The sequence below is a fragment of the Armigeres subalbatus genome, chromosome 3 (genome assembly GCF_024139115.2).
Source record: "Armigeres subalbatus isolate Guangzhou_Male chromosome 3, GZ_Asu_2, whole genome shotgun sequence".
NCBI lineage: Eukaryota > Metazoa > Arthropoda > Insecta > Diptera > Culicidae > Armigeres > Armigeres subalbatus.
Window position 1 is genome coordinate 75,580,329 of NC_085141.1, and position 72,089 is coordinate 75,652,417.

Genomic DNA, 72,089 nt, shown 5'->3' on the forward strand with positions numbered 1-72,089 from the left:
CCCGATTTTAGTTGAAGTCGTTTTTACGCGGATTTCGGATAATTAGAGATTGCATATTGTCTGGAAACTATGAAAGTAGGTATTCTTATGACATTCTTTTCCTCAAGAGACAATAATAAAACATTTATTCTTCTCCCGTAGAGAAATAATAACAAATATAATTAAAAACTTTCAGCAAGAAATAACTCTCGAACAACATTCGAAAGCTATAAAGGTGACGAGTGTTTTTCATTCGACTTGAGTCGTTTTTCAGTGTGCTATCGAGTTTCCATAATGCCAAAATATCTCGTTATTCTTGTACCTCCTCGAGCATACTCGAACGATGAGTCGTTTTCGAGATCGAATCGAAACCCGTAATGCCAAACATGTTCGACTCGATAGAATTACGTTCGAATCGAGATGCACAATGCCACCCCTGGTTTCGAAATTTGAGCGTTTGAAAAATTTCTACCCGTTGAATCTGGGATCCGATTGGAATTTCCCGTCATCAATTTTGCACGCGAATTCAAAACTTTTTTGCGTGAAGGGCATTCCCAGAAATTGGATTTATGATTGCCCCCACAATTTGTACATTTGAATTTATGGGAATCTTCTCTCACAGGACATGCGTCCTTGGCGTGAGAGGTTCCACCACAAATCATGCATTTAGCATCCATGTAACATTGTTTGGTTCCATGACCCCACTTTTGGCACTTACGGCACTGGGTGAGGTTTTGGAAATGTCCCCCAGGCCTGCGGAAATGTTCCCATGTAACACGGACATGGGACATAATACAGGCCTTTTCCAAGCTTTTCAAATTATTTAGTTCACTTTTGTTAAAATGAACTAAATAAAATTCTTGAGAAATGCCCCTTTGGGAAGTACCAGAGTGGGATTTCTTTTTCATCTTAATTACTTGGACTGGTGAAAATTCAAGTAATTGAGAAATTTCAATTTTAATCTCATCCAGTGATTTATCATCACTGGGAAGACCTTTCAAGACGACTTTGAACAATCGCTCAGTTTTGTCGTCGTATGTGAAGAATTTATGGCGCTTCTCAGTTAAATACTGAAGAAGACGTTTGCGATCGTCAAAGGATCCCGGCAAAACGCGACAGTCACCCTTCATAGCAATCTGAAATGAAACCTTGATCCCCTGAAGGTTACTCAAAATCTCATTACGGAAGCCAGAAAACTCGGCAACAGATACCACATAGATACCTTCATAGCAATCTGAAATGAAACCTTGATCCCCTGAAGGTTACTCAAAATCTCATTACGGAAGCCAGAAAACTCGGCAACAGATACCACAATTGGCGGAATCCTTTGCTTTTTCGCATGAATCGAATCACCTGGGCTAGAGGTATATTCGATTTGCTCAATTTCATCATCCATTCCACGTCGAGCATCCGTGCGAGACGGTTGTAAGTCCGCGTACGGTCTGCTTCTCATTCGGTTTTTTTCCTGAAGTACAGGTAGTGGTTATTTTTCCGAAAGTGTTTTGAAGCATAGTGCTTGAGTGGAAGTGGTGCTTAGCTGTAGCAGTTAAGTAGCCATTTCGTTGGTTTTGCAACTACGCAAAACTTTGCAGTTTATTCGGCGTCCATCGCAGGCGCAGGCATCATCGTCCCACGCCGACAGTCATCATCCATCGTGCGTCTCCACCAACACAGACGCTGCCGTCCTGCCACCATCCATCCACCCAGTTGCAGTGTTGGGTGCGGCGAGAACACCAACAATAGCGTGGTTCGCTTCGACCGCACCATCGCCCCGGCGATTGTCCATCCAGCCAGTGTGTGCTGCCAGAACCGTTAGCCGGCGACACAGCAGTGTGAACGCAAGTATTTAATTGAGCTCCCTCTCATTGTTCCCCTCTCTTCTCCATCTTATTGGAATAGTTTTTTTCTTTCTTTTTTACTCGTCTTCCCCTCTGTCCCAAATCATTATTTTGTTTGTGTGTGTGTTTTTTTTTCTGCCCTTGTGATAATTGTTTAGTTTTAAAAGAGATTGTGCCTCGCTGCAGCGGCGCATTTCGTGTCCGCAATGCGCGAAGGCGAAGTTGGCGGGGTACTTCGTATTCCATGTCAGATGTTTCGTTGCATTCAGGTGTTCCAAACCAAAACGAAATGGACACCAGCAACGCTAAAATTTCCTCTACGAGCCCCCGTCCCAAGGTCTACCCTCACGACTCTAGTGGGCCGTATGTTGTTTTCTTTCGACCCAAAGGCAAACGTTTGAATATCAGCCAGATTAGCAAAGATCTGGAAAAGCGATTTTCGTCTGTCACGACCATTGACATGGTTGGGTCCAGTAAACTCCGTGTCACGGTCAGTGATCGCAAACAGGCCAACGAGATTGTCACCTGTGAGCTTTTCACTCTCGAATATAGGGTGTATTTACCGTCAGCAGTGTGTGAGATCGCGGGGGTGGTGACGGAGGAAGTATGACATGCGACGATTTGAAACAAGGTTTCGGTCGTTTCAAGAACGTTTCTTTGCCTCCTGTTGCGATACTGGATTGCAAACAAATGTATTCGGTGTCGCAGGAGGAGAGAAGCGGAGTTATTCCCGTCTGACTCTTTCTGCGTCACTTTTCCGGGTCCGCACTGCCTGACTTCGTAGTGATTGGCAAACTTCGTCTACCTGTTCGGCTGTATGTACCGAAGGTGATGAATTGTGTTAATTGTAAGCAGCTGGGCCACACCGCTCAGTACTGCTGCAATAAACCTCGCTGTGCATCATGCGGAGAGAAACATGTGGAGGCGCGTGCAAGACGGCACCGAAATGTGTCTATTGTAACGAAAGCCCTCCACATGCTCTTGAAGCTTGCCCAACGTACATACATCAGCGAATCCACCAGAAGCGGTCTCTTCAGCAACGTTCTCGGCGAAGTTACGCCAGGAAATGTTGAGGAAGGCCGCTCCTCCACTTGTTTCTGACACCATCTACTCGTCTCTTCCTTTGGACGATCAAGGTAGCTCTGACTCGAGGTTGGAAATGGGGTTCCCTTTGTTTTCAATGGCTCAACGAGGAAGAGAAAAAACAGAGCCAGCGACCTTCGAAAAAGCCAAGAAAACTGCCTCAAAGTGAGCCCTAATCCAACATGGTCAAATTCAAAGCGGGAGGAAATACTCAAAACGATCAACTTTTGTGGTTTCACATCGGGATGATCGAGAGTTTCCACCGCTTCCGGGAACATCTAAAATCCCAGATACCCCATTTTTTGCGATTTCTCAGCCAGAAAGAGAGCATACAGAGCGAGCAGAAGAACTCCCGAGCGCTCCAATGTTCACACTTTCTGGCATCGTGGAGCTCATCCTCAACTTCTTTGATGCTTCCGACCCCGTGAAGAACATGGTCAAAACTGTTCTTCCTATTCTGACTCCTCTCCTGAAGCAGCTGGCTTCGAAAATGCCCCTCCTCGAGTCATTTGTATCCTTCGATGGCTAACTTAGTCAATAAGGGTAACATGATTTCGATTCTACAGTGGAACTGTCGAAGTATTCTTCCAAAATTAGATATTTTTAAATTTTTAGTTAACAAATTACAATGCGATGCTTTTGCTTTATGTGAAACATGGCTAACACCAGATGTGAACCTTCATTTTCCTGATTTCAACATAATCCGCCGCGATCGGGCAAATCGATATGGAGGGGTGCTTTTAGGGATCAAAAAACAGCACTCCTTCTATAGAGTCGATCTTGCGCCGATGTCTGGCACAGAAGCTGTCGCATGTCAGGTGACTATTCGAGGAAAAGACCTCAGTATCGCCTCGATATATCTTCCTCCAAACACCGCGATATCTCGAAGAGATCTCTCGCACATCTGCTCGGTTATGCCCGAGCCACGGTTGCTCCTGGGAGATTTTAACTCCCACGGAACAGGCTGGGGAACTGTACGACGACAACCGTTCATCAATGATATACGACCTCTGCGACGACTTCAATATGTCAATTTTGAATACAGGAGAAGTTACACGAGTGGCTCCTCCAGCAAGAGATAGCCGTCTAGATCTTTCCATTTGTTCGAGCTCATTATCGTTGGACTGTACTTGGAAGGTGGTCCAAGATCCCCATGGTAGTGATCATTTGCCGATCGAAGTTTCGATTTCCAATGGACATAAGCAATCTGCTTCCATCGATCTTTCATATGACCTCACGAAGCACATCGATTAAGGGGAAATATGCGGACGCCATCAGCGATGGCATACAGTCGATAGAAACACTTCCCCGCGGGAAGAGTACAAGTTTCTATCGCAGTTGATTCTTGAAAGCGCTCTTCAGGCACAACGTCGGCCGGTGCCAGGAGCTTCGGTTCGTAGGAAACCCTACAGTCCGTGGTGGGACATCGAGTGTACGCAACTTTATCGCGAGAAATCCGCCGCGTTCAAAGAATTTCGGAAACACGGGGCGATCGTTCTTCACAAACGATACACCGCGCTTGAAATCCAGTTCAAGAAACTGGTCAAAGTGAAGAAGCGCGGATATTGGCACACTTTTGTTGAAGGTTTATCGCGCGAGACTTCAATGAAAACTCTGTGGACCGTCGGGAGAAGAATGCGCAACGCGTCGTCCGTAAACGAAGATCGTGAAAGCTCGTCGCGGTGGATACTTGACTTCGCAAAGAAAGTTTGTCCGGATTCGGTACCGGTGAGGCAAGAGCTACGTGATGCTTTTGCAGACAGGGATGATATGGATCGTCCCTTTTCGATGATTGAATTCTCACTTGCTCTCCTTTCATGTAACAATTCCGCTCCAGGGATGGATAGAATCAGGTTCAATTTGCTCAAAAACCTCCCAGACGTCGCGAAGAGGCGCTTATTGAACTTGTTCAATCAGTTACTGGAGTGCAACATTGTTCCAGGAAGTGAGGGTGATAGCCATCCAGAAGCCCGGAAAACCCGCGTCGGATTGTAACTCGTATCGCCCCATCGCGATGCTGTCATGTCTTCGGAAGCTGTTGGAGAAGATGATTCTCTTCCGGCTAGACAAATGGGTTGAATCGAATAGTTTGTTGTCAGATACACAATTTGGTTTCCGCAGGGGCAAGGGAACGAACGACTGTCTTGCGTTGCTTTCTTCAGAAATTCAGCTTACTTTCGCTAAAACGAGCAAATGGGCTCAGTGTTTTTGGACATTAAGGGGGCTTTTGATTCAGTTTGCGTCGATGTCTTATCTGACAAACTCCACGAGTGTGGACTTTCACCAATTTTGAACAACTATTTGTACAATTTGTTGTCAGAGAAGCGTATGAGTTTTTCTCATGGTGACTCGGCAACTTCACGAATTAGCTACATGGGTCTCCCCCAGGGCTCATGTTTGAGCCCCCTTCTTTACAATTTTTACGTCAGAGACATTGATGAATGTCTCATGCCAAATTGCTCGTTGAGACAGCTTGCAGATGATTGTGTTGTATCCGTTTCGGGGCCAACATCGGTTGATCTGCAAGGACCGTTGCAAGATACTCTGGACAATTTGTCCACTTGGGCTACGAAGCTGGGTATCGAATTCTCTCCGGAGAAAACTGAGATGGTTGTCTTTTCAAAAAAACATAAGCCGGCAAAGTTCCGCTCCAACTGATGGGTAAGACAATCACTCATAGCATATCTTCTAAATACCTCGGGGTCTGGTTCGACTCGAAATGTACCTTCGGGAAGCACATTGTGTATCTGACACAAAAATGCCAGAAACGGATAAACTTCATGCGATCAATAACCGGAACATGGTGGGGAGCGCATCCCGAAGATCTTTGACGTTGTATAGAACAACCATTTTGTCGGTCCTCGAATACGGTAGTTTCTGCTTCCAGTCCGCGGCTAAAACACACATGCTGAAGCTTCAAAGGATTCAGTACCGCTGTCTCCGTATCGCGTTAGGATGTATGAATTCGACACATACAATGAGCTTGGAAGTACTTGCGGGAGTACTGCCACTAACAGATCGTTTCGCGGAATTATCGCTCCGGTTCCTCATCCGCTGTGAGGTTCTCAATCCATTGGTCATTGATAACTTCGAGAAGCTGCTCGAACAAAACCCTCAATCTCGATTCATGAGTATTTACCACTGGTACATAACGCTGGAGGTAAGCCCTTCTTCGGTAGATACCAATCGTGCTAACTTCTTAGACTCTTACAGTTCCTCTGTTACTTTTGATCTGTCCATGAAACAGGAGGTTCATGGAATACCAGACTTTCTGTGTGCGGAGGTCATACCTCCATTATTTGCAAGCAAATACGGGCACGCCAGTGAGGAGAGAAGCTTTTTTACAGACGGGTCAAAAATTGATGACTCCACTGGTTTCGGTGTTTTCAACGTTTTTCATAGCGCCTACTTTAAGCTCAAAGAGCCTTGTTTCGTGTATACTGCTGAGCTAGCAGCTATACACTATTCACTCGAGCAAATCGCATCCCTACCTCCAGACCACTTTTTCATCTTCACCGACAGTCTAAGTTCCTTGGAGGCTGTTCGGTCAATGAAACCGGTTAAGCACTCAGCGTATCTTCTAAATGGGATACGGAAAGCTTTGAGTGCCTTATCACAACGGTCTTACACAATCACCATGGCTTGGGTCCCTTCTCATTGCTCGATCCCGGGAAATGAGAAAGCGGACTCTTTGGCTAAGGTGGGCGCTATGGAAGGTGATATTTACGATCGGAAAATCACCTTCGATGAATTTCGTCATTAGTTCGTCAGGAAACCTTGAACAGCTGGCAACAGAAATGGACAAATGGGGAGTTGGGTAGATGGCTGTATTCAATTCGCCCGCAGGTGTCGAAGCGTCCATGGTTCAAAAATTGAATATGGGACGAGACTTCATTCGAACCATGTGTCGTCTAATGTCCAATCACTACACTCTAAATGCACATCTTTTCAGAGTGGGGCTCTCGGAAGGAAATCTCTGTGTTTGCGGCGAGGATTATCAGGACATCGATCATGTCGTGTGGGCGTGCGAGGAGCATCGTGGCCCCAGATCTGCGCTAACTGAACATCTCCGGGTCCGAGGAAAACAACCAAAGCCTATTAGGGAAGTGTTGTCGGGCCTTGATCTCGAGTACATGTCCCTGGTCCACCAATTTTTGAAAGTTGCTGATGTAAAACCGTAATCATTGTCTGCCCATTCCCTTGTCTGTCGTACCCCATATCGAATGTCTTCCTCTTGTTGTACATTTCCATGTCTGTCGTTAATCCCTTCCGTATGTCTTCCTCTCGTCGTTGTCTCCCAAAAAAAGTTTGTTTGTCTCGTTACAGATGTAAAAATGCGAGGAATGTCAACTTTGTGAACATCAGTATAGTAATTACTTAAGCACCCTAAAATCCTTTCCTTTCCTACTGTATTATTGTATTCCCTAACCTCGACTAAACCGCGAGTCTTTCGGTTCCCCAAAACTAACACTATGTATAAGAATCAAGAAATGTATTGTTAAACTTGATTTCGGCTCCGTAACGCTTCACGGCAAATGAGCCTTCCAAATAAACGAAAGGTAAAAAAAAAAAAAAAAAAAAATTTCATCATTAATCAAATCGAACTGATTGCTCAGTTCGATTGGAGAAGAATTATTTCCGATATAAGAGTTAGAAGGAATATCTGAATTCTCCAGCTTCCTTCTATTTTTTCCGCGCTTTGGCAGGACGGTCTTGAAACCTTGTTACTGTGAAGGAAGTGGAGAATTCAGAGACTCCCCCTTCCTCTTGTTTTTATTAATGCTCATTGCTGAGCGTGGAGACGTGACCTTCTAAGAGGTTTTTTCCCATCAGAATCCGAGTACCAACCTCCACCGCGGTTAGCTCTCTTTTTTGCAAATTGAATATCTTTCGGATGCTTGATTTGTCCAATTCGGCTTTTCCGCAAAGGTGACCTATAAGTGGTCTTGTTGTGTAGGGGTTATCACGCCTATCTATAGAGTAGGAGGTTGAGGGTTCGAGTCCCTCCAAGACACGTGGATTCTTTTTCGCAAATTTCATATCAATTTGTCCATTTCGAAACATGTGCTGTGCATATGCACAGCCAAGATATTTAACAAAAAAATGGTTTTCGTACGGCCGATTTGCCGAATAATATGCAATTAATTAATGAAAATGAAAATTAATGAAAAAAGTGCTAAGGTAACAAACTTTTTATAGGCAAGTTGAAATCTGTAATCCGTATGCCGTATGCCGATTGTAATTCCAATCACTGATGTTGATCTTGAGCTTGATTGACTGCTCGTAGTTGCTACTCCATTATGACCAGATCAGCTGTACTTGCACAGGGAACCAACAGATGTTTGCTTGGGACTAGCACACATCTTCAATGTACAAGTACTGGTGATCTCATTTGTTAGGTCTGTAATTCCAATCACTGATGTTTTCTAAAAACAAAACTTTGGTTGAGGAGAAAAAAACATCCTTGAAACTTGAATTTGGGAAGACACGTTCCTCAGCATTAATCTCAGCTATCTTAGCATCCAATAGTAATATATTCTGGATCTATGGACTGATAAATTTCGTTCCATCAATGAACAAAAGGCTGTATCATACGTTTCCGTGTTTAGCATTAATACCAAGGGAACGAATCGACGGTGTTGACCTTCGCTTACAGTTCCGTGAATTGTGAACACTTGAGCAAATTGTTGTGGAGCAGTTGAGAATGCTCCGTCAATTATCCAAATCTTGACTTGTGCTTACAACACTGAATGATGTGTTGAAGGAAATAGCAGATCGTCGCATCGTTATCATGGATAGTCGATCGCAAGAAAGGTTCTGCGTCCAATGTTGTCATATAGTATCTGTCGATATGCACATATATATCGTCATATTCTGATGGTTATAAGGGTACATCACGTCGTCACCGGCGTTACATTATACGACGTGGCTCGTTTTTGCTTATCTTAAAAACGAATTTTGCTTGAACCTTAATCATGTCTTCAATACTTTTAGAAAGAACAATGTAAAAAAAAAGAAGGGTGAATTCCTAGTTACTCCCTTATATTTGACGATTGGTTTAAATAAATACCATTGCAACGTTATTTCTCGCTACAGCTCTAATTATTCCGTCGGGTTTTGATTAATTTCAGGATGCTTGTGGACTGGTATAAGTGACAAGCATACATAAAACATATTTTAATATCTGATTCTCTCAACAATGCGGAGCGATTGAAACTGACTTTTATGACAGTGATGAGTAGATTTTATTTATAACCAATGTTAAATGGCGCTTTACACCTCGGGAAAGTTTTTTGTCGTCGTTTTTTCTGTCGGATTTTGGTCCCTGTGCCCTGGGGAAAATATCTGCGGGCCAAATTCCCGAAATATGAAGCCACATGAAAGGACTTTATTTATACGTATATGAAGAAATCAAGTCATTATTTGAATATTATGAAAAATAAAGTACATAACGTTCAGTTCAATCAAAGGTAATTGCCTATTTCCGGGGATTAAACCACCTGACTTGGACGTTAATTTACAATGTTATGAAAACTCATATGTGAATATGTACGTTATGTGGGAATCAATATCTTCCACATAACGTACATATTCACATATGAGTTTTCATAACATTGTAAATTTACATAACGTTGTTATTTTTCTAATTATTTCACACATAAACGAAACGAATATTTAGATACATGTGAGAGACGTGTACAACAAAATATGAGATAAGTAGGAAATCAAATATACTATTTCTTTTTTTAGTCATAAAAATCTTTTCATCAAGTAAGGTGAAGAGTTTATTAGGGCATATAGTCTATTCGGGCGAATGGTCTTTTCGGGCGAGTGGTCCATTCGGGCGAATGGTCTTTTCGGGCGAGTGGTCCATTTGGGCGAATGGTCTTTTCGGGCGTTTGGTCTTTTCGGGCGTTTGGTCTATTCGGCCGAATGGAATTCGGGCGTTTGTCATTCGGGCGAATGGAATTCGGGCGAGTGTCATTCGGGCGTTCGTGATAGAACCTGCTAAGTAATCGATCAACTCAGTGTAACTTCTGAACCCCTTAGCCGATTTCTACCAAATTTGGAACACACATTCTTTATCTTAAGGAGACGACGATATGGGTTAGGCATGCGCTTTGGAAATAAGAGATGGTATGTGGGGAGGGGTATTGTTTAATAATCGATCAACTCAATGTAAGTCTTGAGCCCCATGACCGATTTGAACCAAATTTCTATCAAATATTGTCTGTCCTAAGAAACCGATTTTAGTGGATATTGGTAGGTCCTTTTAAACTGGGGTGGTTGTAAGAGAGGGGTATTGTTTAGTTAGCGATCAATTCAGCTTAACTTCTGAACCCATTTACCGATGTCCACCAAATTTGGAACCCATATTCTCTGTCTAAGGAAGACTATATCAGGCTAGGAAGAACTGTCATAGCTGAACGAGAGACGGCATATTTATTAAACGAACAGTTTAGTATACCTTTCTATCGCATGGGTGAATTTAAACCAAATATTAAAACACGTATTGCTTACCCAAAGGAAATTATTTTAGAGAGCCTGGGAGGAGTATTTGAAATGCGGGAGAATGTTGGGGTTGGGTATTGTATAGAAAACGACTTAATGTAAAATCCCTCTTATTTAGTTCATCCGAGGTTCTTTGAAATTGTACAATGCTCCGAAAACAATTCTTCAAAAATAGCAAATCCTCGACAATAACATTTCCCTGAAAATGACATAACCCTGAATGAAGCAGGCCATTAACATAACACTATTTGGCCTAAGGTCATTTAACATGAAGTGAATTTGGGATAATACTGAACATCATCAGAAAAATAATTTCATATAAAGCATGCATTTGCTGGGTATGAAGCAATGATAATTGTTACCCTTCAACGAAATCATAGTTTGCCCAGTGAAAAGCAATGAATAATGTGTTTCCTTCTGGATGGTGGATGTGATTGCTCCTTTAAAAGTAGGCATTTTCTCGGAATAAGGCAATGGTGGGTGTGATCCCTTCTTTGAAAATATGCGTTTGCCCGGAATAAGACGTTGGTGGATGTTTTCCCTTCTTTAGAAATAGCCGTTTGCCCGGAATAAGGCTATTCAAACCCACAATCCCTTCTTCAAAATCAGTCAATATTCCCAAAAGCCTTCTTTTAATCATGAAGTATCAACAAGTAAACACAATTACCCTGTTAACCAATTGTTTTTAATATTTTCCAATTGTGAAAAAAAAAACCGCAAACCAAACTGGCAACTCCGAGCAAGGCCGGGTACATAAAGCTAGTAAATCCATAAAATAGTTCGAGAGATTCCATAAAGAATATTTTTATGATCCATAAAACTTTGAAAAATGATCCATAAAAACTATATTTGATCCATAAAATTTCAAATTTGCGCAATTTATATCCTGATGATGATCCATAATCATGATCAGCCATATGATCCATAATTTTGGTCATATGATCCATAATTTTGATAATGTGATCCATAATGCTTGGAAAGAAGGCCAATAAAACTGTATTAATTGATCCACACATTTTATAAAATCTATGGATCATTTATCAAAATCTATGGATCATATCACCAAAACTATGGATCATTTGAACAAAGTTATGGATCAAATGGCCAGAATTATGGATCATATGACTAAAATTATGGATCATATTACTGAAATTATGGATCATCATCACGATAAAAAAATGCGCAAATTTGAAGTTTTATGGATTGAAATATAGTTTTTTATGGACCAAAGATTTATGGATCATTTGTCATATTTTCATGGGATAATAGCAAGAATTGGATTGTTTTTCTTGACCATGTCAATGGAACATATTTCCCAATTAATTGCTAAATTTTAGCTTAGTTATGGATCGAAAAATTAATCTTTATGGAATCTCTTTAACTATTTTATGGATTTATGGTAGCATTTTAAGGAACATTCAGATGTTATTTATGGATCGTTTTTCAGTTTTTTATGGATCCGTCTTTATCGTTTATATGCAAAAGTATGTTTTGCCTGCTAAAACCTCTGAATATTTATGGATTTAAACTTACAATTATAATTAGACACTATTGAATTTGTTATGAGCTTAAGACTAAAGTGGCTAAAAACTAAAGTGGCTACAGGTAACATGCGAATTGCATTAATCGTACCGTATGCTGAAGATACCGCATTAATTTTAGTTTAGGCCTCCTGATTGCATAGTAAAAGGCATAGATTGCATAGGTAGCTCGATAGCTACACTTCTATGTAAGTACAACTATTAATTTCTGGTGAAAACAGTGAACTTATTTGTATTTTGGAAGATAGACCGAGGTACAGCACCAACCCAATAATACCTGTTTAGGTGATAAGTTCTTTATCCGGTGGATTGCACCAAAAATTGTAAGTCGGAGATAGGGCAACCAGAAGTCTATAATGCTAATAAAACTATAATCAGCTTTTAGCTAACCAGTACAAATTGGGTTTGCTCAGAAGAACTTGGCGTCTCCCACCCACCACAACATTCTAAAAGAATTTTTGCACGTGGGTTGTAAGGATGGATGGACATCACAGCCAAACGGGATTCAAGTGCAAGCTATGCAGTCAGTTCGATGCGTCAAGAGCTCATATGATTGCTTGCGATCAGTGCCGTCTGTGGCAGCATTTTGATTCTGCCGGCATGAACGAGTCCATTCAGAGTCGTCCGTTCATCTGCGGAGAGTGTCTGAAACACAATACCGCTGGTTCTACTATTTCTTCACGATTGCGATCTCAAACGAAACGAGTTCCGTCAGGTAAGACGCCGGAATGTAAACTAGACGTGAATACAGTCAGGAAGGAACCATCGATCAGAAGTGGGAGTAGTCGATCGTCAGCCGTTAGAGCTCAAATGGCGCTGATCGAGGAAGAAGCGAAGCTAAAGCGGATGAAGCTGGAAGAAGAGGAAGCCCTCAGAAAGCTTGAGCAGGAAGAAGCTGAACGGAAATTGAAAGAAACGCCAATTTGAGGAGGAACGGAAGCTGAAGGACGAAGAATCATTCCTTCGACAGTACAATCTGGAAGCAGATAAGATGCGTCTATTAAAACAACAAACGATTCGTCGAGAGCCGATGGAGAAGAAAAAGGAATTGATGTTGCAGATTTCCCAACGTGGTAGCGTGATAGAGTCGGGTAGCAGCTCTCGAGAAAAGATCGCGGACTGGTTGGCGGCACATTCTGGCCAAGGGAAGACCAGTGGGGAAACACTGGGTTAACGGAACGATCATCCGGCTGAATTGATTCCCCCGGTCCCGAAGAATATCAAGCCAATAATTATCGAAATTCCTATCAACAGGGCATGCGTCTCAAAAGCATTCATACCTCAAGTTCATACAGCTGCAAAACATTTTCAACCCATACATCCCACCCACTCAATGGTTGCAAATGAAATTCCGGAGCCAAATCCACGCTCAACGAATTATGTCCAGTGTCAGGCCGCGCGGTCGGCTACCATCCGTGAGCCCTGCCTACAATTTACGTCGTCATCAAAGAAACTGCAAGCATTCCCCGCGTCGGTAAACTCGTGTCCTCCAGCTTCGGGATTAATTCACTATGGAAGAAAACGTAACTACTAATCCAGGACAGACAATTGAATCAGACGAGGACAAAAGAGCGAGCCAACTACTGGTGGATACAACGAGGCGTACAAAAGCTGGTTTTGAATCTGGTCTCCTATGGAAAGTTGACGATCCGAAGTTCCCGAATACGTTTTCACTGGCCATTCGTCGGATGAAAGCGTTGGAGAAGAAGTTGCAAGTAAATGCTGCGTTGAAGCAGCGAGTTAGCGAGCAATTATGCGACTACGAACGGAAGATCTATATACGCAAAGTCAGCCAGTCAGAAGCCAACTCCATCGATAATCGAAATACTTGGTTCCTCCCTCTAGAAATCGTCATCAATCCGAAGAAGCCGGGAAAAGCTCGGTTGATTTGGGACGCTGCCGTAAAAGTTGGTACGATGTCCTTCAATTCGTATTTGCTAGAAGGTCCCGATGTTCTAACCCCTCTACCAAAAGTACTCAGCGGTTTCCGATTGTTTCCCGTGGCAGTTTCAGGGGACATCAGGGAGATGTTTTTGCAAATAAAACTGCAAGCTAGCGACAAGAACACCTAAATGATTGTATATCGCCACAAGCCTGAGGACCCGGTCCAAATCTACGCTATTGAAGTCACCATGCTTGGTTCCACGTGCTCTCCGTCTACGGCGCAATTCGTCAAGAATGCAAACGCCCAGCAGTACGCGCCACACTACCCTCGAGCATCGATGGCAATCATCGAGTACCACTATGTTGACGACTACCTGGGCAGCTTCATGACAGTAGACGAAGCTACACAGGTGGTAAACGAAGTCAAACTTGTCCACTCATGTGCCGGATTCGAAATACGCAACTTTCTGTCGAATTAAGGCGAAGGACTGAGGAGAACTGGAGACATCGAACCAGATTCATCCAAAGATTTTGCCCTTTTGCGTGTAGAAACTACTGAATCAGTGCTCGGGATGAAGTGGATCACAGCCGTAGATGTATTCACATACAGTTTCGCTTTGCGCGACGATATACTGCATATTCTTGATGAAGATCACATCCCGACGAAGCGCGAAGTCCTGAAAGTGGTCATGAGCCTGTTTGATCCCTGTCTTTCTTCTTAGTCCACGGTAAGGCATTGATGCAGGACATTTGGGCATCGGGAATCGGCTGGGATGAACCAATCGGCGGGCAGCTCCACACCCGTTGGCGTCTATGGTATGGACCAACTACTTGGACACTCTGCGGATTCCTCGCAGCTATTTTCGTGCTCCGTTCCCCACCAACCTCAACGGAGTAGAACTCCATGTGCTCGTCGATGCTAGTGATTCCGCGTAGGCTTGCGTTGCATATTACCGCTTCGAAACGCAGAATGGAATTCATGTAGCCCTGATCTGTTCGAAAAACAAGGTGGCATCTCTCAAGGTACTATCGATCCCTCGCCTGGAGTTGAAAGCAGCGGTCTCGGGAGTTCGGATGTGCTGGCATGGATTCAGTCTGAACATCGCCGATACAATAAATTCGTTGCCGTTCTCATTGGCGAGATTCTAACAGCAACCGATGCCCGCGAATGGAGATGGGTTCCCTCCGGTCTAAACACGGCAGATCTCGCCACTAAGTGGAAGAATGGGCCAGATTTCTCGCCGAATACTCCTTGGTTCAACGGACCGTCGTTCCTTCACCAGCCAGAGGACTTCTGGCCTCAGCAAGTGCAACCAATAACCACCAGCGAAGAACTGAAAACTATTCACATTTATTCCTCCGCTGCATCGTTAATTGACGCCTCACGGTTCAGCCAATGGTTCCGACTGCAACGAACGATGGCGTTTGTACTACGGTTCATCAATAACCTACGATGTAAACGAAGCGGGTTTGCACCACGTGCTGGCGTTCTCTGCCAAGACGAGCTGAAACGTGCTGAGGAAGAGCTCTGGAAGGTCGCACAAGGAAATTTCCATCCTTTTGGAAACTCAAGGTTCCCCTGATGCGCGTCACCGACGCGTTGCAAAATCCAGTCCGATCTACAAAAACTGGGAAGCTTACCAGACTGTTCAAAACAACGGTGGATGGTGTGCAAAACTGTGTGAAGATCTCGGGCGAACACTCCAGTTCGTTCGAATCGCGCCGGGGACTAAGACAAGGTGATGGACTTTCATGCCTGTTGTTCAACATTGCGCTAGAAGGTGTCATGTGGAGAGCCGGGTGTAACAGCCGGGGTACGATTTTCAACAGATCCAGTCAATTTATTTGATTCGCGGATGACATGGACATTGTCGGCCGAACATTTGCAAAGGTGGCAGAACTGTACCCTCGCCTGAAACGTGAAGCAACAAAAGTTGGACTGGTGGTGAATGCGTCAAAGACAAAGTACATGCTTGTGGGCGGAACCGAGCGCGACAGGACCCGCCTGGGAAGCAGTGTTACGATAGACGGGGATACCTTCGAGGTGGTCGAGGAATTCGTCTACCTCGGATCCTTGCTAACGGCTGACAACAACGTTAGTCGTGAAATACGAAGGCGCATCATCTGTGGAAGTCGGGCCTACCACGGGCTCCAGAAGAAATTGCGGTCGTAAAAGATTCGCCACCGCACCAAAGTGTCATGTACAAGACGCTAATAAGACCGGTAGTCCTCTACGGACATGAATCATGGACAATGCTCGAGGAGGACTTGCAAGCACTCGGCGTATTCGAGAGACAGGTGCTAAGGACCATCTTTGGTGGTGTGCAAGAAGATGGTGTGTGGCGGTGAAGAATGAATCACGAGCTCGCCCAGCTCTACGGCGTACCCAGTATCCAGAAGGTAGCTCAAGCTGGAAGGGTACGATGGGCAAGACATGTTGCAAGAATGCCGGATAGCAACCCAACCCAGCAAAGATGGTGTTCGCTTCTGGGCAGACCAGGTGCAAAACGACTTGACGAGCGTGGGACGCGTTCGAAGATGGAGAGATGCAGTCTCGAACTATGTATTGTTGATTCAGTGTTATCTGTGTAGATGTAAACTAAATAAATGAACCTTAGAGCCAAATAAGTGTATACTTCGAAATATCTCACTAGGGAACCAAATAAAAACAAAACGCAATTAAATTGCCAGTCCGCAGCAAACACCAATAAGTACCGAAGCAGGTTTCTCCTACAACCTACAACAGCTCTTTTCTTAAGCAACTTCCTCGTAGTTTGTTTGGCTTCCGCTAGTTCGGCTAAAACTGGAATCAAAACATAAAACACTATCCGGCAGTCTTCCGGAAGAAAAACGTTGTGCATCGAGCGTGCAGCACTCAACGTGCAAACAGTTGTGTGATCCCGGCACTTGACATCTGCACCAGTTGTAATAGGCGTTAGGGTGGAATTTCGAAATTAATTTATTTCGAACGATAAATGACGATATGACGTTCTTATTTGTCATCCACGTATGTACACCCAACCGGTGATTTTCTAACAATAATATGCGAAAATGATAGATTTTCATATAAATATTGTGTAAGACCTTACAATTTTGCAAACTTTTTCTGCAATATTTATTTATGAGCTCGTTGGGTGTACCATCGTTTTCTTCCGTCACTATAGTATACTATAGCATGATTGGGTGAATATTTCTTGAATAAATTTTGAAATGTCAAACATGTTTGCCTTTCACGTATACTAAGTATACGGAAAGGCTATAGAACTGCTCCAAAACATTTTTTTTACTTCAAGGAAAACCTTTATTTTACTTTAATCATGATTTGGATCTGTTGTTACTGTTGAAAAGGTTTCATTTCATGTTCACCCTATTATTAGCATTTTATCCGTTTTACATCTGTTTGTTGAATCATTGTAAGTATGTACATATATTACAGGGTAACTGTTTCAGTTCTTCATTCAAGCGCATTCATATCCATCTAATCAAAGAAAAAAAATGGAAAATAGCATCACAACAATGAGAATCGAAGGAGTCGTAGAAACGAAAGAAGTTTCTTAAGTGGATATTAGCACGAAGAATTACAAATGGTGCGGCTCCCCTATCCGATCTCGTGATAGGCATTGTGACCATTTCCAGAACATAATATGATTTTACAGTCTCGATATGTAATATCGACTCAGCTCAACAGAAGTGCATAAGTACTTAGATAAACTGAGTGGATGTGTAGTGCTACAATGTTGTTAGTTGAAGGATGTTTTTACAATCTGCGCATAAGAGGTATGTTTACCGTGGAAGGAAATCATTGCTTGTTGATGCACAAGCGGAGTTTACATAACAAGTCGAATTAAACCATCTGAGTGGTATTTTATGGGGGAAATTACGATTGTGGGAATGCGTGTTTAGTATGGATGAACACGAACAGTCGTAACACTTGAGAAGTTTCTATCGTTTCGACCCGCAGAAACCCAAAACGAACATGTATCCACTTTTCCGCGAGATCTTTCAAATTGTTCTTTGCTAGTTTTAGCAGGATCCAGTGAAAAAAAAAAAACAAATTAGTACGTTGAATCTACGTAAAAAAAATCGTCCTGAAAGGGTTTTCATTCAAGCCCTATCAAATAATGAGCAACTTTGAGCTGAACTACAATTCATCAATCACTTTGAATTAAGTTGGAAGAGCGGAAAGCGTATTAAATTTTGGGACAGATCTAATGAATTAAAAAAATGTGAAGTTGTTCAAACATCAGAATTTGATTAATTAGTTTAGGTCCTCCTTAACCTAGCGGAAAGATGCGCGGCCGCAAAGCAAAACCATGCTGAGGGTGGCTGGGTTCGATTCCTGGTGCCGGTCTAGGCAATTTTTGGATTGGAAATTGTCTCTATTTCCATGGGCATAAAAGTATCAACGTGTTAGTCTCATGATATACTAATGTAGAAATTGTAACTTGGCTTAGAAACCTCGTAGTTAATAGCTGTGGTAGTGCTTAATGAACATTAAGGTTCCCCCAAACACACGCGACGCGACAACCGCGACGCGATTCTATCGTTTGGCGACTGCGATTCTATCGCCGTTGGTATGGAAGCGTAAATGGAACATTGCCTGCAGCGACCCAACGATAGAATCCGCGGCGACTACTTGTCGCCGTCGCGGCGATAAAATCGCTTAGGTCTGGGAGAGCCTTTATGTCCCGGTGGGGGATGTAATGCCAATGAAGAAGAAGTGTTATGGTTCTTCATCTCAAATCAGGATTTTCGGCTTTCAGTCACATCTTACCGCATGGCTAAGGAGGGCCCCAGAACCATAACAATTGCTTTTTATTTAGGTATGTAAATATATTATCTACTTTCAGTCCGGACCAATGTAAATCAGTATGAGTACCATCTGTGTTTATCATCTATTGCACATGCACATAATTAAATATTGAAATCCTACATTTCAAGCGACCTATCCAATATAATTCATCTGCATCTGTTCTCCATTTCGTGAAACCCTCTCCGCATCATCCTACATGGAATCCACAAACTCTCGATAAAAGTGCAAAATGAGTTTCAAAGTTGCACGAAGTTTTATTACTGCCGTTGCATATTTTACATATTTGCCATATCGCTCGAAAGCTTTTTTTATTTCGATTGCAAGTTCCACTCCCACGCTTGCCGATGTCGTTATTAAATGATGGTAGGAAGAAAGAAAAAAAGATTGATGAAAATATTGCATTCGGATGTAAATTCTGTGTAAATAATTGTAGATATCTCCAAGAAAATGGTCTTTTCCTGTGAACTTGATATCAAATGTGCAACGGCTGCTGGAAGGACATTCCAATAACCAGCGAAAAAAAGATCAATTTTATTTGCATATGAGCACGTTGGATTCTCCGAATAGAACTTGCTTGCTTCTTCCAATAAATCAATGAAACCACTTGTAGTAGGGACGCGTGCACAGCAAAGCAAACAGCAACAGTATTATTGGAAAATTTGAGTTTTTCTTTCTTCTGTTTTGGGGTGATGGCAATAACTTCTCGAATACCCGTCGCCGGAATGAAAATCTATGAAACCAATATTTTATGATAATTTATTCATTCACGAAACTGCAAACGAAACCGGACCAGGTAATAATGTACTTATTGGTAAAATGATCTTATGACGAATTAGACATCCCCCAATTCATTTATTGTCGTGTTCATAGGAAGCTTCGGAAGCACTGGCGTAGCTAGGTATATTGAGGCCAACACAAATATTCTTCGAAAAATATGTCTGTCCACAGTACGGAGGATTGAACGTTGCTGATGTAAGACTGTAGTCGCCTGCCCATTTTAAAATCCCTTTCGTATGTTTTCCTCTCATTGTTGTCTCCCAAAAAATGTTTGTTTGTCCCGTTACAGGTGTAAAACATCGTCAAGAATGTCAACTATGTGAACATCACCACCGTAATTACTTAAGCACCCTAAATTACTTAAATTCCTCTACTACACTACTACACTGGGGTAGCTTTTTACGCGTTTTTTACGCGGGTCGCTTTTTACGTGACTTTTTTACGCGTTTTTGTGATTTACGAGGTTTTTCCACGGTTCTTGGGATTTTCATAAAAATATGTTTTTCGCGATTTTTCCAAAAAGTCTTGAAATTACGTAAAAATCGTAAAAAGTTGATTTTTGATCGATTTTCGCAAAAGTCGTTTTTATACGCGGATTCCGGATTTTACGAAAAAAAATTTCTAGTCTTTTTCAAGGGTGCAGGGTCATTAGAGCGAAAGCCGTCAGTCCCGAAGGTCATTTGGCCATAGCCTTTAGGCCGGATGAGCAGTGAGAAGGAAGAAGTGAGAAGCGAAAAGTGAGAAATGAGATTGAGAAGTGAGTAGTAACAAAAGGGAAGTTAGATACGATAAGTGAGATTTAAGTTTGAGAAGCTCACTTAAGCTCACAAGCGGTTCTCAAAGCGAGAAGAGAGAAGAAAGAAGTACGAAGTGAAAAATGAGAAGTGTGAAATAATTAGTGTAAAGTGAGAAGTAAGGAGTAAGAAGTGAATAGTGAGAATAGAGAACTGAGAAGTGAGAAACGAGAGGTGTGAAACGAGAAGCGAGAAATGAGAAGCGAGAAGGGAGAAGTAAAAAAAGAAGAATGAGAAGTAAGATGGGTGAAGTTACCTGTGAAAAGTGAGAAATAGTAAGAGAGAAATGAGAAGTGAGAAGGTTGGTTGCGAGAAGTGAGGTGTGAGATTTGGGAAGTGTGAAGTAAGGAATGATATGAGAGTAGTGAGGAGTAAATGGTGAGCAGTGGAAAGTGATTTTTGAAAAGTGAGAAGTAAATATTGAGAAGTGAGAAGGGAAATGTGAGGGGTCAGAAGTGAGAAGTAATATGTGAGATGTGAGATGTAAGAAGTGAGAAATAAGAAGGGAGAAGTCAGAAGGTATAAATGAGCAAAAATAAGTGAGAAGTAAGAAGCGAGAAGTGTGAGGTGAGAACTGGGAAGTGAGAAGTGAGAGAGAAGTTAGAGACGCTACGTGAATAGTGAGAAGTGAGAAATGAGATAAAGATGTGAGATGTGAGAAGTGAGAAACAAGAAGTTATAAGTGAGAGCCGAGAAATGAGAAGCTTTGTGAGAAGTGAGATTTGAGATATAGATTTGTGAGAAGTGAGATTTAGAAGTAAGAAGTGAGAAATTCGATATAAGAAGTGAGATATACACGCAGCATATTTTCGAGCGATTAAACTAAAAATATGTATTGTTGATTTCAATAATCAATGTATTGTTGAATCAAAATGTTTGATTGTTGGAATTACAGTGATTTCAGATTGAATCTACAATATTATTGTTAATTCAACAATATTTTGTATTGTTTTGAATGTGACTGTTTACATATTAGCGTGTGTTTTTTTATGTGTACTTCAAAAAATATATACCGAAATGTTTTCTCCGCGAGTGGAAGTATAAAAGTTGTGTATGGAGGAAAAAGTTCGATCCGTCGCTAAATTATTCCACTAACAAAAGGTATGTTAGAAGATTTTATTGATTTACTCAACGTTTTTAATATATAGCCATTGCAACCATTGCATGAAGCTGTTAATCACCACACCATAATTCTAAACACCCGCACTTCAATTGTTCTTATTTGTTCGTTTCACTAGAACTTATTTAAACATACTAGAATACATTTTGAAATGTATTCACAAACCGAACAAAAATTCACCTCGGCCCAAGAACTTCTAGCCGCACCGTGCTGCCAAAAGGCCAGGATTATAAAAATGATCCTTCACCGTTAATAGGAAAATTGTCTAATATGTTGACGTTATCATGTTATTTATAGTTCTCTCGATTTTAACAGGTGAAATAAATATTGTTTTAAAGTATTTGAAAGAAATTTGGATGAGTTTATATATCTTCTCAACCAAATAAAAATGATTATAAATAATACCATCTGGCATCTTGTTGTCGTGGAACGTGCATATTTTTGTTTACATCGCATTTTCTACCGTCCTGAGAGAGAATGAGAGTAAAATGTTGAGATATTGAGTGAAATTTTGCTTAGGCCGGGAACTGGTTTTTCGTATGCCGGATTGGGAATCGCTATGACTAAAATGAGTGCTGCACCTCGTTAATTTAAATCAAATAAAAGCTTCTTTTAAAGATATTTAGCACGAATAGCTATTTTTCAAGCAGAAGTGAACCCCAATGCAGTATTATACAGCCTACAAATTTCAGAAAAAGTTGCTTCCTGTCATAAATATCAATTAAATAATGCAGTCGTACGCATGTTAGGCCGGGAATGGGGTAAGAAACCCTCTAATCCATTTTTACATCAGGATTCATAAAATCAACGCGGTTCGGAAACATGCATAAGTTTCGAAGGACGCCGAACCAAAGCGCATCAGAACGGTTCCGTCTCTTCCGGCTCCCGGTAATCCATACCCCCGTGTCAAAATCATTAGCAGTTGAATTTTATTTGTATTCCACATGTGTTCATAAACATTAATAAACATCATGAAAATAAAACGTTCAACCCATTCTTTTGCTAGTTTTATTGAAAGGTTAAGAAAAATAGCAATACGATTTGAATGCAGTACATATTATAATTTCAATAATATAATATTTTTAAATCAATTGTACATGCATTATAGAAACAATAATACAGTGACGATTGTTTCAACAATAATATTGTTGAATTAACAATAAGGGTACTAAAATCGTGAAAAACTTTGATTGTAGAAACAACAATATTCTGGATTGAGCTTGAGCTTGAGCTTGATTGACTGCTCGTAGTTGCTACTCCATTATGACCAGATCAGCTGTTCTTGCACAGGGAACCAACAGATGTTTGCTTGGGACTAGCACACATCTTCAATGTACAAGTACTGGTGATCTCATTTGTTAGGTCATACTGGCGCCTGCCACGTCAGAATGCAAGTCAATGTAGGGAAGGGAAGGAAATGATGATGCAATCACTCGCCCACTGCAAGCCGAATATACCTCTGCACTTGCCACGAGTTCATGCGGAATTTGTTGGAATTTCTGGGTTAGGTTCGAGAGGCAGAGGTCCGTCTTGGTTAACGAGCTGCCAATGTGATAGATAGGAGAAGGTAACTGATGGAATTTTTAATTGGATGTAGGAAACGAGCTCTGTAGTTCATTTCCAATTCTAGCAGATTACTGTTAGAATACTCAAGTTGAAGGTATAGGAATAGTAATGGAAACGGTATGGAAGTCCATTTCCAGTTCTAGCGATTGCTAGAACATGAGAAATAAAGAGAAAGATACAAAGTAGGAGAATGGAACGGACCTGGGGTTGAACCCACGACCTCCTGCGTATGAGGCAGAAGCAGTAGCCATATGACTACCAAGCCCGCTGTAGAAACAACAATATTCTGGATTGATTCAAAAAGTAAATATTATTAGCCCTGAGTTAACAATAATTATTGTTGAATTCAAACCGGAATATTGTTGTTTCTACAATATTTTTCTCTGCGTGTAAGATATGAGAAGCGAGAAGTTAGTAGTACGAAGCATGAAGTGAATGGAGAAAAGTGAAACGTGAGAAGTAAGGAGCGAGAAATGAAAAGCAGTAAGATGTGGAAAGTGAAGGCAAGAAGGGTGAAGTTAAAACGGAGAAGTGGGGACTATGAAATGAGAACTGAGAAGTGAGAAGTGAGAGGCAAGAAGTTAATAGTGAGTGAGAAATGTGATGAAAATGTGAGATCTGAAAAGTGAGAAGTGAGAAACGAGAAATGATAAGTGAGAGCCAAGAAATGAGAAGCTACAAGTGAGAAGTGAGAAAGTCGATACGAGAAGTGAGATGTAAGATGTGAGAAGCGAGAAATGAGAAACGAGAAGTGATAAGTGAGAGCCGAGAAGTGAAAAGCGACAAATGAGAAGTGAGATTGAGAAGTGAGACATTCAAAACAAGATGTGAGATATAAGATATGAGGAGTGTGTGAGGAGTGAGGAGTGAGAAATAAAAAGCAACATGTGAGATGTGCAAAAAGAGAGAAGTTAGAAGGAAGAAGTGAGGTGTGTGATGTGAGAAGTGAGAAACAAAGAGTTGAGAAGTGAGAGGCGAGAAGTGAATAGTGAGAAGTGAGATGAAAGAAGTGAAAAATGAGATAAAGATGTGAGAAGTGAGAAGGGAGAAGTGTACCACGCGAATTTGACGTCACACATTCCATTGCTTAGATTGCAATCGTGACGTCATACTCGTTTGGCTATACTAATTGAGAGTTCGTTTGGCTACACTCGACTTCGCCTAAGCTCGTTTATTCGAGCAACTCGATAGCATTATTGAACATTAGTAAGGAACTGAAACATCTGCTATTGCACCGTCATGCTGTTCGAGTCGTAAGACAAGAACAAAAGGCTTTTATCAGTCACCCGGGAAAATCGAGAAGGCCGACAAAGGTGCCACAACCAAGGTCTTCTCCTTCCTTGGAAGAGCGACTTTGGCCCAAGAGACGGTTGATTTTGCCCTGACGACCAACGACTGACTGCAACTGCGCCTAACCAAAAACGGCTCAGACAGCAAACCGACGAAGGTGCTCAGAGCAAAACCAAACAGTAGGCGACCATAAAGGCCAAACGTCGTCTTGACGGAGCAGATGAGGGTGTAGTGGAGTCCGAAGGGCGTAGATCCGAGAAGGCGACTTCTCGGCCCAAAAAAGCGAAAGGCACCAACCAGACGCATCTGGTCAGTAGCTCAAAGCGGAAGTCGAGCGCGTCGCGACACACAAAGAAAGTTTAGGACAAAGTGGAGGCCATGTTGGTGAAAACTGATAAGGATAAGTACACCGACGTCGATGGGGGTGACCGAAAAGCTTTCTGCGCTGGGACAGAACACGCGAAGCGTCAGACGCACCAAGACCGGTGAAATGATCTTGGTGCTGAAACGTGGAGCGCAAGCTAGCGGGACGGCTGGCATAAGACATCTTGGGAGACAGCGCCGAGGTGAGGTCGTTGGTAACGAAAGGGACTTTCCAGTGCAAGCAACTGGACAAGGTCACGAACGCGGACGATGTCGTTTCTGCCGTTAAAGAGCAATGCGGTACCAAGGTCGTCCCTTTGGCATGTAGCTAGCCTACCCTAGGTCATGGAGCTAGGGATGTTGAAATCGACTGGTCAGTATGCCAAATAAGCAAACTTCAGCCACGTTCAGTGGACACGTACTATTGGTGCTTAGAGTCGGGACATAAGACCTACGACTGTAGGGGCCCAGACCGTAGCAACCTGCGTCGTCATTGTGGTTAGGAAGAGCATAAGGCGCAGGAATGCGGTAGGGTGCCAAAGTGTCAACCTGCGCCAGCAAAACAGTAAGTATGCACGTCATGGGTGGACCTCCGTGTCCCTTCGGAGAGGAAAACAAGAATAAGCCATGCAAGTAACACAGTTGAATATGAACCACTGTGCACTGTCCCTAACTTGGGTCGTTTTATACTCGCATCTCGGAATTTATTACATGTACCCAGTGTTGGGAAATGTACATTAAAACACTCTGATTATGCGAATATTTACATTTTATCCAGTCAAATTTCATGCACAAAACAAACCGAAACAGTTTTCCAGAAAAATGTTCGCCGCATCGTGACATTTTTTTGCCGGTGAGGCAAACTTTTTGTTTTCTGCTACGTTAGAGTCGTGCCGACGTGCGGTCAGCTTTTGCATGAGCTGTTTTGTTTCTGCTCGTGCGCAGCGCAAACATCACAGAATCGAGTTTAATTACATGTGGCGCAAAGCCCAGACGGTGTGCTACCCATAGGTACTTATTTATTCGTTCTTACCTCTGCAAGGAGTAATTAAATGAATATTTCCCACCAAAATCGGTTATGTTTTTCTGTTATTGCCTGGAAGAATGAATGGTAAAAATAAATGTCAACCATTCCCGTCCCTGCATGTACCACAAGGAGCACGCAATATATTTGAAAAAGATCGACAGACTTTTGGTTACACGTGTAGATCGAAATACCTTGCTGCAGGAATTTCTTGGGTAGCCAAGAAACTATGCTGTGTAGGCATTATATTCTGTCTACAATACGGAGGATGCACCGTATTTGAAACAAAGCGACAGACCTTTGGTTACGCGTGTAGATCAAAAAGACCAGGACCAGGAATTTCTTGGATGGCCAAGAAGTTATTCTTCGTACACATTCTATTCTTTGTACCACAAGCAGCGTGCACCATATTTGAAACAAGTCGATAAACCTTTGGCTACGCGTGAAAATAGCGAAAAACGATTTTCGATTAAATGTCGTTTTTTACGCGGTTTTCGTGATTTACGCGGTATTGATTTAAGCGAAACATATCTCCCGCGTAAAAACCGACTCCAGATATTGTAGTATTCCCTAATCTAGACCATACGGCGAGTCTTCCAGTTCCAAAACTAACACTATGTTTATATATGTAGTATGTATACTATTAAACATGATCTCGGCTCCACAACGCTTCACGACAATTGAGCCTCCAGAATAAACGAAAGATTAGAAAAGTCCTGAGGATTCTAAATTAATGATTTTGTGTGTGTGATATGGAAATGCTAATATCATCTTCCTAACTTAGACGTACATGTTCATGATAGATAGGTTTGACTTGCCCATATGCCATCGCGTGCGGAAGGATTTTCTATCGACGAGTACTGTCCCGCCTTCACCTTCCTTTTGCCAGTGGAGATATATCAGATTCCACACTGATATTCTCCCCTCCCCTTTCATACGGGAGGTTGGCAGAAGGAAGGTCGTGTGATATGTGCCATCACAAATATTGCCCTCCGCTCGCTTTCAAATCGACTTCTATAAAAACATTCTTCATGCCTGCCGTATCCTAACGGAACTATCAATTCTATACTTTCGCTTCTAATTCTATCATGAACATGTACGTCTAAGTTTGGAAGATGATATTAGCATTTCCATATCATTACTGAGGATTGTTCAACCGAAAATTCCAATTTGACTTCTCACTCTTAATTTCTCACTCCTCACTGTGAAAAATGAGTGGTGAAAAATGAAACGTCTCACTTCTCACTTCGCATCGCACTACTCACAGAAGTGGGAAATAAGTGGTGAGAAGTGAGACGTCTCACTTTTCACACCCTATTTCTTACTTTACAAATGACCTATTCGGCCAAATGTCAATACGGCTGAATGATGCTTTCAGCCAAATGACCCTTCAGGCAAAAAGACCTTTTCGGCAAAATTAACCTTTCGGCCAAATGACCCTTTTATCCTAATGGTCTGTTCAACCAAATGGTATTCTCGGCCAAACAACTTTCAGCAAAATGGCATTTGGCCGAACGGTATTCGGCCAAACGACTCTTCCCCGATAATAACATATCATTTTATTCGGATTTTACAAAGGTCGACGAAACCAACGTTTTATAAATGCAGAAGTTTCAACCAGCCTTAACAATTCTGGCCAAATTTTAATGTTTTGAACACTGTTTTATGCGGCGTACACACCAGTCAAGCAGTTTGACGAACATTGACTCCGCCCCCAAGAAAACGCTTTGGTTGCTGCTTTGTTTGAACGTGTGTGAAGTTGTTCGAACCACCATTTGACAGTTGGCGGCTGGGTTGGAAAAAAATAAAACGGTTTGATTTTGGTTTGAGTTGTCGGGGGTGAAGCCAAGGTTCGTCGAACATGTTTGAACATTTGTAATGAAGTTGCACAAACTCCCAAATATTTGTTGATGGTTGGTGTTCAAGTCGGCGCTTCGGTCGTTCGAGTGTGATATTGTTGGTCGCATAAATTGATTGTTCGTGCCGCTGTAGGTTCTTGATGGATATATGAATAAACGAGAGGTGGAGTCAATGTTGGTCAAAAATCTTGACCGTGTGTGTGTACGTTCCATAAAACTTGATGGATGATTGCATAAACGAGAGGTGGAGTCAATGTTGGTCCAACTGCTTGACCGTGTGTACGTTCCATTACGGTTGATGATCGACTGTCGACTGTAAAAGAAAAAAAATGCCAGGTTGTCCAGACGGTTCGGACGAATCACTGGCTGTCGATCATCGACTGAGGACTATTCTACATGCCGCTGCTATAAAAGTACGAGTCAGTACTATCCCATTTCATTCAACCACTTGATTATAGCTAGTCGCCAGTACTAACTCGTTCTAAGACAAGGGAGGACATCTCACAACAAAATATTAGAATAATTTTCTAACCAATTGAATGTGTTCTGGTAATTTATGTCGACTAGTAAAATATCAACTAACTTAAATGGAAGTTTTTGAGTTTAAAAATAAAAAAAACAGGTTTATTTACGCCTAAAAAAAGTAAAAACTCTTGTGCCTGCATTGTACGAAACCGTTGCCGATATGAGGTAAGCAACTAAACTCCTGGCTCAAGTTCAGCTCATTCCCTCATCTGCACTCGGCACCTTTGTTCTACCCGTTCGCGGAACGAAACTTCGCCTCTGTTGCTTATATTGTACTGACTTCGAACTCGTCGGTTTTCTTCGGAATTCCACAAAGAAGAGCTAAAGTTCCAGGAAGCACATTTTCCGTGCCGAGTTCGAGGAACAAGTTTTCGATCCCGATTTGCGCTCGCATCCATCTGCCATGCCCCATCCGGAATAATAGACCAAGCTTCCCATAACCCGTTGCGTCTCCATTCGAAAAATGCATAAGCATACGGGGAGGCCCTACTCCTTTCGACGACGGGCAAACAGGTAGCAGATTTCCCAAGGAACTTTACAAGGTTTTTGAAAGTTGCTGTCGAGTTGCTACATCACATGGTTGCATCTCATACACTTCCACTGCGGCACAATGATGGAGATGACGTCCGAAAAAGTTGAACACGATTCGTAACTGGTAATCTCCGGTGAGGTTTATCTTTCCGTTTTTATTTTGTTCAAGCGCAATCATGATTTAAGGGCAGAAAAGAGTTTAGAAACCGACCACTGCTACTGCGTTGCTTGTTATTGACGGATTCGCATTCAATTGGAATAGTTTAAGAAGTACAGTCGATGATGCGTTGAAGCGTTGTTCTCTTTTCATATCTTATTTTTCTTTGTTCCTTGAGTTGGGATACTGCGAAGAAGTTGTTTCCCACAGAGAAACAGACATCTTGTTCAGAACAAAATGCAATCAAAATCATCGCCACGAAAACATTATCACCAAATACTAAAGCATATAAGATGGAAGCGCCATCAGTGGCCAATCGATTACCTACAAATAATTTAATTAACAAGGTGAACGATGGTACATGTGTTGAGCGAGACGTCTATTTCTCTATGTTGTGCTGTCTATGTACGTAATCGATTTACTGGAAGCAAGAAATGGAATGGAAACGATGAGACTTTTTTGTATATTTTTGAAGTGGGCTTATATGTAGGAGCATTTGCTCAGTAGAAAGGGTAAAAGTGCTTGAGGCTGCTAATGGAAATGACAAGTCAAGCCTCAAAAATCGACAAACGATTTTTTTTATTATGATATGGACGCTCTGATGTCATTTTTACAACTTAGATGTAAATTTTCATGGTAGAATTAGATACGAAAGGCCAAACATCTTCCTATTGCCAATGATAAGGGATCAGTTTTAACATTTTGGAAGATTGGCAAAACGCAGGACGTTTGATTTATATCTCTTTATATAAATCAAACGTCCTGCGTTTTGCCAATCTTCCAAAACGTGAAAACTGATCCCTTATCATTGGCAATAGGAAGATGTTTGGCCTCCAATACCTTCGCGTGGGGTAAGGGTTTCTATAGTCGAGTACTGCTTTAAGCCGTCCTTCACTCTTTTTGTAATCGTTCTTCTCGTCGTGACCAACCAGCCATCTAAAGCCTCTAATTTTATTATAAAAGTACATCTATTTTATTTCGAAAATTACATTATCTTCAATGTCATTGTAGAATGCGTCAACTTCACTCAGAAATAATATACAACACAATTCGAACACGTCAATTCGATTATATTTGTTGTGGCTCTGATAGCTTAAGAACTTCTGAAATGGAATGCCTCCACTTGTCATGTGACGGATTACTATTAGTCCGCTTTTAAATTGTTTAAATTTGCACCAGAACTGCCTAATTTTCCGTCGATTGAGTCGAGGTGGCATGCTTATGAATAAAATACTTAAACTTCGCAGTAAGTTTCATATCTCGAGTGGTTCATCTGTTCAAATAGAACACCAGCTGAATTCCAAGCGGATCAAGTTAGCTTTCTTGGAATGTTTATTACTTTCCTGGACAAGCCTCAGACGAACGTGAATAAAGAAAGTTTACCCAACGGACGCCGCCACAGGCTGAATCGGTAAATTTGATTATGTTTTTCGAGCGAAATGCTTGGAATAACTACCTTCAGCAACATCCCTGGGCGCCGGAGCACGGTGGAACGAGTTGGCTAGATGATGGTCACATGCCTATTCTGCTCCGCACAATAATACGAGCCTCGGTGTGCCCCAGAATGCGTGGTCCTGTGCAAAAGTGCGTAATGAGAAGGCAAACATTGTGAAAGCGAAATCATTTTGCCGGAATAATTCCACCCGTCTCAAGTGGGTTTGTGTTTCGCCGCAAGGTGAATGGGGGGAAACTTTTATTATGTCCCACGCTCTTACAGCGCAAGCATAGCACTCGTTCCCCAAGCGGAATCATATTAGTAATGGTGTTGTAAGCTGTACAATCGCACAGAAGAAATGTCTTCCCGCAGAAACAAACAGCTTTTACCCCTTTGTCTGGAATAAGGACCTACTTCTTCGGAAAGCAAACACTTCTCTACACTCGAAAACTGCACAAAACTCGCTGTCTTACTTACGTGCAGGTACGGGAAGCTGTCTTCTCTGCAGAATGCTCCGTTTGGTTCCAAGCTCAGTGCCATTTAAATTCATTAAACATTCCCAAATAATGATATATAAATACTCTAGAAAATATAATTATTTTGTTACTGACTGCAACAGCAGCAGCAGCAGTAGCAGCATCATACAAAACCGAGGCGAGGAAGAACATAGACGACGCCAAGTGCACTTAGGAATGCTGCTCTCTTTGGGGTATTCTCTCGCTGCTTTTCTTGTCGGGCCTCGTTCTGGAGCTGCTGCGCTGCACTGCCAGATGATATCTCAGTCAAATTAAACGAATGATATCATGAGAGCGTAACATTCTGGGTAAATTCGGGTGGTCCGGTTTTTGCGAAATAAATGATATTTGAGACTATGAGACTTATTTTTCTTTAATAATTTGCTTGTCCTTGATGGTACAAAATTTGTATTCGACTCTACAAGTGGTGTGATTTGATCAGCGAAATTCGGTAAAATCAGATCACCCTATGTAATCGTATAAGCTCCAAATGCATTCGGTATTTTTGGTTCAAGCAAGATTCATTCGTGAAGGTGTTTTTTTAGTTGTCACATTATTTTTTCATCGATGTCAAAATATGAAGTGATAAAATTACTATGCCGTGGAATGATGACAAGTAGCGACATTCAACTGAACAAGCTCTAAACATATTTTCTATACCGCATATGCAATTCAAAATCTTGGCGTTCAACGATATGTAGGACACGTTTTTCGCGTGTTACCAGTTTCCAATTAAATGAATAAGTGCATTACACACGCACAAAAAGGGTTCATGAACTTGTGTACAGTTATCGCTCAGCTTCTGAGACGTGCAGACGTGTTTCCGATTGCGCTCTTGGAAAGTCAAGTGATCGATTACAGTGGTTAAAGTTCGATTCCGTCCGTGCCGCGTCGCGAGTTTCCCAGAGAAGCCGTCATTCGAGAAGGTTCACGGCTTTTGCCGTACGGTACTCGGCCTAAAGAAAGAAGAAGTCACTTGTCATAAGACGAGTTTGTACAATCCCATTGAATTCCACCACTTGATTATATCTTGACATACGTATTTCGACCTCAACAGTAAGGCCGTCTTCAGTGTCTCGTACTTGACTCGACTTTACGACTTTAAGTACGAGACACTGAAGACGGCCTTACTGTTGAGGTCGAAATACGTATCTGTCAAGATACAATTAAGTGGTGGAATTCAATGGTATTGTACAAACTCGTCTTATGACAAGTGAAGACATTCCACTAAAAAGCTCAAAATAATTTTCTTAACAAAGAAGATGTGTCGAGACTACAGTGCGGCGCTCGCGCAACGAATAGTGCAAGAACATGATGAGAAGCATGGAGTGGAGCACGCGGGGAAAAAGTACAAGCTTCACATCACCATGGAAGATGGATGTGTAGAGCACAAACCGCGCGCAACTTATCGTGGTCATTGCGCACACAACCACAGACTGCTGAAGTGCTCTTGGTGGACATATTTAAAAAGCCAGCAAACGCAATGCGATCGAAAGATCGAACCGCCGGCAACGATACGGACGAATCGTCCACATCGACGAGTAATAGCCGAAGCCGAGGGCGCCCGCCCGGCAAGAAACAGTGATGCCACGACGGTAACGACGAACAGCATGTGGACTTCCTTCCATAAATGGCTCTCACGTCATACAATCTTGCATCCATCAACATCGGCACGATCACGAACCCAACACAACTGAACGCACTCCGGACCTTCATAAGCAGCCAAAATCTCGATATCGTGTGTCTGCAGGAAGTCGAGAACGAACAGCTTTCGTTGCCTGGCTTTGTCGTTTTCGCGAATGTGGACCACACGAGGAGAGGCACAGCTGTAGCGGTAAAGGAGCACATCCATTTTACTCACGTGGAGAAGAGCCTGGACAGCCGACTAATCGCGCTGCGAGTGCACGACACGACGATCTGCAACGTATACGCTCCCTCCGGCACTGCTCAGCGCGCTGCTAGAGAGGAGTTCTTCAATGGCACGCTTGCCTATTATCTCCGCCACCACACCGAGAACGTCATCGTAGCTGGCGATTTCAATTGCGTGCTGCGTGCGTGCGATTCGTGCAGCCCGAAAACCAGTCTGTCCCTCAAAACAGCTTTACAGCAGCTGCAGCTACATGATGTATGGGAGAAGTTGTGTCCACGTGATGCCGGCTTTTACATATGTCTGTCGAAACGTGCGATTTCGACTCGTTCGGATCTATGTCAGCCGTGGTCTTCGCGACAAACTGCAGTCGGCCTACACGCACGTCTGCTGTTTCACGGATCACAAGGCGCTAACGCTCAGACTTTGTATTCCCCCACTGGGACATGAGCCCGGGCGCGGTTTAAGAGCCCTTCGACCACATCTTCTAACCGAAGAAAACGTTGCCGAGTTTCAGTATAAGTGGCAATATTGGGTTCGTCAGCGCAGAAACTACGCGTCGTGTATGTAATGGTGGCTGTCGTACGCTAAGCCAAAAATAAAATCTGGAAAAAGTGGAAATCTCGTGCCGTCTACGAGGAATTCCACGATACGCATCAGCACCTCTATGCGCAACTACGGCTAGCGTACGACGGCTATTATCAGCAGCCACAAATGATCACCACCATCAACCGGCTGAAAGGGGAAATGTTGGCACTGCAGCGTAATTTCTCCCACATGTTTATGCGCATCAACGAGACGCACGTGGCCGGTGAGCCAATGTCGATCTTCCAGCTGGGGGAAAGACGACGGAAGAAAACAACGATCTCGCAGCTACAGACGGGAGAAGACGAAATCATCGTCGAGCCTCAAGCGATCGAGGCAAATCTGTTTGATTTTTTCTCGAGCCTGTACTCAAAAGAAGCAGCAGAAAACGACGGCAATGCCAATAACGAGGACGAATTTGCTTGCGAACGTGTTATCCCACCAGACGACCCACTGAACGAAGCGTGCATGGAGGAGATACAAACAGCAGAAATTCTGGCTGCTATCAGGGCGAGCGCACCCAAACGATCCCCCGGTGCCGACGGGATCCCACGAGAATTTTATCTCCGGATGTTCGATGTCATCCACCGTGAGTTGTATGCTTATGAATGAAGCACTCAACGGCAATCTCCCCCATGCCTTCGTGGAAGGCGTCATCGTGTTAGTGAAGAAGAAGGGAGGCGATAACACAGCGCGAGCGTACCGGCCCATATCGCTGCTCAACAGCGATTATAAATCTAGACCAACATTTGAAAAGGGCGTAACAGCCAAAATTTATTCCTTCTGATTCTTCGTCCACATATATAGCTATATATGTAGACAAAGAATCAGAAGGAATAATTTTTGGCTGTTACGCCCTTTTCAAATGTTGGTCTAGAAATTGCTGTCCCGCATCCTGAAAAACAGGATGGAACGCGTTATGCAGGCCCACCGTGTCCTTAGCAACGGACAGAAATGCTCAAACGCAAAGCGAAACATCTTCCAGGCCACTCTCGCTTTGAAAGATCGGATCGCCAGTCTCCGTCATCACCGTCGCGCTGGTAAGCTCATCAGCTTCGATCTGGAGAACGCCTTCGATCGGGTGCGGCACTCGTTTCTTTTCGAAACCATGCGGTCGCTCGGGTTCAACGATGAACTCATCTCTCTTCTTTTGAACATAGCCAGTCGATCCACATCCCGGCTGCTTATCAATGTGCACCTCTCTCGATCGTTTGAGATCACACGGTCGGTGCGGTAAGGCGACCAGTTGTCCATGCATCTGTTCGTGCTCTATCTCCATCCACTGGTGTGTAGGCTTGAGCAAGCGTGTGGGAATGATCTGCTCGTTGCCTACGCCGACGCCATCATCGTGATGTCACCGTGGCAGATCGAGGCGATGAGCGAAGTTTTCCGTCGTTTTGGTCTTGCCGCCGGCGCGAGACTGAATTTGCGCAAAACAGTTGAGGTGAATGTTGGGTTTTGCGAAGGGAATATGTTTGAAACCCAGTGGCTACAAACTACTCATGTAGTCAAAATTTTGGGTATTCCCTTCGCTCAATACGCTTGATGACAACGATGAATTGGAACGCGATGGTGGGAAAGTTTGCGCAACAAATATGGCTACAATCTTTGCGCAAGCTTACACTGCACCAGAAGGTAATCATGCTGAATACGTTCGGTACGTCGAAATTGTGGTATCTCTCTTCGGTGCTGCCTCCGCTTGGCGTGCACACAGCAAAAATCACATCGACGAGTGGATCTTTCCTATGGAGAGGAATAGTCGCCCGCGTTCCCATTATGCACCTTGTTCGGAAGAAGGACCACGGTGGCTTAGGATTACAAGTCCCAGCCCTGAAAGCAAAGAGACTTGCAATAAATAGACACAAAACAGAGATCGATTCCATTCCCCACTATAAATCCTTTATTCTTCAAGCAAATCCTCGCCCAGCAACTCCAATAGACAATCCCGACATCAAATCAATCCTTTCAAACTTATCCCACATTCCTCACCAAATCTTACAAAACCCCTCCGCCGATAAAATTCACCAGCATTTCGTACTGCAAACTGAGCTACCAAAGGTGGAACGAAACAGTCCGGCAGTTGACTGGCCACGCGCGTGGCGCAATATACGCATGAAAGAGCTATCATCTACACAACGTACACAACTCTATCTTTTCGTGAACGGGAAAACCGAGCACCGTAAACGGCTACACGTGATGCAATTAGCAGCTGACGAGAACTGACAGCACTGTGGCAACCCCGAAACACTTCAATACAAGTTTTCTTCCTGTGCTCATGTCGGCCCGGCATGGACGGTCCTGCAGCAGAAGCTGGCGGAAGTAACGGATGGATGGAGACGACTTTCGTTTGAAGACCTCGCGAAGCCCGCTTTACCAGGTATACGAAGGACAGCTCGTGTACAACTTCCAAAACTTCTAATCAATTACATCTGCAACGTTAATCTTTGTAATGGAAGAATTGATGTAAACGCTTTAGAGTTTGAACTAACTATAGATTTTTGAATTCGATTATTATTTATTTATTCAGACTAAGGCCGAAGTGGCCTGTGCGGTATATAAGAGTCTTCTCCATTCGGCTCGGTCCATGGCTACACGTCGCCAACCACGCAGTCTACGGAGGGTCCGCAAGTCATCTTCCACCTGATCGATCCACCTTGCCCGCTGCGCACCTCGCCTTCTTGTGCCCGTCGGATCGTTGTCGAGAACCATTTTCACCGGGTTACTGTCCGACATTCTGGCTACGTGCCCGGCCCATCGCAGTCGTCCGATTTTCGCGGTGTGAACGATGGATGGTTCTCCCAACAGCTGATGCAATTCGTGGTTCATTCGCCTCAGCCACGTACCGTCCGCCATCTGCACCCCACCATAGATGGTACGCAGCACTTTCCTTTCGAAAATTCCAAGTGCGCGGTGGTCCTCCACGAGCATCGTCCAGGTCTCGTGTCCGTAGAGGACTACCGGTCTAATTAGCGTTTTGTAGATTGTCAGTTTGGTACGGCGGCGAACTCTATTCGATCGGAGCGTCTTGCGGAGTCCAAAGTACGTACGATTTCCAGCCACTATGCGTCTCCGAATTTCTCTGCTGGTGTCATTTTCGGCAGTCACCAGTGAGCCCAAGTACACAAATTCTTCTACCACCTCGATTTCGTCACCACCGATGCAAACTCGCGGTAGGTGGCTCACATTGTCTTCTCTTGAACCTCTTCCTATCATGTACTTCGTCTTCGACGTGTTGATGACTAGTCCGATCCGCTTAGCTTCCCTCTTCAGTCTGATGTAGGCTTCCTCCATCTTCTCAAAGTTACGTGCCATAATATCTATGTCGTCGGCGAAACCAAATAGCTGGACGGACTTATTGAAAATTGTACCACTCGTGTTAATCCTCGCTCTTCGTATTCCCCTTTCAAAGCGATGTTGAATAGCAAACACGAAAGACCATCACCTTGCCGTAACCCTCTGCGGCTTTCGAAGGGACTCGAGAATGCCCCTGAAACTCGAACTACGCACATCACCCGATCCATCGTCGCTTTGATCAACCGTGTCAGTTTATCCGGAAAACCGTGTTCGTGCATTAGCTGCCATAGCTGGTCCCGATCGATTGTATCATATGCGGCTTTGAAGTCGATGAATAGATGATGTGTGGGCACGTTGTATTCGCGGCATTTCTGCAGTACTTGGCGAATGGCGAACACCTGGTCCGTGGTGGAGCGTTCGCCCATAAACCCGCCTGGTACTGCCCCACGAACTCCCTTGCAGTTGGTGCTAGTCGACGGCATAAAATTTGGGAGAGTACCTTATAGGCGGCATTCAGCAATGTGATTGCGCGGTAGTTGCTACAATCTAGCTTATCGCCCTTTTTGTAGATGGGACACACGACACCTTCCATCCACTCCTGCGGCAAAACTCCCCCCTCCCAAATCTTGGGAATGACCCAGTGCAGCGCTCTAGCCAGTGCCTAACCACCGTGTTTAAATAGCTCTCCTGGTAGTTGGTCAACCCCAGGGGCTTTGTTATTCTTCATCCGGCCAATCTCCTCCTGGATTTCCTGGAGATCCGGAGCTGGTAGAATTCTGTCCTGCGCGCGTTCTCCCAGGTCCATCACCATACCGCCATCTTCGTCTGCCACATCGCCATTCAGGTGTTCTTCGTAGTGCTGCCGCCACCTTTGGATCACCTCACGCTCGTTCGTAAGAAGGTTCCCGTTTATGTCCTTACACATATCAGGCTGTGGCACGTGGCCCTTACGTGAACGGTTTAACTTCTCATAGAACTTTCGTGTGTTATTAGCGCGGTACAGTTGCTCCGTTTCTTCACGGTCTCGATCTTCCTGCTAGCGCTTTTCCTCCGGAAAATCGAGTTTTGTCTGTTCCGCGCCTGTTTATATCGTGCATCGTTCGCCCTCGTGCGGTGTTGCAGCAATCTCGCCCATGCTGCATTCTTTTCCTCCACTAACTGCTCACATTCGCTATCATATCAGTCGTTTCTTTGATCCGAGGGCACCGTGCCAAGTGCAGCGGTTGCGGTGCGCTACCAATGGCGGATCGAATATCTCTCCAGCCATCTTCAAGAGACGCTGCGCCTAGCTGCTCTTCCGTTGGAAGTGCCACTTCCAGCTGCTGCGCGTATTCTTGGGCTAGTCTACCGTCTTGTAGCCGCCCAATGTTAAGCCGCGGCGTCCGACTTCGACGCGTGTTGTACACCGAATTCGAAACAACATTATAAAAACTAACATGAATTTGACAAAATAAACTGAATTTTAAACCACAAAAAAAACTAACGAGTTCACGGTGTATTCTGAGTCATGGTTTCGGGACAACAGGCTTCCGTGCCTCTTGAAAGGAGGCTTCCGAGCCTCTTGAAAGGAGGCTTCCGAGCCTCTTGAAAGGAGGCTTCCGAGCCTCTTGAAAGGAGGCTTCCGAGCCTCTTGAAAGGAGGCTTCCGAGCCTCTTGAAAGGAGGCTTCCGAGCCTCTTGAAAGGAGGCTTCCTGAGCCTCTTGAAAGGAGGCTTCTGAGCCTCTTGAAAGGAGGCTTCTGAGCCTCTTGAAAGGAGGCTTCTGAGCCTCTTGAAAGGAGGCTTCTGAGCCTCTTGAAAGGAGGCTTGCGAGCCTCTTGAAAGGAGGCTTCCGAGCTCTTGAAAGGAGGCTTCCAGCCTCTTGAAAGGAGGCTTCTGAGCCTCTTGAAAGGAGGCTTCTGAGCCTCTTGAAAGGAGGCTCTGAGCCTCTTGAAAGGAGGCTTCTGAGCTCTTGAAAGGAGGCTTCTGAGCCTCTTGAAAGGAGGCTTCTGAGCCTCTTGAAAGGAGGCTTCTGAGCTCTCTTGAAAGGAGGCTTGAGCCTCTTGAAAGGAGGCTTCTGAGCCTCTTGAAAGGAGGCTTCGAGCCCTCTTGAAAGGAGGCTTCTGAGCCTCTTGAAAGGAGGCTTCTGAGCCTCTTGAAAGGAGGCTTCTGAGCCTCTTGAAAGGAGGCTCTGAGCCTCTTGAAAGGAGGCTTCTGAGCCTCTTGAAAGGAGGCTTCTGAGCCTCTTGAAAGGAGGCTTCTGAGCCTCTTGAAAGGAGGCTTCTGAGCCTCTTGAAAGGAGGCTTCTGAGCCTCTTGAAAGGAGGCTTCTGAGCCTCTTGAAAGGAGGCTCTGAGCCTCTTGAAAGGAGGCCTGAGCCTCTTGAAAGGAGGCTTCTGAGCCTCTTGAAAGGAGGCTTCTGAGCCTCTTGAAAGGAGGCTTCTGAGCCTCTTGAAAGGAGGCTTCTGAGCCTCTTGAAAGGAGGCTTCTGAGCCTCTTGAAAGGAGGCTTGAGCCTCTTGAAAGGAGGCTTCTGAGCCTCTTGAAAGGAGGCTCTGAGCCTCTTGAAAGGAGGCTTCCTGAGCCTCTTGAAAGGAGGCTCTGAGCCTCTTGAAAGGAGGCTTCTGAGCTCTTGAAAGGAGGCTTCTGAGCCTCTTGAAAGGAGGCTCTGGAGCCTCTTGAAAGGAGGCTTCTGAGCCTCTTGAAAGGAGGCTTCCTGAGCCTCTTGAAAGGAGGCTTCTGAGCCTCTTGAAAGGAGGCTTCTGAGCCTCTTGAAAGGAGGCTTCTGAGCCTTGAAAGGAGGCTCTGAGCTCTTGAAAGGAGGCTTCCGAGCCTCTTGAAAGGAGGCTTCCTGAGCCTCTTGAAAGGAGGCTTCTGAGCCTCTTGAAAGGAGGCCTGGAGCCTCTTGAAAGGAGGCTTCCTGAGCCTCTTGAAAGGAGGCCCGAGCCTCTTGAAAGGAGGCTTCCGAGCCTCTTGAAAGGAGGCTTCCGAGCCTCTTGAAAGGAGGCTTCCGAGCCTCTTGAAAGGAGGCTTCCGAGCCTCTTGAAAGGAGGCTTCCGATTAACTTTAATGTACATAATATGCATTGCGTCCAACTCAAAATGAGACGTATTACAAAATTACAATTTTTTTTGTAAAATTAGTATCGACGAATTTCGCACCAACTCGACCAGCGGTTGACAGAACCGATCGAAGTAAGCTACGCTAGAGGAAGGACGTGATTTTTCCGTCCGTCAGAAAAAAATTTCTACTGATTAATTTTATTATGTGAAATTTGTGGAATTTGCTAGCGCGCTCTTCCAAAACTGAGGAGACTGACCAAGTGTACAACGTAAAGTTTTTTCGAGCGTACCTACCATACTCTGTGAAAGCTGATGAAGTCTAGACCAACATTTGAAAAGGGCGTAACAGCCAAAGTTTATTCCTTCTGATTCTTCGTCTACATATAAAGCTCTATATGTGGACGAAGAATCAGAAGGAATAAATTTTGGCTGTTACGCCCTTTTCAAATGTTGGTCTAGAAGTGAAACACAAATCGGTTGCGGTAGTCACATTGTGGTAGATGACGACGACGTTGGCGCACTTCCTGGAATACAGTGCAGTGGGAACTTCCTAGCATGCATCATGTTGAACCCGGAAATGTCAACCAATCAGGAAGGAAGAATATACGGTCGCAATTAGGTATCACCTTAACATGAAGGTAACAAACTTTATGTATTTCTGAAGTAGGATTGTGGCGGTAAGTTTTTCTTGTTTCATAACCCTTTTTTTACAAATTGCTTATAATTCTATGATTCTGTAATTATATTATTATTTCTGTGTGGTTTCGCGAACGGGGATCCAAGCGTCGATTAGTCGGTTCTGGTAGCGCACATACACAGCCAAACATTACAGATAGGTGGATGGATAAAGTTAAGAGTGGGCAAGAATCGATCAATCGAGTTGAATTCAGTTGACTAATCGAAGGATAAAGGTTTTCTACTCTCCGTTTTTTCGACTTCAAATTCGCGTTCGTAACTTGCTCAACTAACTTGCCCTGTCAAAACGTAGCAGTGGGGTCTTAGATTACCTGTTGATGGTGTTGGTTTTCGGCGGTGTACTATCGGATTCGACGGGTCGGTGCTGAATCTTTATTTACGGGATTATATACGAAAATTTCAAATAAATATCAGGTAATAGATATTTACTGTACTGTCGTTGTGTGTAATAGCAAATGCAGCATAAACAAGATTCTTCTTGCCTATACTGCCGTGAATCGCATATCTGTCCCATCTTTGCTGGGTTTCCTATTCATATGAGACAAATATGCGATTCACGGCAGTATAATACCGTGCTACTGTAATTTTCCCATTTTTTTCTTTCTTCTCGGGTTTCATTATTATGAACTTCCAAAGTAATTTTAAACCCATAAAAGGATTTTTTTGCTAAGTGTCAATGGAGCGGGACAGATGGCACAGACGAATGGCCTGGAACAGCTTTGCTCGAAACAGCAGCATAAGGATCAGACAGAATATGTTCAATCAAAACCAATATACTGGTACTATTGTTTATTGCAGATAAGAATGCAGAAAAGCTTTTCCTTGCAATATTTTAATAACGAAAAACATTGTTTTATAAATTACGATATTATTGTTGACGTATTCGCATTCGCAGTTTCCAATGGTGGATAGAATAACTGAAACATCATGATATCATATTTTGCACTATTGTCTGCTTGAAATCAGCAAAGTATGATGCATAGTTATCGTGTTTTTTAGTCATTATTTTGTGTTTTTTTAACAGCTAGTTAGTTTATCACCTACTAGTTATCGTACACTGCAAAAACTCCACACATTTTTATTGGCAAAAATCCATTAATTTAACTCATGATGTTTATTAGGGCACACATAACCACTTTCAACGCGAAGTACAAATAGAATCTATAATCAAATAAAATGTATGTGTGGTCTCTAATATGCAGTTATTGAATTTATGTGTGGACACAAATTGCATATATTTGGGTTCCCAAATTGCAAAAATTTATGTGTGCGACAAATATATTCAATATGAAGAATTTTCTCAGTGTACTATTTTTTGTTAGTACATTTATTTCTATGAAACAAAAATAATTTCAATTTTGTAATATTTATGGCAAGAGAAAGAAAATCCAAATTTGGAATATTGTGATGTAATTAAATAATAGAGTTTTTTGTGTCGTGTTTGTGCCCGAGTCATTCGAAATTTCTGGCCATTTACCGTTTTTGCAGCTGCTGTAAGTATACCTTTATTTATTTTTAATATATTTTATAATTTTACGCCAATTATGCCAATTATACTGCAAGAATATTTAAAAAAATGCGGTATATTTTTATCGTCTTATGTTTGGCTTTTCTTTCTTTTTTCTCGTCCCAGAGGGCGAGTAATGGCGCTTGATCCTAAGCTTATATGTACACTAATAGAGTTAAGTATTCGTCATGTTTTCGTAGTAATCTGTATTAATTCATACGAATACTTTTGTCCATCAGTTTATAAGCCAGGGCTATAGTATAGTATAGGTAACCTACCAATGGCGCTATCCGGATTACTTGCAAACTGTCGACAAGTGACAAGAATTGGTACGCGTCAAGCTAGAAGCTGTCAAATAATTTCTTGTAAACTACCTAAAAGCGAAGTATCGTCACGAACTCGAGTACGAATGATCCCTCTGCTCTCCCCAAAAGGAAATTCGGTGAGCTAATTCCAATATATCTGCTTAATAATTCATAATATTGTCACATATGAAACTAGTGTATGACCTACTAAATACGGTCTGAGTTCAACGATGTATATTTATGATGTATCATGGATATAAATCTTGATCCCGGAAGTATAAATATATTGCATATATCCATTTGATATCTGAATGTATTTATGCGGGGCTTACTGTTAGTGATAGTGACCTCGGAGTGGACATGAAATACCAGGCACTCTGAAATGGGTCACTGGAGCTGCAGTAGAGCTAGCACTTTCTAACTCCCGGATTAAATCTGACTGTTTAAACAGACAGCTTTCTTCCATAACATCACTGCCAGACAGTGGGGGTTAGTTTGTACACACACACACACACACACACACACACACACACACACACACACACACACACACACACACACACACACACACACACACACACACACACACACACACACACACACACACACACACACACACACACACACACACACACACACACACACACACACACACACACACACACACACACACACACACACACACACACACACACACACACACACACACACACACACACACACACACACACAACTCGACCAGCGGTTGACAGAGCCATCTAAGAATCGAATGAGACTTGGTGGGCAGAAAGATTCCCTGAAGTTTTTTGGAAAAATATTTAAAAAAAACAATTTCTACACTGAAAAAAAAATATTTAAAAAAATAAAATAGATATTACAAAAAACCTCATCTCAGAAATCGGTGAAATTTTTTCTGCAGATAGGCATTTCAATTATCTAACTTTTCTGGGAATAAACTTCCTGTGACATATTAAAGGGAAAAAACGTTTTTATGAAAAAAAACTTTTTTATGATCAAATTGAGTGAACATCAGCGTGTTTTATGCCTACAGCGCCGAATATAGGTTCAGCAGCATATCATCAACAAACGACACATTTTGGACGTATAAAAATTTGTTTAGGAAGCAATTTAGCATAATCTAACATAAATGTGGACCCACACTTCAAAAGGGCGTATAGCGAAAAACTGAGTATGCAGAGTGGCTTGGAAATACCATATCTTTATGCCCACCAAGTTTCATTCGATTCTGAGATGGTGCTGCCAGCCCATAGAAGGGTTGGCGCGAAATTCGTCTATCCTTGAATCGTTAAGATACCATTTTATGGGGTCGATTTATTGATATTTGTCGCCATTTGTTTTCCTGCTTGACATTTCGGTGTACGACCTTGTCTCGACCATCTTAAGACGCATTTCGATCACCGCAGCAATTGTCACCTCGTTTTCTGCTGGGCGATCTCGTTCCACTGACTAAAACAATCAAATAAAGATACCATTTTTGTTTAATTTAATTCAAGAAGGGAATTTAGCAATTTAATATACAAGATCATCGTTGCATGCTTCATTTGGTTTCTAGAAAACTAAGAATCCTTGATATGGAAATGCTAATATCATCTTCCAAACTTAGACAATTAGATAGTATCGATTTTATTGTTTGATAGTGTAAGAATCCTTACTTCTCGCTATTGTATGACGTCGGGACCCTTTTTTTTCAAACCATTTTTTTTCTCACACACACACACACACACACACACACACACACACACACACACACACACACACACACACACACACACACACACACACACACACACACACACACACACACACACACACACACACACACACACACACACACACACACACACACACACACACACACACACACACACACACACACACACACACACACACACACACACACACACACACACACACACACACACACACACACACACACACACACACACACACACACACAACTCGACCAGCGGTTGACAGCACCATCTCAGAATCGAATAAAACTTGGTGGGCATAAGGATTCCCTGAAGTTTTTTGGAAAAAATATTCAGAAAATAAAAAAAAACGATTTCTATACTGAAAAAAATTTGTTTAAAAAATTAAAATCGATATTACAAAAAAACCTCATCTCAGAAATCGGTGAAATTTTTTCTGCAGATAGGCATTTCAATTATCTAACTTTTCTGGGAATAATGTTCCTGTGACATATTGAAGGAAAAAAAGTTTTTCTAACAAAAACTTTTTTTATGTTCATATTGAGTGAAAATTTATCAGCGTGTTTTATGCCTACAGCGCCGAATATAGGTTCAGCAGCCTATCATCAACCAACGACACATTTTGGACGTATAAAATTTTGTTTAGGAAGCAATTTAGCATAATCTTACATAATTGTGAACCAACACTTCAAAAGGGCGTATAGCGAAAAACTGAGTATGCAGAGTGGCTTGGAAATACCATATCTTTATGCCCACCAAGTTTCATTCGATTCTGAGATGGTGCTGCCAGCCCCATAGAAGGGTTGGCGCGAAATTCGTCTATCCTTGAATCGTTAAGATACCATTTTTATGGGGTCGATTTATTGATATTTGTCGCCATTTGTTTTCCTGCTTGACATTTCGGTGTACGACCTTGTCTCGACCATCTTAAGACGCATTTCGATCACCGCAGCAATTGTCACCTCGTTTTCTGCTGGGCGATCTCGTTCCACTGACTAAAACAATCAAATAAAGATACCATTTTTGTTTAATTTAATTCAAGAAGGGAATTTAGCAATTTAATATACAAGATCATCGTTGCATGCTTCATTTTTTGGTCTCTTAAAAGCTAAGAATCCTTGATATGGAAATGCTAATATCATCTTCCAAACTTAGACAATTAGATAGTATCGATTTGATAGTTTGATAGTGAAGGAATCCTTACTTCTCGCTATCGGATGACGTCGGGATCCTAATGCTTCAAGCCATTTATTGTTTCACGCCTTTTCCCAGTGCCTTCCACATATGTCCTATACAACCATTTACCATTTACCGCAAAGCCATTTACGACGAGCGCGACGTAGGAAAATATTACTTCGCAAACCATCAACAACGCATGCATCATTCCAGAACACGATTAACCCGACAATATATCTAGACCAACATTTGAAAAGGGCGTAACAGCCAAAATTTATTCCTTCTGATTATTCGTCCACATATATAGCTTTATATGTAGACAAAGAATCAGAAGGAATAATTTTTGGCTGTTACGCCCTTTTCAAATGTTGGTCTAGATATATGCCCATGCCCACCCATCAACTCGAAAGCCACCGATATTACCAACAAACCAAAATTTATTGACATTAAAGTACGAACACATTGCGAATCGGCCGCACTACTGTCGGTTCACCGTCTCTATCGAATCTCCTACGAGCAGAAAGTAGCGCTACACGATTATGCACGACTGCAGTATGACAGGTTTTATTAGCCCTACATGCACTATGGGAAAGCTTCGCCGGATAAAGTGTCCGTTGCTATCTTTAGCGTATACCGTTTTGATTCACATTCCGAACACATTCTGAACACATTTCTTACTTTGAAGGTCTTTACTTCACTAGTATAGTCGCCATTTGGCTTGCGAAATTCCTCAACTTAAAAATCCAGATCGGCAGATCGTAGAGCCTTCTTGTAGGCTTTCCGATTCCTAGCCAATCTGAAAGACTCCGCCCTTGCTGAATGGCGTCTGCTCAAACTCCTTCCGCACTGCTTCCTGAGCTTAGCCAAATCGGAACTCTCCAGCAATTTGCCTATTTCTTTGAGACTTAAGATTATTAACGATAAGCTATTAAAAATTTCAATGTTTGCAAAGCCACCAAAAATTTCATATGTAACCAATCCCGTGCATTCCTAACACGGACATCAGAATGCGGGCCTCAGTCACGGGCCTTCGGGTTCACCGCAAGATTATCTTTGTCTATAAAAGAAGCAGTGCCTGCCGTGTGCGAGTCATTATAAATGGTGACAGCAGCGCGTACTGACGTGTTTTTGCTCGCGCATTTTTCATTTCGTTCGTTCGCTGTGTTTACCTACACAGCATGCAGTCGCCAGCGTTAGAACTGCCGGTGGGTCTGCAAATATGTATGAAAGAGTGGGCGCATTTTTTGAAGTTCTGTGCTTGATGATGGTCGGATGCGGTGGTGTCGGTTGCTATGGATGCGCCCATCGCTTCGCTCGGAGTTCACGGCTAGAGGCCGATGATGGATGAGGCAGCGAGGGCAGCGGTGATGGATGAAGAAGAATAAAATTAGAGAGATTTTGTCTGCTTATCCACGAAAAGTGATTGGTTTCATAATCCACATGATCCCGGGATGGGTACGAGTCATGGCATATGACTAACCATATGTTCAGTTGTGCTTTGTACTAAACCACACGTACATTAAAATATTGTTATATTATAACAGTTCTTTCCCCAGCTAAAAAATCAACTACACTGATGAAAATAAAAATTTGATTATTATAATTACTTTCATTTATTCGCACAAGGCATTAGCAATTTAAGATGCACAATCAGCAATAGTGTTAATATCTATTTTAGATTAGGAAATTTCGCTGTGTTACATATGAATGTTTTAAAAAAGTCCGCCCAAAAATATTTCCAGAAGAATATTTAAATAAACATTATCTTATTCTTTGTTTACATTTTATGAGAAATTATATTATTAAACTTGACGTAGACTCAGAGTTTGGAGTCAAAACATTAAATAATTTTTCGTTGACGTATTAGCAGTACCTTCCCTATTTCAGTAGGGTTACTGCTCCTTGACTTGTTTCTTATGGTTGTGATTTTTTCAGCAGCACGCATGTTAGCAAAAAGAAGCAACGAAATTGGTGCTGTACTTATTTGTTTGGAAAACGGGACAGTTCCCCTCAAATAGCACATTTTGCCAAGTCTGATTTTTTTTTATTAGAATTTTTAAACTTCAAATACTATCATCAATAAGAAATCTATAAATGCCCTACATTTGCTTGACTAAATAAGGGCTTAATAGTTAGAAACAAAGCATTTCTAATTATGTACTTAAATATTAGTTTTATTTCCAGAAGTTTTGAATAAACAAATTGCTAATAATTATACACAGCATGGAAGCAGTCGTTTCCAATATCAATACCTCAATTGATCCACCAAGCGGTGTTTGGGCCATTCTTGTGCATTATATATACTAAAAAGACTTAAGTGAGATTTTCTCAGCGTGTTTAATGTTATTTTGGCCATAAATTTTGATCCCATTATCCGATCTGGCCAATTTTCAATAGGAAACATTGGAAAAGGATTCCTCCCCATCGGACTCGCCTGTCTCTAGCGCCAGCATCTCCTATTACCAGAATGAACATTATCCGGAATATTGCAGCATTTCCTCTCGTGCACTGCTTATGATTTTCTGTGTTTCGACCACTTTTCCTTTTTCCTAATAGTACGATTTTTTTACAAATAATATTTTACTTTTCTTGTGCACCAAGGTACATAAGGTATATACTATAGATTATGTGAAATAATCCAAGTTTTGGCCTATTGGTCTTCATTGTCAACCGCCAGCACCTCCGGCAACAGCGGCAACTTTTCTCCAGCTTCCACCCTGATCGCCAGACCTTACCGCGGGGGCTGGCAGACAGCGAAAGCAATTGACAATGATGAGTGTTGTAACCGATTACCGCAAAAGTGGTCTTTGTGCCCGCATTCACCTTTGCCAACCAATTCCACCCGGAGCCCGGAGCCACGATCAAACACACACCGCACCAGCAGGGGGGCGCATCGCACGCTCCCCCTCTAAGCTACACAACATAGCAAAAAGAAGCGAATCCTCGGGACCTGCCACGTCCAATGCCAGCATCCGCGTTCGATGCGATGCGTGGGTGGAGAGAGAGATCCAACGATATGTGACAACGCCACAGCCAATCATGTCCTGCTGTTGTTGGCTGGTGAGTATGGGCGCAGACAACCGGAACGAAGGTAGGTTCGGTCGCGCACCGCCGCGGTTGTTGACGGGGGAAAGGAAACTGTGAATCGGTGAATATCAGCTTCATGCGCCACACACCGTAGCTAGCAGTTCCGATGACGTGAAAGCAGGTGTCGCTGGATTTAAATTGTGTCATTTGCACGTTTATTCATCGACAATGGGGTGCAGATATCCATTCAGATATGGGTGATGATGGTTAAAGGATTTTACTTTTCTCTTATAACAAGATGCTGGGAAGCGATTTACAGATACAAGGCACGAGGGACTGATAGAGAGCCGCAACAATCATGAGCAATCATTATTCGTTTTATGATATGGCGCCAAACCATAATGTAGATTAGCAAATCTAAATGGAACAAATATTTTACTAATTGATTTACACCTGATCTCGATCGCATAATTGACGCCTCCCAGAATATCTATGCACCATATTCGAATAAAAGCTGAATACTAGAACGAATCGTACCGAAAATAGTCAAGCCACATACTACACCGATACAGCCAGTCGATTTTAGACGATTTTGATTTTATTCCAGAAATAACCTCCAAATTGCTTCCTATTTAACACTTCAAGTACTGGGCCAATATTTGTAACGTAAAGTACCAATCTCGCAAAAAACGTGGAACGACCACTTTGAGCACCTAGATCTCAGCCGTTTTTTTTTAAACAAATCTCTTTATTTTTTTAACAAAACAATCTGTAGAATGTCAAAAATCGGCTACTGAAGACACATTACATTTTCAAGTATAACGGCCACTGAGCACCAGCCGGATAGTTTCGTTCCACGTTTTTGCAGTCTGTTTGTGACCATCCATGCAAGTCGTACCACGTTACTACGTTTATATTAATCATAGTTCAGCAATGAAAATCTTAGGATTATTTTGTGATTTCATAGAATATGCGGGAACTTAAATTCCGAAAAATTCAATTCAGGATACTTCCAAAACAAAACCTTACGCGTTCCTAAAAGTATGACTATTTTAAATGTTCAATGAAAAGATTGTGACGAAGAGTGGCGGCGGTTTGAATATAGTCAATATCCGCGTGATATACGTTATGGATCCTTCTTTATCATGCAGAAAAGAACAATTTTCGCATGAGTACAATATGATAGTAAACAACTGAGAAAAAGTAAATAAAATCTTCTATTATAATTATAATTGGAATTGTGGAAAGCAGGTACACAATAAGATCATCATGCTATTCAATTTTGCACCGTTTAAAGAATCAAGAATCTAATGAAAACTGATACATAATTGTTTATTCCGGTACCAACATTACGTTGCAAGGTCTTCCTTAGCCTTGCAGTGATATATATTTTCAATGTTGTCATAACAGGGAAATGTTGTTAAGTAACAATTCTAGTAATTTCGTGACTAACTTTCGAAAAGAGCTTAATATTTTTACTCTTCAATCAAAAATATATATAAAGTTCCAAAACGACATCGATTTCTTATTCACAAAATATCAAGAACAAATAGGGAAGAACGTTTATTATAGTAGAATATTGAAATTTGTGTTGCTGTGATGCATACTAAGGAAAAAAAGACAAATTTGGAGAACACACGTTTTTTTCAAATCTCGTTTTTTAAAAATGGCACAATTTTGCGCAAGATTTTCCGTGGGAATCTGAAAGTACACATCCCAAATATGATCCCCAACTAAATATCTCCGCGAGGAAATGCGGGAAAAAAGGTGGCTGACCTTTTAAGTTGAAAATGCCTTAGAATGCCAGTGTTTTTTTACGTATTATGATTTTTTAAATATTTTCCCTCAATGCTATCACGATTTTTAATACAAAATTGAAGCTATTTCAATTATCTTTACAATGCTACATATAAACCTCGGCATCGTATCAGAAAAAGAAACTTTTTAAAAACAGGTATGAAATGAAGCAAGATTTCAAAAAGAAAAACCGCGTTTTTTATATTTTCTCAACTTTAATAACTAATATCTCAAAAACTATAACTCGTTTTGAGGTTTTCTTATCTTGTGTATCTACTTTCGAAAACAAATTATGAAAAAAAGATTGGTGAAAGTCGATTCTCCGATTAAAGTCCGCCTAAATCCCCATAGTGCGATTGGCCCAGGATCGAGTCCAGTGGACAAGGATACTCCATTCGGCGTAGGTTCATCGAAGAGCTGTAGGGGAGACTGGGTAGACTTGATCCCCTTTTCTGATTTCCGATGTATCACAGCCAAAAATAAATAAACATACGTGATTTCCACACAGACTCTCTAAGAAATATAGTATTTAACATTACTGATGTATGACAGACCTTGAATTATTGTTGTTATTGATACACAATCGATTTTTTGGATTGCTGTCAAAAATCGACTTTCCAAATATTCGGGGGAAATTGATCCTTCTCCATTAACTTGCTTTGATAAAATTAGAAAGGTGCCCTCAGATGTTTTAAATATTTTTCCTTCCAAATACGCGTGATTTTCGAATTGCTGTGCGTATACATGAACGATTTTTGTAATTGAATTCGACAGCACATGCAATTTAAAAATTTGGGGAGACTTGATCCCCTTTCTACGATATCTACGCAATAAATAATTTTTCCTCCGAATCTTTCATCAAATCTGTCAAATGTACAAAAAATAGAAGCCTGAGAACAGACTTATACTTTTTTGAATTTTTTAGCCAAATTTTGGTATGGTATTAAGCATATTTATGGCTTTGTGCTGTGAAAAAATGAAAGCATTTGGTCATTGTTATGAAAAGTTGTTCAAATTTTGCGTGGCCAATAAAAAAATCTTTTGGAAGGTCAAAACATATAAACCGCCCTATAGAAAAAATAAGTTTGTCAATCCAAAAAATAACTCACCACATAAAGGTCATTTGTCTAGAGGATCTGTACTAAAAATACGCTAGAACAAAACTACTTTAGTTCTCAATAAAACAGGGGGTGATCAAGTCTACCCACCTTCCCCTACTGTTGCTAACCGCAAGTCGAGCACATCTGTGTATGGAATCCATATACATATGTGCTCGACTTGCGGTTAGTGGCAGTGTAGCCCATCAAGTAAGCTCATAAATCAATAATATGCTAAAAGTTGTTTAGTTGTGAAGAAATTCAAGACGATTTTACATAAATCGATCTAGAGTGCGTTGCTGCAATATTTGACATTTACAAATCAAAAGTGTCGATCCCGGGCAACGTAGGGTCCGATCTGCTAGTAAAGTATATAAATGAATAGTATAAATCGCTTGCATATAGACCACATCACCTCACATTTCCCTCAAGAGTTGTTCACCTCGGGCCACAATAGTATCCAGTAGTTCTTTTCAGGAGGCATAATCTGTGCCTTGCAATCAATGCCATCGGCCCTTACGTTTAGTAACATCAGAAGAAGAATAGCTGGAGGATTTTCAGGAAGAATTTCAGGATGAATTTCCTTAAATTCTGCTTGATGCTCCCCAAGAAATTACTTCTGAAGATCTCATCCAGGAATTCGCCCTGATTTCCTCCAGAAATTCATCCTGAGTTTCCCCAGGAATTCATTCTGAATCTTCCCAGGAATTTGTTCTGAATTCCCAAAAAAAAATCTCTTAATTTTTCCAGGAATTAATTATGAATTCCAACAGGCGTGAGCTATTTCTGCAGAAGCTCCAAGATAAGTTTCTGGAGAGACCAGAGAAGAACTTTTGAAGAAACTCCATGAGTAGCTTCAAGAGAAAGTACTGAATCAAATCCGAGATGAATTCCAAAAAGGAACTTTAAGAAGAATTTCTGAAAAACCTTTGGAATTAATTCCTGAAAGAGCTCCTGAAAATTAATGGAGACATATTTGGAAGAAATTGCAAAAGGAAATCCTGGGGGATCTCCAGGAGTAATTTTTGGAGGAACTCCCGTAAGAACTCCAAAAAATATCCTGGATAAATGCCAGGTAGAATTCCTGGAGAAACTTTAAGCATAATTCCCGAGGGAAAACGAAGAAGAATTTCCGAAGATACGCTAGGCGGAATCCCTGAAAAAATCTTTAAGGATCTCCTGGAGGAATCCTTACAGAAACCCTAGGAGGAATTCCCGGAGGAACTCCAGGAGTGATTTCTGGAAGAGCTCCAGGAGGAAATCCTGGAGCAGCTCCATGAGTAATTTCTGCTCCAAGAGGAATTTTTGAAGAAACTCCAGGAAGGATTCCAGTAGGAATTCCAAAAAATAACCTGGATGAGCCCCAAATAGAGTACCTACAGAAATCCCAGAAGGAAATCTTTGGTGGACTCTGGAGGAAATCCTAGAGAAAAACCGGTAGGAATTTCTGGTGGAGATGCAAGAAGAATTTTTGGAGAAACTCCTGTGCGATTTCTTCAGAAAACTCGAACAAGCCATTCTTAAATTCCTGGAGAAATTCCTTGAGGAATTCAGAATGAATTTCTAGAGGAATTCATAATGATTTCCTGGGGGAATTCAAAATGAATTTTGGGCGGGAAGCAAATAATTTAAGGGGGAATTCAGAATGAATTCCGGGGGAAGCTCATAATGAATTCCGGGGGAATTCAAAATGAATTCCGGGGGGAATTCAGAATGAATTCCGGGGAGAATTCAGAATGAATTCCAGGGAAAATTCAGAATGAATTCCTGGGGGAATTCAGAATGAATTCCTGGGGGAATTCAGAATGAATTCCTGGGGGAATTCAGAATGAATTCCTGGGGGAATTCAGAATGAATTCCTGGGAGAATTCAGAATGAATTCTGGGGGGAATTCAGAATGAATTCCTGGGAATTCAGAATGAAATCCTGGGAATTCAGAATGAATTCCTGGGAATTTAGAATGAATTCCTGGGGGAATTCGAAATGAATTCCTGGGGGAATTCGGAAAGAATTCCTGGGGGAATTCGGAATGAATTCCTTGGGGAATTCAGAATGATTTCTTGGGAGAATTCAGAATGAATTTTTGGGGGAATTCAGAATGAATTCCTGGGGGAATTCAGAATTAATTCCTGGGGGAATTCCTTGAGGAATTCAGAATGAATTTCTAGAGGAATTCATAATGATTTCCTGGGGGAATTCAAAATGAATTCTGGGCGGGAAGCAAATAATTTAAGGGGGAATTCAGAATGAATTCCGGAGGAAGCTCATAATGAATTCCGGGGGAATTCAATATGAATTCCGGGAGGAATTCAGAATGAATTCCGGGGAGAATTCAGAATGAATTCCAGGGAAAATTCAGAATGAATTCCGGGGAGAATTCAGAATGAATTCCAGGGAAAATTCAGAATGAATTCCTGGGGGAATTCAGAATGAATTCCTGGGGGAATTCAGAATGAATTCGTGGGGGAATTCAGAATGAATTCCTGGGGGAATTCAGAATGAATTCCTGAATCAATTTAGAATGTATTCCTGCGGGACTTAGAATGAATTCCTGGGGAATTCAGAATGAATTCCTGGGGAATTCAGAATGAATTCCTGGAAATTCAGAATGAATTCCTGAAATTCAGAATGAATTCCTGGGGAATTCAGAATGAATTCCTGGGAATTCAGAATGAATTCCTGAAATTCAGAATGAATTCCTGGGAATTCAGAATGAATTCTGGGGAATTCAGAATGAATTCCTGGGAATTCAGAATGAATTCCTGGGGAGTTCAGAATGAATTCCTGAAATTCAGAATGAATTCCTGGGGAATTCAGAATGAATTCCTGGGGAATTCAGAATGAATTCTGGGAATTCAGAATGAATTCCTGGGGAATTCAGAATGAATTCTGGGGAATTCAGAATGAATTCCTGGGGAATTCAGAATGAATTCCTGGGAATTCAGAATGAATTCCTGGGAAATTCAGAATGAATTCCTGGGGAAATTCAGAATGAATTCCTGGGAATTCAGAATGAATTCCTGGGGAATTCAGAATGAATTCCTGGGAATTCAGAATGAATTCCTGGGGAATTCAGAATGAATTCCTGGGAATTCAGAATGAATTCCTGGGGAATCTGGGAGAATGAATTCCCTAGGGAATTCAGAATGAAATCCTGGGGAATTCAGAATGAGTTCCTGGGGAATTCAGAATGAATTCTTGGTGGAATAAAGAATGAATTCTGGGGAATTCAGAATGAATTCCTGGGAATTCAGAATGAATTCCTGGGGAATTCAGAATGAATTCTGGGAATTCAGAATGAATTCCTGGGAATTCAGAATGAATTCTGGGGAATTCAGATAGAATTCCTGGGGGAATTCAGATAGAATTCCTGGGGGAATTCAGATTGAATTCCTGTGGGAATTCAGATTGAATTCCTGGGGAAATTCATAATGAAATCCTGGGATAATTCAAAACGAATTCTTTGGAGAATTCAAAATAAATTCCCGGGGAATTCAGAATGAATTCTCTTCGGAATTATAAATGAATTCCTAGGGGAATTCAGAATGAATTCCTAGGGGAATTCAGAATGAATTCCTGGGGGAATTCAGAATGAATTCCTGGGGGGATTCAGAATGAATTCCTGGGGGAATTCAGAATGAATTCTGGAATTCAGAATGAATTCCGGGGGCAATTCAGAATGAATTCCGGGGGCAATTCAGAATGAATTCCGGGGGCAATTCAGAATGAATTCCGGGGGCAATTCAGAATGAATTCCGGAGGGAATTCAGAATGAAATCCGGGGGAATTCAGAATGAAATCCGTGGGGAATTCAAAATGAATTCGGAGGAATTCAAATGAATTCGGAGGAATTCAAAATGAATTCGGAGAATTCAAAATGAATTCGGAGGAATTTAAATGAATTCCTGGGGTATTCAGAATGAATTCTGGAATTCAGAATGAATTCCTGGGTGAATTCAGAATGAATTCCTGAAATTCAGAATGAATTCTGGGGAATTCAGAATGAATTCCTGGGGGAATTCAGAATGAATTCCTGGGGGAATTCAGAATGAATTCCTGGGAGAATTCAGAATTAATTCCGGGGGGAACTAAAATTAATTCGGGGGAATTCAGAATTAATTCCGGGGGGAAATCAGAATGAATTCCGGGGGGAATTCAGAATGAATTCTGGGGGGAATTCAGAATAAATTCCGGGGGGATCTCAGAATGAATTCCGGGGGGAATTCAGAATGAATTCTGGGGGGAATTCAGAATGAATTCTGGGGGGAATTCAGAATGAATTCCGGGGGGAATTCAGAATGAATTCCGGGGGGAATTCAGAATGAATTCCGGGGGGAATTCACAAAAAAAATACAATGGTTCGACCGACGATATCCATGTCATCCGCGATACAAATAAACTGACTGGATCTCTCCGCATGACACCTTCTAGCCCAATATTGAGCAACATGCGACGAGCCGCGCTGCGTCCTAATCCACTAGAATCTGTCTGCACTCGTCGAACCAAACGTCAGCCACGTAGTCTTCGGGGGGTTCGTAAATCGTTCTCCATTTGATCGATCCACCTTGCGCTTTGCGAAAATCGCCTACTTGTGCCCGTCATTTCGTTGTCGAGAGCTATTTACGTCCGGGGGGGATGTAGAATGATTTGGGGGGCAGGTGGGGGGGTCGAGAACTATTTACGTCGGGTTATTGTCCAGCAGTCTGGTTAAGTGCCCGACTCATCGCAGTTTTCCGATTTTCGTGGTGTGAACAATGGCTGGTTCTCTCAACAGCTGATAAAACTTGTGATTCATTCGCCTTCTCTACGTACCGTTCGTCGTTAGCAGCCCCCCTTCATAGATGGTACGGAGCACTTTCCTTTTGAAAACAACAAGTGCGCTGGTCCTCTACGAGCATCGTCCAGGTATCGTGTCCGTAGAGAACTTCCGGTCCAATAAGCGTTTCGTAGATAGTCAGTTTGGTACGGCGGCGAACTCTATTCGATCGGAGCGTTTTGCGGAGTACAAAGTATGTACGATTTCCTGTCATAATGCGTCTCCGAATTTCTCTAGTGGTATCTTAATCGGAGATCACCAGTGAGCACAAGTACACGAATTCTTCAACCACCTCAATTTCGTTACCACCGATACAAACTCGCTGTCGATGGCTATAACGTTGTCCTCTCTCGAGCCTCTTCCTATCAAAAACTTCGGCTGCCCAAGCATGGGAGAAATGACACTTTTCCTTGTGCGGAATAATGGGAAGCAATAAGTCTTGTCTAGTGCGCAGGTTGTAGTCGCTCGAAGTTATTCCCATCCCGCTGATTTCCATTTGTTGAGGAGAGAGTATTTGAGCTTGTTAGTAACAGAGCTATATTAGGTGCCTCTTCCCGTATGTCATCTCACCATTTCGAAAGAATTAGGATTGTTCAAACGCTTTTGAAACGTTTTGGAATGTAGTTATATTCGGGAGAAAATAATAGAAACAATTGTCTCGGTGAATTGAATGACTTGACAGGATTAGTAAAAATATTAAGGCAGTAAAAAATAGAATGTAAAATTGATACGTTTTAACTGCAACGTCACTATGAAAGGCTTCAAAGCAGAACCATATTATGCAACCCAACTAGTGACATTGCATTTCCTCTAACATGTCATGACTTGTTCCCCTTGTAGTTGGTTCAATCTTATGTTTCACAAAAAAAATCCATGTTTGATACTATGAAAGCCCACGGCAATAGTGACAATCCGAAAATTACCAAAAGGCGTTTCGCTGGGATGAGAACCGCAATTCGTCTTCCCCATCATGTCAGATTTTCGAATTACAAAATTCGGGAGGTTTGCTTGGCTTTGATCAAACGTATGTTTGCCGAATCATCCGAACAATATCGTAAGAGATTCATTGCCCTAGTCTTTGTCGCCGGCGCCGCAGCGCGCAAGTTCCAGACCAAATTGGCAATGCGGCGGTATCAACATGGCAAACGTGATATGACTGTTGTCAGCCGACATGTACCGAGGATGTACCTACGCTCGCAAAAGATTGGTGGAAACGGAATATGGTGTAAACTTTCTTCAAACTCTGGTTACATTTCGTACAGTTGTCAAACTTTGACATAAAATACAAGTTGACACACACTGGAAAAGCGGAGTTCCACGTTAGTCGGAATTGTTCGGTTTGGTGAGAATGGGTTGGTGGTTGGCAGGAAAAGCGGAACTTCTTTCACAAGAGGTACATTGTGCCCTTTCGAATGGCTCCGATAATGTAAAGCAGCCACTCGCAGATTCTTCCTTTCTTGGTTCCTCTGCATAATTAATTACCAGTGCGCCATATTGACGATGTCTGAATAATTGAGCGGGGCTTGTGGAGAAAATTAAGAAAACTCGAATTTGCTAATTTTCTTCCAAGTGGGGTCACAGGATTAATGAACTTCAACGTATCTCAGTATCAGTTGGTATTTAATTAAATGATGAGAACGAACAACTTTTCTATATTAACGATATAAAGAAAACGCGATGATATGAATGATCATATTTGCTCTGGTTCGCTCGGTCTTGAACATCAAATTTTAATCAGGCGTTTTTATTAGTAGGTAGGGTTACTGGTCCTAAACTTCATCGCATTGCTTCGATACTTCCCATGGAAAACAAAGCTATGGAAAGAAATTAGATTTGTTTATTATTTTTGTTATTTTCTTCCAGCAGAGAGCACGCATGTTAGAAAATAGAAACGACGAAATTGATGCTGTATTTCTTTGTTTCGCTATGAGATGAATATATGTTCAGCGAGATGGAAAACGGAACAGTTCCCCTATATAATTGATTTTGATTTTTGATTTGTTTGATTTGTCTGCCTCAAGAATTATTAAAACAATTAAGGCCTTGTATATATGTTAGGTGCATGTTGAAATACAATCATCTTTTGAAAGCAAACATAAAGATCTGACTACAAGGGGTTTGAAAGGCGTATTCTTTTAATTCTCAAGGAGATGCTCAAAGCTGACCCCGTGACATCCGCCCAACTACTGCATCGTTTATTTTGTAATATCTGGGACACCGCAACTTTCCCGGTCGACTGGATGCGATAACTGGCGTTCCGGAATGCGATAATAGGGTGTTCCGCAATGTGACCAGAGGGATCAAATTCCCTCCTCTACTTTTACAGAAGAGATCACATCCTCTATTACCATATTCCGAACAAACGCCTGCATTTGTAGAAAGAATCACATCCACTATTTGCTTAAGCCGGGCATAAGCAACCCAATAGATGCGTTATTTTTTAAAAAGAAAACACATTAACCCTTGATACTTTTTAGGTACTAAAAAATGAGTTTAAAAAATCATAACTCCTTTGATTCTTAGGCGATTTTGACGATTCACCTACCAAACGAACCGGTTAGGTTTCTAATTGTCAAACCTGGGAAGAGAACCTGGCATTGGCCACCTGGTTCCGGAATAATTTTGGGAATTTTTTTTTCTCAAATCGGGTGACTTTCCTAAAAGTCTTAAAACTCATTTTTTTGGTGTGTCCCACTTGAAATCACGAAACATGTTCTTAGTGCCTATTTTAAGGTTCCTTGGTGGGTTGGGACAGGTTCTGTGGCTTTCTGCAAACCTATTCCCTCCGGGGAAGTGGCCACTTTTCGATATGATCCGAAACCCATCTTGAGACGTTTTAAACTTCATGAATTTGCGAAACGAACTCAATAGAGTGTATTCATAGATACCTGAATGGTGTTGGAGAGTTTCTGTGGCATTCCGGCAACGTGGTTCCCCCGGGGAAGTGGCCATTTTTTATGTGATCTGAAACCCACCTTGCGACGTCTCAAACTTCATGATTTCGAGGAAAAGAGCTCAATAGAGCTCAATTTGAGATACCTGAGTGGTGCTGGTCAGGTTACGTGGCATTCCGAAGACCTGGTTCCACCGGGGAAGTAATCACTTTTTGGTGCGTGATTAGATACCCACCTTGCGACGTCTCAAACTTCATGATTCCGCGAAACGTGCTTAATAGAGGCGCTGAACAGATAAAACCCTATTTTTCGGAGGAAAAAAACGCCAGCCGGATGATCGAGACCGTGAAGAGACGGAACAACTGTACCGCGCTAATAACGCACGAAAGTTCTATGAGAAGTTGAACCGTTCATGTAAGGGCCACGTGCCACAGCCCGATATATGTTAGGACATAAACGGGAACCTTCTTACGAACGAGCGTGAGTTGATGATGATGACTTTTATGCACTTCACAGGCTACTCTGGGCCCGGCCTTCACGTCCGGGCTCCGTCACGCCGACCACATGCTGCTGATGAGTCCCGTTCCGTCGTTTGTCTGGGGTCTGTCCCGACGAAGCGTCGTCCGTGCTGATTCTCGCATACTTTCAGGATCTTCGGACACGGGTTGGGAATTCGTCAGTTGTCCTTCGCTGGAGCTCTACTCGGAGGTCGTCTACGACGGCTGGCCAGATAATTGCTTCCCACATGGCGGGGACGAAGATGTATGGCTTGTTGGTAATAGCGATGTGGTTCTTCGAGACGTTGCGTGCCGGCCGAGAAAGATGATACGGGTGCTTCAGGTTCGTCTAAAGTTGTTAGATTGGGTCACCACTTTCCTTTTATCCGGCGGAGAGACGCGACATTTTCTTTTCGAGATGGCGATAATGGGAAGCTTTCTGTGCGTCCAATGCGGCAAATAAACATTTTCACGGCCACTTTTACGGCTCATACTCGACGATAGATCACAACTGGGCACTTTTCACACTTCTTTTTTAACCAGGCGAGCCAAAGGAAAATAAAGCTTCCGCTTCATTACTGCCCAAAATGTCTCGATGGGCTGGAGCTGTGGGAAGTTGCGTGGATTTATGTTTTTATCGATGAAAATTCGTTATTATCGCGGTACCACTGGATGACTTCCCGGCTGTAGTGGCAACTCGCCAAATCTGGCCAAAACTTCACGGGACCTTTATGGGCTTTATGGAAGACCGACCGCGGTTTTTGAGACATTCCTGCTTGTACAGCTTCGAGTCTATCGTCTTATTCGTCACAAATACTTAGGTTTTTGCCCCGCAGTTGCATATCCCTTGCCAAAATCATCCGTTTTTTTTTTGCAAGTTTGCCCAAAAAGCAAACTTAAACTTCGCAGGAACTACTCCTCGTGCCGTCACCATGCAGAATTTTTGGCTGGGAAGCTGTCCGAAATCTATTTTGACGTAGGTTCCATCGTCGATGAGCAGGATTATCAACGTGGGTGTGCAGACATTTTTTTCTGCTTTCGGCTTCCATCTGGAATAATTTTTGACACTCTGCACGAAACTTCGTGAAATTTATACCACAGCAAGTGGGCGCCTAGGTAGACGAGGTCACTTTCCGTGCCGCTGCAATACAATAAATGATTCCGGATTCTAAATGGACATAGCTTTAGCACACCGGCGGCAGAGTACCAAATTCACTGTTGGTGAAAAAACTTTTATTAGGCCACTAGCACGAGGCGGTGAAGATGGTGGTTCACCTGGAAGAGAGCGATCTCGACGATCGCCAATCGTTTTTCATGCCTTCTCTTTCGATGTGTTGGTTTGCGAACGAGGAGGTGGTGATGCGCTGTCACTTTGACAGTTGATGTCAACGGTGCGGGATGGGATTAGGGATGTGCAAGATTCAATATTCGATGTTCTAGGGTTCAGTTTTTATTTTAATTCCATTCCGTTACTTTTATGTTCATACCCCAGTAATATAATTTTAGAGCAATCATAAGAAGTAGTTCATATAAATATTAAGTAGGATACCTGGATTGAACTAGCTTAAACAGCATATGATATGCAACGGTCTTAGGAAGTTCTATGGATATGCTGAATTGATTTTAGCTTTAAACCAAAGGTAGTTAACCAGGCGAACCAATTGCTCAGAACTCCAGAACAATTAGGAGAACCTTGAACATCTGCATGCATCTAATTTGGTTTGCCTATAAAAGGCAAGGGCTCTAGGCACTCTAGGCTTAATGAACATTCTGGGTTCATTTCGATTGCAAACCAGATGTAGTTGAACTGCAGAATAAATTGGAGAGTCTAGAACAACTGCATTAAACTAATTTGGACTGCACCTAATACGCAATAGGGCTTTCATTCCCGGAAGCGATTTCCCGGGATTCCGGATTCCCGGGATTTATGTATCAGTTTCCCGAATTACCCGGGAAATGAACATGCATTTTTTTTTAATTTGATGATAACGGATACCCCAATAGCTCAATACCCCAATAACCCAGGGTCCGCGATATTCAGGCAATAGCAGTGACCGCTTTGGTAGGTTTGTATTATTGTCAAAGGTTTTTTAAGACCTTCAATCCGTTTTGATTCAATTCCCAAACAGACTCATATTCCGAAGACTCGTTTGTATTTTGAGATATTTCTGAAATATTGCATTTAAATATTTTATAATATTGGTGGGCCAATAGATCTTGATGGAAAACAGATTTTAGGTCTTTAGTATGCGATCATTACAACTGTCTTACAAAAAAATCTCGCAAAACTTTTGCAATTTGGTGCGTTTTAGGTGCTGATGCCGAACAGCAAGTTTTTTTGAAAAAAAATATGGAAAAGTAGTTCATCAGGACACTGCAGATCTTACTCTAGAGCCAGAGCAGATGTTGATACTTGTGACATGGCGAACGTTTTGTAGAAGGAGTTAACGTTTTTCGAACTGAACAAAAACTTTCTTTGAACAACTCTTTCATCATTTGAAGACAAAATAGCAAGTCTCCCTGATGTTGAATGTATATTTTCAAAATCATATTTTACGACAAAATTCAAACTACGATTTTGAATTAGTTTCGAGAGTTTTTTTTTATTTCCCGGGATTCCGGGAAATCCCAGGAAATTATTATTTCATTTCCCGTTTCCCGGGAAATTGATTCCCGGGAAAAATGAAAGCCCTAATACGCAAAGTCACACTGGTATTGAAGGGACATGGGGTGATTTCAGTTCGATATCAGGAGTAGTGGAAGATGACTTGCGGACCCTCCGAAGATTGCGTGCTCAGCGACGTGTAACCATGGACCGACTCAGGAGTAGTGGACTTCGTAGACCTAGTTTAAGTCAATTCCCTACGAATGTCTTGAATACATTGTTTATCAATAAATACCTAGCTGGCCAAATATAAGCGTGGCTACGACTCGTCGTCACAGGGAACGCATAAGAAAAGATGAAAAAGGCCTCTGCTTGACTGCACTACCATTTAATGCTCCAAGACACGATGTCCGTATCAATGCGTCCATGCCACCACCACCGCGGCATCCAACAAAAATAGTAAACATGTGATACCGCCACGACAGGATATGTCTTTAGTTACCACCCATCGCATCAAGATGACATATCCGAGGGGAGGGATGGTCAATCGAAATTTTCTACATTTTTATTGACAGCATCCCGCACAAAGAAAAATTGGGGTTCCTAGAAACATAACAAACTAGCAAACTACAGGAAACTAGATGACCAAGATAACCGTGGAAACAAATGAGAAAATTGCTTAGAAGACGCCCGAGAACCTACTGTTTGAAATTATAATTCGACATGTTAACCAGGAGCATGTAGGTCCCAACATGCAATTAGGATCAAGTTTCTTATAACCCAAGTTCCAAACAAATGCTTGCATACTTGTTTATTTATTTAATGAAACGGATGAGATGAAATTTGCGTAAATCGAGTCATCGCACAAATGTACCATGCGTCTCCATATGCTTTTATGCTTATATGCTGCTTAACAGTTTCATTATCCCTAACTATCGTTCCCCTAAGAGGGCCATTTTTGCCTGAAAAATACGCATGGGGACATTGAGATGTCGTCATAACTTAGATTATCGTATTAACTTAGTATTTTATCATACCTATTTGAATCATGCAAACATGTAAGTTATTCCGTGCTGATAGTTCGAACGAGCCAGACGTGTGTGCTGTGTCTCATCGCGGATTGTGTTCGGTAGTGCGAGTTGTATTGTGTGGTGCTATTCCTACCTACGGATCCAAGGCGATCGCTGTCGGCGAGTGAAGTATGTAGCTGCTTCTGGCGACGCCAGTGCAGCAGGCTATTGTTACTGCTGCTACCTACAGCAGCAAAGGCAGATAAGTAGAAACGTTTTTATTGTTCTCCCATCTGCGTGATTCAGAGTGGGATTGATAGAATAAATAAAATTAGTTTTTTTAGGTTTTTTTTCTGATTAGCTATTAGTCTTAAGTTAACATAAGCAAAATCATCCTTCCACCTTGCGGGGTGAGAATGGAGACAGAGACTGTGGAGGGCAATGGGCCTCCAAAAGATGCAGGGCGCACACGATTGTACCATGCGGCTTCGCCTGGGCCTTGGGTTGTTTACTTTCGGCAGAAAGTGAAGAGCCTAGATTTTCTTGGCATAAAACAAGATTTGACGCGTCGTTTTACGAAGCTTGAATTCAGCCAAATCAACAGGAACAAACTACGCATCACCGCATCTACATACCAGGTGGCGAATGAAATTGCTGGCGACAGTGCGTACAAAGTTGAATATTTAGTTTATGTGCCCTCGCGGGAGGTCGAGATAGAAGGCGTAATCAACGCACCGAGCTTGCCTTGCAAGGATGTGCTTGCAGGAAAGGTCGCCTAAAGAACGCCCTGCAATCTACCGTGGATATTCTGGACTGCAAGGAATTGCATTCAGCAGCCACAGTAGATGGCAAAAGTTTATTCAAGTCAGGCTCGCTTCGGGTGACATTCGCCGGTTCGATGCTTCAAAGTATGTCGATATAGAAAATATGTTGTTTCCGGTGCGTCTTTTGTGCCAAAAGGGTATTTAATTGTACCAACTGCAAACAACTTGGTCACACTGCCGAGTTTGTGACAACAAACCACGTTGTGGCAAATGCTCAGAAAGACATTGGGAGGAGTTCTGCCAGCAACAAGCAACAAATGTGCTTATTGTGATTTGAACCCTCCCAATGGTTTAAGAAATGCCGGTGTACAAAAAGCGCACCCAAAAAGTGAAGCGCTCGTTGGTACAGCGCTCCAAGCAGTCGTATGCGGAAATGGTTAGGTCGCAAGACACATCCGCCACAGCCACTGCATCGACTGCTATTTCAGCCACCGTTCATGTAAGTGATTATTATGATTCCATATCAATTGACGAATTGGACTCTGACGCAGCCGACATGGATGATTCTGCGGAGGTACACGTGCCCGAAAAGAGGAAGCAACCGTCTTCCCCGGGATCGCGCCGTAAGAGAACAAAAGTCATCCATAAAAGCTTGCCAAAATCTGAAGGTAATGGGGGTTTATTTAAAATCCCGAAGCAATCTGTCCCTACTGCTTCTTTTGATTCTAGTTGCAGTAAGACATTCCCGCCATTGCCTAAATGTATTCCGTCCAAGCGAGGATTGATCTCCTTTAAGGACCTTGTGGACCGTTTTTTGAACTTGTTCAATATTCCGAATTCATTAAGGCCAATCATTGACCTCTTTATTCCAACAGTTGAAAGTTATCTGAAGCAATTGACTGTTTCATGGCCCCTTCTTGCAGGAATTGTATCTTTCGATGGATAATACGGCCAATACCGAAGATACAATCACTGTACTGCAGTGGAACTGTCATAGTCTGAAAAATAAATTAGACGTGTTCAAGTTTTTGATTCGCAATTCCGATTGCGATATATTTGCACTCTGTGAAACATGGCTTTCTTCTGAAGATGAAATCAACTTCCACGATTTTAACATTATTCGCCAAGATCGGGATGATCATCATGGTGGCGTTCTTTTGGGGATCAAAATGCTACTCCTTCTACAGAATTCCCATTCCGACTGTTCCCGGCAGAAATCGTCGCATGCCAAGTAAATGTGAAGAATAAAGATCTTTTGCATAGCTTCAATGTACATTCCTCCAAAATGCCTCTATGTAATCGTCGACATTTTTGGAGCGCAGTCTCCCTCTATCATCTCAATATTGATATTGGGTGATATGAACCTTTGCGTGGTATTGGATGGGCCAGAAACGTATGATAATTATAGAGCGCCTATTTTCTATGATTTGTGTGACGATTTCAATTTGAATATTTTGAACACTGGTGAAGTAACTCGAATAGGACCAAATGGTCAACAAAGCTGTATTTTTTTTTTCTTTATCTTTCGTTTATTTGGAAGGCTCGTTTGCCGTGAAGCGTTACGGAGCCGAAATCAAGTTTAACAATACATTTCTTGATTCTTATACATAGTGTTAGTTTGGGGAACCGAAAGACTCGCGGTTTAGTCGAGGTTAGGGAATACAATAATACAGTAGGAAAGGAAAGGATTTTAGGGTGCTTAAGTAATTACTATGCTGATGTTCACAAAGTTGACATTCCTCGCATTTTTACATCTGTAACGGGACAAACAAACTTTTTTGGGAACAACGACGAGAGGAAGACATACGGAAGGATTAACGACAGACATGGAAATGTACAACAAGAGGAAGACATTCGATATGGGGTACGACAGACAAGGGGATGGGCAGACAATGATTACAGTCTTACATCAGCAACTTTCAAAAATTAGTGGACCAGGGACATGTACTCGAGATCAAGGCCCGACAACACTTCCCTAATATGCTTTGGTTGTTTTCCTCGGACCCGGAGATGTTCAGTTAACTCAGATCTGGGGCAACGATGCTCCTCGCACGCCCACACGACATGATCGATGTCCTGATAATCCTCGCCGCAAACACAGAGGTTTCCTTCCGAGAGCCCCACTCTGAAAGATGTGCATTTAGAGTGTAGTGATTGGACATTAGACGACACATGGTTCGAATGAAGTCTCGTCCCATATTCAATTTTTTTAACCATGGACCCTTCGACACCTGCGGGCGAATTGAATACAGCCATCTACCCAACTCCCCATTTGTCCATTTCTGTTGCCAGCTGTTCAAGGTTTCCTGACGAGCTGATGTGAAAAAATTCATCGAAGGTGATTTTCCGATCGTAATATCACCTTCCATAGCGCCCACCTTAGCCAAAGTCCGCTTTCTCATTTCCCAGGATCGAGCAATGAGAAGGGACCCAACCATAGTGATTGTGTAAGACCGTTGTGATAAGGCACTCAAGCTTTCCGTATCCCATTCAGAAGATACGCTGAGTGCTTAACCGGTTTCATTGACCGAACAGCCTCCAAGGAACTTAGACTGTCGGTGAAAGATGAAAAAAGTGGTCAGGAGGTAGGGATGCGATTTGCTCAGTGAATAGCTGCTAGCTCAGCAGTATACACGGAACAAGGCTCTTTGAGCTTAAAGTAGGCGCTATAGAAAACACCGCGTTGAAAACACCGAAACCAGTGGAGTCATCAATTTTGACCCGTCTGTAAAAAGCTTCTCTCCTCACTGGCGTGCCCATGTTTGCTTGTAAATAATGGAGGTATGACCTCCGCACACAGAAAGTCTGGTATTCCGCAGACCTCCTGCTTCATGGACAGATCAAAAGTAACAGAGGAACTGTAAGAGTCTAAGAAGTTAGCACGATTGGTAACTACCGAAGAAGAGCTTACCTCCAGCGTTATGTACCAGTGGTAAATACTCATGAATCGAGATTGAGGGTTTTGTTCGAGCAGCTTCTCGAAGTTATCAATGACCAATGGATTGAGAACCTCACAACGGATGAGGAACCGGAGCGATAATTCCGCGAAACGATCTGTTAGCGGTAGTACTCCCGCAAGTACTTCCATGCTCATCGTATGTGTCGAATTCGCATACATCCTAACGCGATACGGAGACAGCGGTACTGAATCCTTTGAAGCTTCCAGCATGTGTGTTTTAGCCGCGGACTGGAAGCAGAAACTACCGTATTCGAGGACCGACAAAATGGTTGTTCTATACAACGTCATTAGATCTTCGGGATGCGCTCCCACCATGTTCCGGTTATTGATCGCATGAAGTTGATCCGTTTCTGGCATTTTGTGTCAGATACACAATGTGCTTCGAAGGTACATTTCGAGTCGAACCAGACCCCGAGGTATTTAGAAGATATGCTATGAGTGATTGTCTTACCCATCAGTTGGAGCAGGAACTTTGCCGGCTTATGTTTTTTGAAAAGAACAACCATCTCAGTTTTCTCCGGAGAGAATTCGATACCCAGCTCCGTAGCCCAAGTGGACAAATTGTCCAGAATATAATGCAACGGTCCTTGCAGAATCAACCGATGTTGGCCCCAAACAGATACAACACAATCATCTGCAAGCTGTCTCAACGAGCAATTTGGCATGAGACATTCATCAATGTCTCTGACGTAAAAATTATAAAGAAGGGGCTCAAACATGAGCCCTGGGGAGACCCATGTAGCTAATTCGTGAAGTTGCCGAGTCACCATAGAGAAAACTCATACGCTTCTCTGACAACAAATTATACAAATAGTTGTTCAAAATTGGTGAAAGTCCACACTCGTGGAGTTTGTCAGATAAGACATCGACACAAACTGAATCAAAAGCCCCCTTAATGTCCAAAAACACTGAGCCCATTTGCTCTTTTTTAGCGAAAGTAAGCTGAATTTCTGAAGAAAGCAACGCAAGACAGTCGTTCGTTCCCTTGCCCTTGCGGAAACCAAATTGTGTATCTGACAAAAAACTATTCGATTCAACCCATTTGTCTAGCCGGAAGAAAATCATCTTCTCCAACAGCTTCCGAAGACATGACAGCATCGCGATGGGGCGATACGAGTTACAATCCGCGGGTTTTCCGGGCTTCTGGATGGCTATCACCCTCACTTCCCTCCAATCATCCGGAACAATGTTGCACTCCAGTAACTGATTGAACAAGTTCAATAAGCGCCTCTTCGCGACGTCTGGGAGGTTTTTGAGCAAATTGAACCTGATTCTATCCATCCCTGGAGCGGAATTGTTACATGAAAGGAGAGCAAGTGAGAATTCAATCATCGAAAAGGGACGATCCATATCATCCCTGTCTGCAAAAGCATCACGTAGCTCTTGCCTCACCGGTACCGAATCCGGACAAACTTTCTTTGCGAAGTCAAGTATCCACCGCGACGAGCTTTCACGATCTTCGTTTACGGACGACGCGTTGCGCATTCTGAGCAAAGCTGTATTGATCTGTCTTTATGTTCAAATTCACTATCATTAGATTGCACGTGGAAGGTAATTCAAGATCCCCATGGTAGTGACCATATGCCGATAGTCACCACAATTAAAGTGGCTATCAAGAATCTGGAGCCAGTTAATGTTCCTTTCGATCTCACGAAGAACATTGACTGGCAAAAATTTCATCGGCGGTAAAAATTGGTATTGAATCAACTGATACTCTTCCACCTTTGGATGAATATCGATTCCTTACTGAGTTGATTCATAAAAAGCGCACTAGAAGCTCAGAAACGACGCGTTCCAAGTACATCTGTCATAAGAAGACCAGCCACTCCTGGATGGGATGATGAATATACTAAGTTGTATTCTAGAAATCTGATGCCTTCAAGGCCTTCCGTAAACACGGAAGGTCGAGCTTTGAAGATTATTTGAGGCTCGAAAGAAAGCTCAAAATCTTCTCAAGGCTAAAAAACGTAGCTACTGGCGACGTTTTGTCGAGGACTATCGCGAGAAACCTCAATGACAACACTTTGGAAAACGGCCCGCAACATGCGGAACCGCATTTCCACCAACGAGAGTGAAGAATACTCCAATCGATGGATATTCAACCGCAAAAAAGGTCTGTGCAGATTCCGTACCAGCAGAACCGCTATTTCGAGAATCAGTCACTGATCCCGGTTCTTTGGATGGACCATTCTCAATGCTGGAACTTTCTATGTCTCTTCTTTCATCGAATAACTCTGCGGGAGGCGATAACATCAAATTCAATCTTCTTAAAAACCTCCCAGATATCAAAAGACGATTACTTGACCTGTACAACTGTTTCATGGAGTACAACATTGTGCCTTACCTGAATGGCGACAGGTGAAAGTAATAGCTATTCAAAAGCCTGAAACCAGCGTCTAATCACAATTCATACCGATCGATTGCCATGCTATCATGCATGAGAAAATTATTGGAGAAAATGATCCTTTCAAGAGTCGACCATTGGGTCGAATAAAATGCATTGCTTTCAAATACTCAGTTTGGATTTAGAAAGAGAAAGGAACAAACGATTGTCTAGCGTTGCTTTCTTCAGATATACAACTGGCCTTTGCCCACAAGGAGCAATTGGCTTCAGTATTCTTGGACATTAAGGGCGCTTTTGATTCAGCGTCCACAGAAGTACTGGCAGACAATCTGCACAGTGGTGGATTACCCGTTATTTTGAATAATTTCTTGTACAATTTGTTGACAGAAAAACAAATTAACTTCACACTCTCCACTCTGACAACTTCAGAAATAGCTACATGGGCCTTCCCCAAGGTTCGTGTTTAAGTCCCTTGCTTTATAACTTCTATGTTAAAAATATTGACAATTGTTTGGAAGGACAATGCACGCTCAGACAACTTGCAGATGATACCGTGGTCTCTCTAAGAGGTCCATGTGCAGCTGTCTTGCAAGAACCATTGCAAAGTACCCTAGATAATCTGACTGTTTGGGCCAGACATTTAGGGATTGAGTTTTCACCGCAAAAAACTCAGTTGGTTGTATTTACTAAGAAGCGGTATCCTGCTCAACTGAAACTCAAGCTGTTGAATGATGACATCAACCAATCTTTATCTTCTAAATACCTTGGGGTCGTGTTTGATTCCAAATGCCTTTGGAAACTCCACATTGAGTATTTGATACAAAAATGCCGGAAAAGGATCCATTTTCTACGTTCTATCTCCGGAACATGGTGCTCACCCGGAAGACCTCATCAAACTCTATAGAACGACTATTCTCTCTGTTTTAGAGTATAGGCTCTTTCTGCTTCTTCTCAGCCGCTGATTGCCACCTGATCAAATTGGAACGAATGCAGTATCGTTGTTTTGCGTATTTCCCTTGGCTGCATGCATTCAACGCATAACATGAGCCTGGAGGTGCTTGCTGGAGTCACTCCTTTAAAGCATCGTTACTGGGAGCTCTCCTTAGAATACTCATCAAATGTGGAACAAAGTAACACGCTTGTCTTACATAACTTCGATAATATGCTTGAACTAACTTGTCGTTCAAGATTCTGAGGAAGTTTATCTCAACTACATATCGTCAGATCTTTGTCTTCCGTGTTATAATCCCCTCGAGTTCACTTCACCAACGACAGTTCCTCAATTGTATACGATCTGTCCATGAAACATGCTATTCAAGGAATACCAGATCATCTTCGACAAATATCTATTCCACTCACTTTTTTTTGAAAAAATATGAACATGTCAATTGCAACAACAGATATTTCACTGATGGTTCTCGCATCAACGGATCCACTGCTTCTGGTGTTTTCAATGTGACTTCAACCACCTTCCAAAACTTCAGGAACCGTGTTCGGTTTATGTTGCTGAGCTGGCAGCAATTAACTTCGCTTTGGGATAATTTTCCAATCAGCCCGTAGACCATTATTTCATCTCCTCGGATAGTCTTAGATTCTATCGAGGCCACTCCGATCGATGAAACCTGTTAAGCACGCATCTTACTTTCTTACAAACATAAGAGCAGATGCGTGTTTTGATCAAAAGATCATTTAAGATTACCTTTGTTTGGGTCCCTTCTCACTGCTCAATCTACGGCAATGAGAAGGCAGACTCGCTAGCAAGGTGGGCGCACTGAGGAAGGTGAAGTTTATGATAGACAATACTCGAGCAACGAGTTTTTTCCATTAGTCCGTCAGAGTACTCTTCAAAGTTGGCAAAGAAATTGGACACACAACGAACTTGGACGGTGGCTATTTTCCATAGTTCCCAAAAGTTTCTGGGCGAGGTGAGGACTTAAGTCGAGGCTTCATTCGCATGATGTCGAGACTTATGTCCAATCACTATTCACTAAATGCACATCTGTACCAGAATAAACCTTGTCGATAGCAACTTATGTAGGTGCCAGGAGCTGGTAATGACATCGATCACGTAGTTTGGTCCTGCTCGGAAAATGGCGCCTCCAGAGGCAATTGTGGATACCCTTGTGGCCCGAGGTAAACAACCCTTCAGGGGAAGTTCGCAGTGTTTTGGGGAGATCGTGATGTTGTCACATATGCAGACCATCTACAGTTTTCTTTGTTTTTCTGACATCAAAATCTAATACATTTGCTTTTTTTTTCTCACTTCAAAGTTTTTTTTTGTGTTGTCTCTGTCTTTTTGTTCCGTAGAGGCTCCATAGCTCTTGCCATCGGAAGATGCTCCCAGTCGAACCATTCCTCGAGCATGACGACACGCCACATCGTCACTGACGCCAAATGCCCGGATTAGAAGCTGAAATTTCCGGCAAATCGATATGGAGGGGTGCTTTGGGATCAAAAACAGCACTCCTTCTATAAGTCGATCTTGCGCCGATGTCTGGCACCAAAGCTGTCGCATGTCAGGTGACTATTCGAGGAAAAGACCTCAAGTATCGCCTCGATATATCTTCCTCAAACACCGCGATATCTCGTAGAGATCTCTTGCACATCTGCTCGAGTTATGCGAGCCACGGTTGCTCTTGGAATTTTAACTCCCACGGAACAGGCTGGGGGAACTGTACGACGACAACCGTTCAACAATGATATACGACCTCTGCGACGACTTTAATATGTCAATTTTGAATACAGGAGAAGTAACACGAGTGGCTCCTCCAGCAAGAGATAGCCGTCTAGATCTTTCCATTTGTTCGAGCTCATTATCGTTGGACTGTACTTGGAAGGCAAGGATGTTAACGATCATTCAGTAATTGCGTTCGATCATTTAGTAGTTTGTCAATACACATTCAGAAGCTGAATTTCAAAATATGTTGTATGGTGAACCTTCTGAGTGCGAAGTTTTCTACAACTCTGCCTAATGGTTCGTGTTTTATATTCCACTAGTAACGATTTATAGCTACAGTTTTAACTTAGACTATATGATAACAAAATTCCAATAATTTAGTTTGAGTTACTGCAATTGCGCTCGAACTCCGTTGTGGTTGAATTAATAACGAACAGTTAGGCAAATTAAAAACTATACAACCTTTTGAATTCCTTCTGAATAGTTGACAACCTACAATGATCGAACAAACAAGATCTTAACATCCGTTGAAAAATGAGTCCAAGATCCCCATGGTAGTGATCATTTGCCGATAAGTCTCGATTTCCAATGGACGTAATCAATCTGTTTCTATCGACCTCTCATATGACCTCACGACATCGATTGGGGCACTATGCAGGGCCATCATTGATGCGTAATGTCGATAAACGCTTCCTACCGACGGAAGAGTACGGTTTCTATCCCAGTTGATCCTTGACGGTGCTCTTCAGGCACAAAAGCCAAGCCAGTGCCAGGGCTTCGGTTCGTGAAACCACGC